Genomic DNA, 72,089 nt, shown 5'->3' on the forward strand with positions numbered 1-72,089 from the left:
ACCATCTCAGTGTAATAGTAGATTTACAATATTTTTCATATTATATATTTGTCGATTGTGTGAGATGGATTTCCACTTGGCAGTGTTGGAGAAGGATGCGTTGCTAGAAAAGAAGGGAGAGGGCGGGGCGACCAGACAATATAGGAGGAGAACCAGGCAAGATAGTCAACTTCGATGCGGTAGTTGAGCAGAGCCCATGGAATTCTTATTAGATCCAGATGGGTCTCTTTGATAAGTTGTGGTTATCTGTAATGGTGACCTGAATGTCATGTACAAACATATATGATTTATTATTATTTTGACTGGATATGATGTATCAACTCACATGCATGCAAACTAATTCTATTAGTCAAGATGTGATCTACTTATTTAATTTTGAACTTTAACAAAACGTGTGTTACACGTGCACGCTTACTAGTTATAGTAAACGCTACTTCCGCGTTGGCTTGGCCAGTTGTGTCCCTAGCTCCACTAGCTACAGGAACAGTTTTTATTTTTTTCGTTCACTCATTTCCCTCCTTTTCTTTCTTTTTGAAGCCCAGTTAAAAACTTAGAATTTTATACCCCGTGCGCTGGTAGCTGTGCCGAGTACGACTAGTGTGCATACAGCTCGATCGGCATGCGTGGACGAGTCAAAAAAAGCTACTAATACGTACTAGAAATGTAGCAGCAGTAGCGGTAGAATTTGTCAGCAGATTTTGCAGACTCTGGCGGCTACACTTGAGCTGAGCGGCAGTCGTTCCAAGAACAAAAGTCAGCGTTTGGATGAGCCTGGGCCGTAATTTCTTGACCATCCGGAGCAAGGAAAGCTCTGCCTTCCTATATATGGTAGCGATCGACTACCGAGTCCTGGTAGGTGGGTGCCGCTTGAATGCAACAAGAGCCTCTGAGCATCTTTGACTTTTCTTTCTGTAGCATAACTGAATGAGGTATTTTGGTTGATTGTAGTAAACACTGGTTACAATTTATTAAAATAGAAAGATATTGAGATTTTTACTCATGTCTTCTATATGCATTTAGATAAGCATATCCATGTCTTCTATATGCATATTATGGATAAATCTATTATCACTTCTGTTTCGGTACATGCCTGACACAAGGACGGCTCAAATTGGTCCATACCTCTTCATAGGAAATGTCATGATGGTCATATTTTATAAATTCTTCCCCCGCCGTATACGCAGACCCCAATCCCTATTTGTTGCTTTAAGCGTTTTTCGCAACTTGGTGCACACCCGCTCGCTGTCCTGGGCTTGGCCCGCTTAGGTTTTTTTTTCTTTCTTCTAACCTTCAACAAATACGCGAGTGTTGCATAATGGGGGAGATTTGAACTTGAGACCTCCACGTTCAGTCCTATAGGCACTACCTACTACGCCAGATTACTTTGTCCTGTTCTTTCGTCTTTTTCTATCTCTTGTGGCAAATGTAACATTTATCATTTTCTTTTCTGGTTTTTTCTTCTCTTTGGCCGTTTATTCTACGACTTTTTCTTTACTTTTCAAATCTTTATTTATTTATTTCATTTTCTTAATTCGCAAACTTTTCTTCAAATTAGTGAACTTTTTCGGTTATTCTGAACTTAAAAAAATCATGAACTGCTTTCCAACTGCATGAACTTTTTATCAAAATCGATGATTTTTTTTAAAATCCACAATCTGTTGTCAATATCTGGTTTTTTTAATTACTCAAAAAATTTATCAAAATTGCTGAATTCTTTTCGAATTCGTGGGTTTTCTGTAAAAATCTATTAATTGTTTTTAAAAGCGATGAACTGTTTCTTAAAAGCGATGAACATCTTTCAAATTTGTGAACTTTTTTCAATCAAAACTGGTGAACTTTTCAAATCTGTCAGCGTTCTTTCAAAACCAGTGAACCATTTTTTTTTGCGAACAAAAATTAAAATTACTGATATTTTTTAAATTTGTGATTTTTAATTCAAAATCGATGATTTTTTTTTAAAATGAACTTCTTTCAATCATGCGAACTTTTTCTTCAAATCAATGAACTAGTATCAAAACTTGAACTTTTTAAAAATTCAGTTTACACAGTTGCTACTTGGTGTGGGCTTACTCGGTTGTGTATATAGCTCCACTCGCTACAGCTACAGTTTTCGTTTTTTTTTTCGTTCATTCATTTGTCTCCTTTTTGACTTTATTATTCTTTTTGAAACCTGTTTAAAAATTTAAATATTGTTTCGAATACTAATTTTCTTTTTCAAATACTGTTTACAATTTTATAAAATGTTCTAGAATTTCACAAATGTTGCAGTTTTTGAATTATTTGTTCACCCATTAATAAATGTTTGCATTTCAAAAGAAGTAAATAAATTTTCTAAGAAGTAAGTGATTTGCAATTTTTGTTCAACATCAATTGTTGGGAATATGTTAACAATGTTGAAAAAAAGTGTTCAAGTCTATAAAATTTTCGTACACAATTTAAAAAATCCAAAATTGTTGAAATTTTTCAAGAAATAGTTAGGATAAGAATATGTTCATGTCGATTGGTAATGACGGAAATTGCAAGTAATTGAAGCATTCAAATTAGAAGAAAAAAATTACGTGCTCACGGATGCACCCATCTAGTCTAGTCTAGCACACTCCTCTTAACTGATGGTGTTTTTGGACGATGGATAAATGACCCCAACTTCTTGAAGCAGCTTGGCACAGACATATGAGGCATCCTGCCAGGTTTGAACGATTTTCCGACACTGTATGAAAGTTGCAACACGTACGGCCATTTATCGGCCTTTTTCATTGTGAAAAACCTCTAGAAAGTGCAAAACTTTCTGAAAACCCAAACAACTTGTCATAGTGCTCTGAATTGGTCATACAAGGCCATGTAAAACAATTCGGGCCATTTAAGGAATGTCGAGAAAGAACATGCTCTCAGACGAAGCCTTCTGGCCTACCCAAACACCCTTCATTCAACATGGACTTTTTTTTGGACATCCTCGAAATGACCTCAACTTTTGCAATAAGGGAGGCATGCTCATCGTATGCATCCATGTCAGATTTGAACGATTTCCGATGACGTATGCAAGCTGCTACATGTCTGGTCATTTATCAGTCTTTTTTCACCAGGAAAACTCTAAAAAATGCAAAAATTGTCAAAAACCCGAGCAACTTTGCATGGCGCCTTAAATTGGTCATACAAAGCCATGGAAACAAATTGGAGCCATTTCAAGAATGTCAAGAAACAACGTGCTCTTAGATGGAAACTTCTAGCCTACCCGAACACCCTCTGTGTTCAACATGGTCTATTTTTGGACATCCTTCAAGCGACTCCAATTTTTGCAAGCAGGTGGGAATGCCCATCGTAGGCATTCATTTCAGCGTTGAACAATTTGAAAAATAGAATATTTTTTAAAAGTACGAACAATGTTTTGAAAATGCGAACAATTTTAAGAAAATAGGAACAAAATTGAAAACCACGAACATTTTTTGAAATTCTGAACAAATTTATTCAAGATGCGAATATTATTTCATTTGTATTCGAAATAGTACTGAGAGGATCCGGAAGCATTTCGGGGCCACCGGAAGGGTTTTGGTGAATATCGAGTAATATCGGGTATTACTGATAAATATAGGTGGAAAATGTTTCTGAAGATGTTAAATTACATATAAAATCGTCTGAAAGTATATAGAACATTTTTTTATTTAATTTAATATCAACGGGCCTTAAAAGGACAAAAGGTGAAAGACAACTTGGGGCAAAAAAACCAAGTGGGGAGGCGCCTCCTTCCCTACGGAAGGAGGCCTAATTGGGGTTGGGGAGGAGTCCAAATCTTCCTTCCCTACGTAGGTGCCCAAAGAGGAATTTTCCTTCCTCACTGGCTGCCCTCTCCCTCTCCTTTAACCTATATATATTAGGGTTTTTGTCCGTTAAGGTATACAAGTTTTGGAACCTCCTCTACTTCTCCTAGTTCTAGTTCTACTTGGTCCCAGTTGACTAATTAGAACTAGGCTAATCCTCTTGTCCTCGTAATTAGAAGCCATGTGTGATTATAAGCTCCTTCCTCTAATTCTCCGGTGATAATTAGCTCTGGACGGCCAAGCGCTGTCGGATCATAAAGGCTGCACGCTTGCAACTAAGTAGAGAGGTCGTGCTTTTGGTCTTCGGTTCGAGGGACTATTTGTGGGCGGTACGATGAATCGTTCATCGTTGGTTCGAGGGACTCCAAGTATGATATACACCGACACGTTCTTCCGCCGTAACTAGGTGACAGTAATGATTGTGATCCCTACCTGTTATACATCTTCATATCTTGGGTAATCGTAGGCGTGAATTTTTTTGTTTTCCACTGCGTTTCCCAACAGCCAAAACCGGAAATAGAAAGCCTTGCGTACCGAACCGGCCCACTTCTTTCGATCTCGAGCATTGCATGTGTGTTGTGGCGACAATTTGCCACAACGAGAGGCAATAGAGAAAACGAATCGTATTCGCCGCTCATTTCATCGTAATGTCGACGCCCGCAGCGAGTGAGTGATCTAGCTTGGCCGCCCTGTTAAGGCGTTCAACTAATCCATTTGTGAGAACCTTCCAGGAGGTTCTTGACCTGGTTTTGGAAACCTTCTAGAATATTTGTGAACAATATTTCTATTTTGGTTGTTTATTTACATGTTTTTTGGATTTTTTTTCTTGGATCATTTTTTCTTTTTTCTGTTTATTCATTGTAAAAATAAAAAATATCAGAAAAATGTTAAGTGCTTTGGAAAATTGTTCATTTTTCCAAAAAATATGAATTTCCAAAACTATATGTGTTTTAAAAAAAATTCACATATTGAAAATGTGTTAAAAAATTATTTGTGTTTTCAAAAAATAATCTGATTATGCATTTATCAAAAGCTAAAAAAAATAGAAAATGTTTGAAATTATGAAAGTTGTTTTCTTTTTGAAAAATGGATCCAAGTTCCAAATATTGTTTGCTTTTTTGAAAAGTTCACATTTTCATAAAAATCTGGCATTTTAATATGTCACTTTTAGAAACTATTTTTCGAAAAAGAAAGAAAAAAGCAATAAAGAAAAGAACCATTGCAGTTCCGAGCCGGTAGAGTAACATGCTGCTACAGTAAGATGCTAGGGACATATCGCTAGATGGGCCGGCCTGTGGGTCGGGTCACTTTCTGCCCAGCAATCCGCAAATAGGAGCTCCGGTAAAAATGTCTAAAAATAATTAAATTTTAATGAACAATTTCAATGTTGGCCCACCCTGGCCAATTGGGCATCTCACTATTATCTCTACTGCTTAAAAAGAACGTAAGATTTTCATTTCACCTCTCTTTCGTCTAACCTTCTTTATATATGTGCCACTCTTTCCTTTTCCTCTCTGGTTTTTTTCTCTCATCTCTGATTTTTCTCCATCAATTCTCCCTAAAATATAATCAATTGTCTTATGTTTTATTAACTTATCAAAAAAGCACATTTTGTTTGGTAAGTAATTAAATTCTTACCAAATAAGTGCTTAACAATAAAATGGCAGGTAAATCGTGGTGATTGCATACATAAACTTGCTAAGATTTTAGCGCATCAATGTAATGATAGACATGCAGTCACGAGCTAATCTACTAGAATGTTTATATTCCTGTTGCAACACACGAGCAATTGTCCAGTCTTTATAAAAATAACATCTCACTATTTTTTTTTTACTTCTAAAAGACCCAGTTGGGCATAATAGTGTGCGTCACTCGTCATTGCAAACCACCCAATCTGCATTTACTGCATACGAGGAAAATTGTGTTATAGCAAAAAGACCTTGCCACTCTGCTCCATATCTCTATCTTAATTAACTTACCTTTCGCAATAATGTGGAATTACGTCACTCAATTCCACGCCATATTTGACCACACCTTCCTGCACGCCGCTCATTTAATTTACTTATCATGCATGACCCAAACTACCAGATTATAATAGCGCCAAAATCAAAATTCTAGTCCGGTGATTCCTGTGTGCCCCATGCCATATAAGGTGGAATTACATCCACTTCTACCTTAAGACAGCCCTAACATTTATAGATTAAAAAAAAAGCTTCCGGGCACATACCTAGTTTCTATAAAACTCCTTAGCCCTGATGACCAGATCGCTCTCTCCCCACATCATCAAAACAAATAGGAGGCATAAACATTGGGTGACCCTAACATATTTTTGGTGATATATACCAAAACTAGGATGTTTTTTCTTGTTTGTGTACATGTATCAGCCTGCTTTTTATCCGTTGCAACAAACAGTCACTTTGCTATTAGAAGAAGAAAATTATACTCTCTGTCCCATAATGTAAGACGTTTTTTGACACTACACTAGAGTCAAAAAAACGTCTTACATTGTTTTCACAAGAGAACAAGGATGTTTGATCCATGTTAATATATAGGCTGAAGAGACAATCAGTCAATTAGCCATAACAACCAACAATTGTTTTTTTATATAGAGAGTGAAGCACTGATTAGTGTTCCAGCGCAAAAAGAAACACTAATTCATGTTATTGTTAGAGAAAACAACTGAACATACACCCCTGTTGTCAGAAATTGATCACTAAAGAAGAAGAAACACCTCTCTGAAGTCCATTTAGAATGACTGCAAACCCTGGAGAAAAATTCAGTGTAGAGGCTTGGCAAGAGCCTTATTGCCGCCGTGATTTGTGTGATCCTCCTCCTGCGTAGTACATCTATGCAGTGTTGAAGTATGCTCTTTGAGTCTTAGGTATGTATATTGAAGTCATTGCCGGGAGCATCTCAAGTAGACGATTACCCCGACGCCCGCAACAGCAGCTGCGCTGCCCACTCTACCTAGCCATAGGGACGGCCAGCCTCTCCTTGCCGTCGAGGTATCTACAGACGCCGTCGGAGTGGACTCTGCGCCGGTCTCTGACCCGTAGTCCATGTGCAGCCTCAGAACCTGAAACAGCAAAACGAAATGCCAAAAAGACTGAACCCCAAAGTAAATTATACTGAACCTAGCTAAGTTGCAAGAAGAAGAACGAAGAAACTACAAATGATCGGTTGCGCTTAGGTCGTGGCATAACTAGGGAGGATGCAGACGACAAGCGAAGCAATCACGTTGCCTGCCTGGAAAAAGAAGAGAAAAACTGACCTTCCATCCGGCTGATCTGGCATGCTCAATCGCTGCAACGAGATCACCATCGGTATCCAGAAGAACTCTGTCACCTTCATCATCATCGTACTGTTCAAAACAATTGTTAAGTGAGATGTGAAAAGATACAGAGGGCCACAAATCCTACTTTAAAAAAAAATCCATCTACAAGCTTTTGCTGCCCTGACTATTCACTTTTTTTTTGACCCGGGCCATAACCCCTTTCCATTAATTGCATAACGGAAATACAAAGTTCAAAGTTCAACGAACACAGACCCAGCTCAATGTACTTGGAGGAAGAGAAACATAGTACTGCATAAGCAAAGCTCAATGTCAAAGCCCAACCTCTTACCAGAAGGTTTACATTCGCCTTCTCGTTTTCTGTTCCTAATCTGTATGCAATAGCAGACACAAGCTCATCTAAGCTTTCTGAAACTGCAGAAAGGAGCAGCATTATCAGAAATTCAGGAAGACAAACAAATTTATCATACTTCATCATTAACCCGCAATAAGGAAAATACGATAAGAAATGCCCCAACCGCAACTGAATCTGTGCATCCACCCTTTTCTGTCTTCAATTTAGAAAGAGAATGCATTGCCAACATGAGGAGGTGTTTGCTTCCCTTCAGCACTGTCTGAGGCTGCCGTACGAGATTCGTCACTGCACTATATGACAAAAGACTGATCAAACCATCTTCAGGTATGTAAGATTATATGCATATAGAAGAAGAACAAACCTATGCCAGTCGTACTCTTCTGCAGGATGCAAGGCAAGTGCTGAATCCCCAAACTTCTGAACCAAGGTATTTGCCACATCGTTTGCCCCATAGGCTCCCTCGACGAGAAAAGTTAATCAATGTGAACACAAAAAAAGTTAGGATTATATGGTGATGAGAAATAAAGACAACGTATTTGTATCGTGTTCACCAAAAAAACGTATTGTATGGTATAGTTTTATGGAAATAATCATAGCTAACAGAATATTTAATTCATTTAATGTATAATATCGTGACTGAATCAGTTTGATGCAGCAAAAATAGAACTCATGTGCCAGCGAACTTCCCTTCAGAATGAAACCTCGCCTTCCAAGGACGTAATGTTCTTTTTCTTCAATATGGAAAGTAATGAATGTGCAGTAACATCCCTTGTTAGTGCAAATGTAATAATTCATTCTTAGTTTCTTACCATGGAGATGGCTGTGTGGGTTAACTGTAGAGCGTCCAAACAGGCGACAATCTGTCCTCCTGTTCAAAGATTTCACTTAGATATGTACATAGAAATCAGAAAGGAACTTTTCTTTGACATTATAATTCGGTACTTCTGTCTGCAACAAGAATATGACGATATTTTCTATCGTGCATTGATTGTAGAGCCTCGAGGATTGATGTGTCCAATGTAGCACAATCAGGACTTGCAGTCATGACCTTCGTAAAATTAACATCACTTTAGGAAAAAAATCTTGATTGCTTAAAATCTTGATTCTTCAGTTCTTGCCATACCTTTTCTACGAGAGTTACCTCTGGGGACAGATTTTGTGCCACTACTCGCAAAACCAAATCCTTGGAACTGCAGTGTGCTCAGCATCTTGGTGATAGTACTTAAAAAATAAATGCGATGGGAAAACTTTTAAACTGCGCGAATTTTGCAAAAAAACATACGTGAGAATGCCTTGCAGCATGTTCCCTGTCATGACAACCACTGAGTTAACTCGGTACTCTCTCATCTTTTTGGCAGCAAGAGTTACCAGATCTGAAGGAGATACTGATGGAACACTACAAAGGATAAGCGATAGCAATATTCAGTCATAAGTCATAACAAACAAAATCACATCATACATTTTTCTGGCAGTGGCAATCTGACCTGCTATTTTCAGTTATGATAGTTGACAAGGAAGGCTTGAACATGTGGTCTCGAAGATTTTCTATTAAGGTGTGTGGACCTGAAGTAATTAAGGACCCAAAATATAACATGAGCTGGTTAACCAAAGAGACCTGAATGGAAGGCATCATGGGTAGTCTTAAATATTGAAATAAGTATGCTTGACAAAAAAATATAGTCAATTTAATTATATTAAAAGAACTGAAGAAGGAACCTGCAAATTCGTTTCCCCACTGCCGTTCGACCCCTTCCATAGCAGCAGCTATAGCAATACCTTGTTCAGCTGCATTTTCCATTCTAGCAATCGCATCGCATTTTCCATTAAATAGTTCTGTGTATCCATCACTATTGATTCATAGAAAACCTGATGCTCATCATTAACCACATCCAATTCCTTCAGAAAACCCCCCGAAAACCCAACAGTTTAATGTTTGTTATATCTATTCATTAAACCCAACCCCCCTTTCCAGTTTGTCCTAAATAGCAAAGCGCATGTCAGTCTCATTTTCCCTGAAAATATGATATGATTTTACATACTTGGCATCCGAAGAAATCAAGAAACTATGTTATCCACATGACTGTTATGGACCTCGATCTAGAATTGCAGGTAGCATAGGAGGAAGGGAGGAAGGGATCTGGTTAGGAGCAGAACGAAGAACAGCTTCGTTTCAGGTTCACCCTTTACAATAATACTCGATGCCTTTTTCTTTCCCTCTCGCCTCTTCTTAACCCCACACGGCCGCAGCCACACACCACACCGCTGGCCTGGATGCTGGGTCCCTCTGGCCAGCTGTTACGCGCCTTCCTTGACCGCCAAGGCTTCGCCTTCTCGTCCACGGTCTGCCTCGCCTTCACTGGTGGACGGGGCCCTCTGGCCAGCCGTGACATCTCCCCCGTCTTGCGTTTCGCCTTGTCCCCAAGGCGGAGAGTTAGGGAAGCGCCGTTGCAGCTGTTGTGGCTCTTCCCAGGTGGCCATGCACGACGGCAGGCCGCTCCACTTGATGCGTAGGCGTAGGGCCGGCTCGCCGCCCACACGAACCATTTTGCTCTCCAGCACCGTTTCAGGTATATGTTCTGCCTGCAAAACAGAGTCATCAGGAGGTAAAGTAGGACTCACTGGCACCACAGCCCCTTGAGCTTTCTTGAGCTGCGACACATGGACGACTGGGTGAATCTTGCTTGTAGGTGGGAGATCCAACTTGTAGGCCACTGCCCCAATCCGCGCCACCACTCTGTAGGGACCGAAGTAGCGAAAGGCAAGCTTCTGATGTGGCCGTTGCGCGACTGACGACTGAATGAAGGGTTGGAGCTTGAGCAGGACCGCGTCGCCCACGGCGAACTCGCGATCTGTGCGATGCTTGTCTGCATGTCGCTTCATCCTGTCTTGAGCTTGCTTCAGTTGTTGCTGCAGCAGATCGATCATGACCTCTCGCTCCTGCAGCCATGCAGCCAGGTCCGGTACTGTGCACTCATCAACCTGAGTAACTCCAAACTCTCTTGGCAGATGGCCATACACCACTTCAAACGGGGTCCTCCCCAATGCTGAATGAAAGGACGTATTGTACCAGTACTCGGCAAGTGGTAGCCACTTTGACCAATTTGCAGGGCATGAATGTACCGCACACCTAAGATAAGCCTCGAGACATTGGTTCACGCGCTCCGTCTGGCCGTCCGTCTGTGGGTGGTATGCCGAACTGAGTCGGATCTCTGTAAGGCAGAGTTTGAACAGTTCCTGCCATACCTTACTTGTGAACACCTTGTCGCGGTCAGAGATGAGAGCTAGCGGCAAGCCATGCAAGCGGAAGATCTCTTTCATAAACAGCTTCGCCACTTGAAGGGCCGTGAATGGATGCGCCAAGGGAATGAAATGGGCATACTTGGAGAATTTATCCACAATCACCAAAACTGTATCGAAGCCTCCTGATCTGGGCAGTCCCTCGATGAAGTCCAGTGACACGACCGCCCAAGGTTTCTTCGGGATCGGCAGGGGTTGAAGTAGCCCGGCCGGTGAAATCCTTTCTGTTTTTGCCTGTTGGCAGATCATGCAGTTGCGAACGAAGTCCTTTACTTGCTGTTTCATTCCATGCCACGCAAAAAGCCTCTTGATCCTGTTGTAAGTGGCGTGGAAGCCGGAGTGGCCTCCCGCTGCGCTTGCGTGCAGTGTCTGGACGAGGTGTTGCTGAGTTTCTGTGTCATTACCAATCCACACTCGCCCTTTGTATCTAAGTATTCCTTCCTGCATGGCGAAGTCAGGCTCACACTTGGGATCCAAGGCCAACTTGGTCAGACGCTGTCGTGTCGCTGCATCCTGCTGGTAACTGTTCTTGACTGCCTCGAGCCAAACTGGCTTGCACACAGAGATAGCAGCGAGCTCTTCTTGATCAAGGTGTGCGCGCCGCGAGAGTGCGTCTGCGGCACGGTTGGTCAGGCCAGCTTTGTACTGGATAGTGTATTGCAATCCAATCAATTTTGTAAATGCTCGCTGCTGGATGGGCGTGTTGAGTCTCTGGTCTGTCAAATGGAGAAGGCTTTTCTGATCCGTGCGAACGACGAACTCTGCATGTTGCAGGTATGGGCGCCAATGGTCGATGGCTAGCAGCAGTTCCAGGCATTCCTTTTAATATGCTGAAAGGCCAAGATTCTTGAGGGCTAATGCTTTGCTTAGATAAGCCACTGGGTGGTTGTCTTGCATCAGCACCGCTCCTATTCCTGTGGCACTTGCGTCTGTTTCCACCACGAATTGGCGACGAAAGTCAGGGAGTGCAAGCACTGGGGCTACGCTCAAGGCCTTTTTCAGGGCAGAGAAGGCTGCGTCTGCCGTAGGTGTCCATACAAACACCGTGTTCTTCTTCAACAAATTGGTGAGTGGTTTGCTGATCACCCCAAAGAAGCGGACAAACTTTCTGTAATAGCCAGCGAGGCCCAAGAACCCCCTCAATTCCTTGGTATTGGTTGGCACAGGCCACTCCTGTACGGCTTGCACTTTCTTGTTGTCAGTGGCCACTCCTCCTTCACTGATAATGTGACCCAAATAGCTGATTTTCTGTTGCCCAAAGGTGCACTTGGTTCGTTTGGCTTTCAGACCATATTGGTTCAGCAGCTGCAGTACTTGGGTGAGCAACTGCTTGTGTGTGTCCAGATCTTCAGAATGGATCAGGATATCGTCCATGAACACCAAGACTCCTTTTCGGTGAACTGGACGCAAGACCACATGCATCACTCCTTGGAATGTAGCTGGCGCATATGCCAATCCATACGGCATCACTCGGAATTGGTAGTGGCCGATGTGGGTTTTAAAGGCCGTTTTGTGCTCGTCTTCTTGTCGCAGCCTGATTTGATGGTATCCCGCTCGAAGATCTAGCTTGGAAAACCAGCGCGATCCTGCTATCTCGTCCAATAACTCGTCAATAAGACAATAACTGGCATTGGGTAGGTAGTCTTCAGCGTGATAGCATTGAGGTGCCTGAAGTCAATGCAAATCGCCATGTTTGGTCTTTTTTCTTGACCAAGAGCACCGGGGATGAGAACGGACTGTTACTTGGTACAATTAGCCTCAATCTTAGCATTTCCTTCACTTGGGCTTCTATCTCATCCTTTTGTTCTGGTGTATACCGATACGGTCGGATGTTGATGGGGTTGGCCCCAGGTATCAACGGAATGGAGTGGTCCCAACTTCTGTGCTCTGGAAGTTCAGTTGGTTCAGCAAACACTTCAGGGAAGGCATCTACAATTTGCTGTAGTTCTGCTGGTATTGGGTCTTCTCCTTCACTTTGCTCAGCTGAGTACAACACCACAATATGTGCAATGGAGTTGTTGCTCTCCAAGGCTAACAGCTGCGCCATGTCTACCTGTTGCACTTGAGACGTTTTTGCTTGTAATCCTTGCAGCACCACTTGACGTCCTTCGTGGTCAAACTGGAGTGTTTTGGCTGCCCAATCCACTAACATTGGCCCACATTGCTCCAGCCAATCCATTCCCACGACCATGTCGTAGCATCCCAAGGAGTGCACCCTGACATCTGTGACAAATTGTTGGCCTTGAGTCTTCCAGGAGCATCTAGGAATTATGCCCGAACACTACAGAATTCCTCCATTTGCGATCTTGACTGCTATAGATGGTATGGGCTGAATTCTGTCTTTCATGCGCGTCGCCACCGCTTCACTGATGAAACTATGGGAGCTCCCAGAATCCACCAAGATAAGCACCTCAATCCCATCGAGCATCCCAAGCAACCGGACTGTACGTGGTGTTGTTTCTCCTGTGGTGGCCATCTTGGAGATGCACATCACCTGCTCTTCGTCTGTCTGGTGCCCCTGTCTGTCTTGTTCTTCGGCTTGTAGCAGTTCCCACAGCTCTTCGACCACATGAAGTTGGACCATGGCCGCGCACTGGTGGCCTTGCCCCCAGCGCTCTCCGCACTTGAAGCAGAGCCCTCGGGCACGCCTGTAGTTGCACAGCGCCGCGACTCTGTCTTGGCCTCGGCCTTGATCGTGACGATGATCTGGAGCCCGCGCCGCATCCAGGGCACGGCGATCTTCGGCCGCTCCTTGGGGCGCCGGTAGTGCCGCTCGTGGAGGAGGAGCGCCTGCCGCCAGTAATGGGCGTACCGGAGCGCGAGGCACCCCTTGTTCGTGGCGTTGATGATCTCGCCGTGGCATGCTTGCCAACAGTTCCTCCTGTAACGAAGCAAGAGAAAAGGCAGAGTCCAAATCTTGGGGGCGGTGTAAAGCTACACCGTCTTTGATTTCAATTTTTAAGCCATCTATGAATTGCGTGGTGAAAAACAGTGGATCGAAGGCGGCATTATGTGCTAGCAAATGATGCATAAGTTCCTCAAATTGTTCCATGTACTCTGCGACTGACCCAGCCTGCCTAAGGGAGTTGAACTGGCGCAATTGGGCTTGGTATTGCTCGCGACCGAATTTTGCCCCCATGGCTGAACATAACTCTTCCCATGTGAAAGATGCATGCTGGGCTTCATAAATCTGTAGCCATCGTGCAGCATTGCCCGAAAAATGCAAACTAGCTACTCGCACCCACATCTCCTTCTGAATGCCATACACATCAAAATACTTTTCACATCGGGCCTTCCAGAATTGCGGGTTATCCCCGTCAAACGGCGGAAATTCCAGCCGTGGAAGGGACCAATTGTGATGCGGCGAGTGCGGTGAGTACTGCCCATGCTCCCTAGTGAGATCTATTGATGCAGGTGCAGGAATCTCAAGAGAAGGCATGAGTGACGCACCCTTGACCGGAGGAGGCGCCAGGGTGGTGACCACCCCGTGAGCCGATCCCCCGGAGTCGATGATATTGCCGTGGCCCTCTGGCCCGTGATGCGTCCCGCCCGGCGTCATGGGTGCCGCCGGAGAGCGCGCCATCGGATCCGCTGCTGGATCCCCTTCTTGGCCGACCGGATCGGCCAGCGCGGGATGCAGCGCGATACGCCCCACTTGCGTACGCAGTTCGTCGAGCTGGTGTTGGAGATTCGTCACCGCTGGTCGCCACAGCTCGAGGGAGGTCTGGATCGCCTCCAAACGGGCGTCGTTGGCCGGGCGACCCTCGTTGACGGACTTGACGAGTGCGGCGATCTGCTCCTCCATCGCCGCCGTCTTCTGCGCCTGCTTGGTGGTGTAGCGCGGACGGGGGTAGGCTGTCTCCAGATCGTCTGACGCCCTGATACCACTTGTTATGGACCTCGATCTAGAATTGCAGGTAGCATAGGAGGAAGGGAGGAAGGGATCTGGTTAGGAGCAGAACGAAGAACAGCTTCGTTTCGGGTTCACCCTTTATAATAATACTCGATGCCTTTTTCTTTCCCTCTCGCCTCTTCTTAACCCCACACGGCCGCAGCCACACACCACACCGCTCGCCTGGATGTTGGGTCCCTCTGGCCAGCTGTTACGCGCCTTCCTTGACCGCCAAGGCTTCGCCTTCTCGCCCACGGTCTGCCTCGCCTTCACTGGTGGACGGGGCCCTCTGGCCAGCCGTGACAATGACCGTGCAGAATTGCAGCTCATCTCAAGGGACACTCGAAATTTTTGGGTCATCCAGCGCCAGCCCCAAGAATCGCATTATCATTCCCCTGCAGTTTAAAGTTGATATTCCCTTGTGATGAGTTTCTGACCTCGGCCGTGACGATGCCGGAGAGCACCCCTTTGGAGTCGGTGAGCAGCGCGGCGTCGGCGCGCCTGGCGGCCATCCTTCGGCACGCCTCGGACACCGCGGTGGCCTCCGGGAGCGTCATCGCCTTGGCCAGCCTGAGCTGCTTCACCGTCCTCTCCAACAGAGACGACCTACGCCACATTCATAAACACCGCATATATAAATCGTTGGAATCAAAATCAAGCGGAAGGGAACGAACCGACGATCGGCGGAGAGCGTACGTTGGTGGTGCCTGGGCGGGCGAGGCGGGCGAGTTGGGCTTGGAGGAGGCGGCGGCGGGTTTCCCATTGGTCGCGCCGGCCTTCCCGTTGGCGGGGACGGGGGCGGGGGGCTTGCTGCGGAGGAAGGCGGCCTGGTGGCGGCGAGTCTGCGGCGCGGCCATCGGCATCCGGCGGTGGTGGCGGCGATCGCTGTGCGGGTGTGGTTTGAAATGGCGTTGAAGGCAAGGATGACAGAGTCAGAGAAGAGAGCAGGACGGAAAAATAGAAGAGAGTCGTCGCTCGCTCGCGCGCGTGCTGCTGCAGCCGGAGGTGGAGGCGCAGTTGGTCAAAACATATCTGCTGGTGTGCCGGTGCGTCTGGTGGAGTAGACGCGTACACCTAAAAACCTAGAGAGCGAACGTTCGGACACAGTTTTTAGCACGCGAATGCTCTCCTTGCTGCTCCCTCCATTTCAAAATATTTGAAGCCCATCTCCTTGGCATCGCTTCTCTTCCGTCTCTCCCCCGAGTGCACGACCCACAGTAGCACCGAGAGCTGCCAAGAGGCCCCAGTAGACCTGCTGAGCTCATGCCAACGTGAGCTACGGGCTGAGCTCATGCTCTCCGAGCACTGCTCATGCCAACGTGAGCTAAGGACTGCTCCGTCCGGGTGCTAAGTACCGAAGCATCGACGGCTAGTCAATCACTCTATGTGCATATGTGCATGACTGTTGGAATTTTGCTAAAGCCCAACTAAAATTCTAAAATTCTCTTGGCCCATTCATGCACACATGTGAGTGGAGTGAGTGAGACTAAAGTTTAGTCTCACCCCGAAAGTTGAGAAAGAGTTGCACCTCTTTATAAGGTGAGCTCTTCTACCACTTGTATGAGCATAAGAAGAGGAGACCTACACGCGCGCTCCTCCTCCTCGCCGCGCCGCGGGTTGCGGAATTGAGCCGAGCCGAGGACAGAGCTATGCACGTTGTCTATATTTTTGTTGAACCGTTTCCGATTCTTTTAGATCGTGACGACACGGACCCGGCCCGCACTATATAGTCAGGCAGACGTCTACCCTAACCGCCGCCGCTTCATATGGTTTCTCACCACCGTTCCAGATCATTGCGCCGCCAAGCAAGTCTTCTCCATCCCTCTTTCAGCGTGCACCGGGAGAAGGGACAACAGGCCTCCGGAACCCCGCCTCTCGTGATCCTGTACGAGAGAGGGGCGATCAGGTTATTGGGAAGCGCACTCGTGCGACTGCTGGCAGCGACGACTTCTTCCCCGACCTCGGCAACCTCATCCTCGACGACATGAGCGACAACGTCAACGCTGGCGGTGCTGCACTCGCTGCACCGTATGTGATTCTATCCTTCCTGTTCGAGATCGTGGTAGAATTCATGTTTCTAGTATCTGCCCTAGATGTGATCTGTTCATCTGCTATGCTAGTTCGCATCATTAGTTTAATCTCTGCTACTATAGTCATGATCTATCTTTTAATTATTCGGATTAAATCTCGTAGTAACTTGCTTATATTTCCAACAATTCAAAAACCTGATTATAGGCAATTTACTCCGAGTGGTTTTGCTGCGCATCTGAAGCCGCCTGCTTTTAAGGGGGCGCAATATAAGAGGTGGCGCACGAGAGCAGTCTACTGGTTTCAGACCATGGGCTGCTATGACGCCACCAAGGGCAAGCCTGAGGGCGGTCTTAATCCAGCTTCGTTGGACTACGAGCAATATCCGCAAATTGATAATACATCACATGAATAACCAGCGATTAATAACAACCCGAACGATAAAACATGGACATTGGCAAGGAAGAAGATCCACCTATGTAGGATGCACTCTATTGCTGTATTCAGAGTAACTAATTCTTGTCTGTTCTCTCTCGATTCTGCTTCTGATATCTCATATCTGCTATATGTATTCTATAAACCACTAGAGGATTATAGGCTTAGTTACGTTTACACTTAATTACTCCCTCTGTAAACTAATATAAAAGTGTTTAGATCACTATTTTAGTGATCTAAACACTCTTATATTAGTTTACAGAGGAAGTACATAATAGTGAATCATGAATCCTCAAAAGAAAAATGAGCCCGTTTTTCCCCAAGGGGGGGGGGGGGGGGGGGGGGGGGGGGGGTAAGGCACCTGACAAAGATCCAATTAATCACCACCATTTTGCTCTCAAATGCATGCGAGAGTGATCAATTACTATGTCGATATCATGATGAACACATATATTGCTTAACATACAGTGCACGTGTGTGTATGTAGCTAATCAACCACTGAATTTCATTATTACTCACAAAGTAAAAAAACACGATTGATTAGACATCAAATCCAGAGGGGTGTAGCTCACCGGTGACTAGTGCCTGTCGAGCCTGGACATGCCAACCATGGAGGCCGCCACGGGGGCGTAGTAGTAATAGTGAGTCGACCCCGATACCACCTGAGTCGGGGCTCGCGTGCGGCGGAAGGCCATGCCGGAGAACCGCACGGCCACAAGCAGCGCCGTGCCGAGCTCCACGGCCATGGCGACGACTTCGTGCAGCCGGCAGATGCTCCTCCGCATGACCACCCCCAGCACCACATGGATCGCGCAGTCCATGGACGACATCGGTCGGCCGGCCAGACGGCCGGCGTCAAATGTGAGATCGACCCTCGCCGGTGCCGACGACCTAGCTTCTTTCTAGCTAGTTAGTTTTCTTTGGAAGCCTGGCGTTGTGTGTTCGGTCTAGCTAGCTAGCTTGCGGCGTGTGTTTTAGACGGCAGGTCTGTTGCTTTTGTCATCTACCTTCCAATATAGATTTGGTAGCTAGTGTATGTGATGCCGATGGCCGTCTGATGGATCGATGCGGGTTATGTAGATTCATGAATTTTTACCAACTTACTATTTGTAAACCTTAAACAATGAAATTAGTTAATGTCTTCATTGTCCAAAAAATAGTTAATCACACAGTAAGCGTGTTGGGGCAAGGAGAGGAATGCATGAAAACAGGACAAAGTTTTGTTTTCAATTTCTCTCTTTCTTTCCAGAACATTTAGGTAGTACGACTTGTAGTTGTGGCTACTCCGTCATCTAAAAATGCAAGGTGTACACGGCAACAGAAAATTATGTTTTGCCAACAATTTAACTAGAAAAGTAGTCAAGTGACACAAAAATGATACGATCTTTAGATTAATTAGCTGAATGCCCGTGCGTTGCCACGGAACAATAGACTTAGACATGAGACATTGCTCAAAATAAATCAAATATTTCATAACAATATGTTTGAGCGGTGATACGCGCCGGCGCGCCAACCCAAATTTGGGCCGGTCGGCCTCCTGCCGCCCGATCCAGCAGGCAGGGGCCGTCCGATCCGCCTTCCCCCATGTCATGATCTTCTTCCCCCTCTACCCCGCGCACGCGTCTTGGTTCAGATCCGCCAGTGACATGTCCCTGCCCCAGCCACCACGAGTGTGTGCTCCGACGAGACGCGAAAGCACCCGCGTCCTTTCCCTCACCGTTGCCGCTCGTCGCAGTACCCAGCTGCTCGTCGTTACAACCTCTCTTGGATCGCCGATGTCACGTTTTTTTGCTCCGACGATGGTAGCAAAAGAAATCGTCGGTTCCAGCTTTTTTGGTCGTAGCATCGGCGGCCAAAACTTCAACATCGCCGCTTGCAACATATATAGCCGCGAGTTGTAGCTTTTTCTGTTGCCGGTTGTAGCATTTTCTTCAGCGGGATGCATCTTCCTTGGTCGCCAGTAGCAGTCATCTACCTCACATGCCAAAAAAATCACCGTCGCCGATGCAACAAAAACTGGCCGCTGGTTGTAGCTTTTTCTAGGGCGGTTGCAGCACTGGCGCATGAGTTTGCAGCTTCCACAGGCCACGGCCCATCGTCGCAGCCCCGATGCTCACCTTCGCTGTCCGCATCTTCACCTTCGCCGCTTGCAGCAAAATGGTCAGCGAGTTGTAGATTTTTCTTTTGCCAGTTGTAGATTTTTGTTCCACGGGATGCATCTTCATGATAGCATGTAGCGAACAAGGACGCCGGTTGTAGCAATTTGTGATGCCGGTTGTAGCTTGCAGCTCCGGTGATGTCCTCGCCCATCCCATCCCCATGTCAGGTGCACCCCGTCGTCACAGCTTCTCGTGCCTTGGGTGTACCTCGCCGAGATGGTGAGCTAGGAGCTATCGCTGGCCGTGCGGAGAGGAACTGGAGATGGTGAGCTAGGAGAATCGCCGGCCATGCGAAGGACGACGACCTCACCGGTGAGATTGGGCTGCAGCGAGGTAGGGGCCGATGCGGGGGTGGACGACGGCCTCGCCGGCGAAATTGGGCTGCAACAGGGGGTGGGGAGGGGGTGGGGATGCAAGGGTAGAGAGCGGCCTCGCAGATGAGATTGGCCTGCAGCAGGGCAGCGCGATTTGCGGGGCTTGCGGAAACAGGAGCGCGTGGTAGCGGGCGAACGGCCAAAACTCCGGCCGGCGTGCCATCTCCATACATTTTCCTATATGTTTTGAGAACAGAGTTGTAGGTGCCATACATATATTTCTTGCAATCAGTTCAAAACAAATCAAACATATCTCTCTTCCATGTAGTTCTTCGGTAAGTCAATTAATTGCTTGCTAGAGTAACAGGAACTTTAGTATACACTCAAAGGATTAAACAAGATTAATCTTCGATTTCTACGTGGAGCTGAATATAGTTCACAACCACAGAAAATTATACAGGCATAAAATAGACTATGACCACAACCATACAAACGAAAACAGGCAATATTTTTGTCCGTACCTCGATACCTTAGCAGCAAAATTTCTATTTCATTGCCAAGCACAACCTACAGATCGAGTCACATTACTGCTACAGTTGGTGAGATATTGTCAAGCTTAGTGACAAAAAAATAAATCATATTGTACCATCCCTTTAGCTGGTGACCTCTTGGAATTAAGTATATATGATTTCCAAAAACAAGAAGTGAGATGTTGTATCCGGGCCTCACCCAAACACACTTCTGTTCATTCTCTTGTTGTTTATGTTCAATAACCTACAATAGAAAATGGTGTCAAGAAAGACCAACATAATAAAATGGGTTGCAACATATAGTCAATAACCTCTAGCTAGGTGCATGCCATATTTCTTTTATGAAAATCAGAACAAAGTTATTTATGTGCATCTCTAGTTAGAAACCAACTGAAAATTAATAAAATCTCTGAGGTTAAAACGCATAAAAACTAATGGACTAAGAAATAGCAGGATTGAGCACCACATCACAGGGGTTGCATGTTTGATAGGGTAATCGTTAAGACTAAGGTCGATCCATGATGAACGAAAGCCTGCACAAATGGTCAAATTCTGTAAAAAAAACCAACAAACAAATAATATTCAGAGGACTGTCAACTAACACCTCAGGGAGCATTTTGAAGCAGGCAAATATCATGATTATCATGATTCTCGACAAGTTGAGAATTGTACCTTAAGCTTGACCTCCTATATGAAGTATCTTATAGTACAACATAGCAAGGTAGCCTATATGAAAGAACAAATGGGACAATAAAAACAATTACTACTCAAGCTGACCGATCAAAACCTAATTGAACACATGCGATTTCAGAATCCGCTCCATTCGCAAAAAATGGAAAAGCAGCAAAACATGAACTATATCAATAAATCTAGTAATAGACTAATAGTTAGGTTAGATGATTGCTTAGCACTACTTGAATTAGCACAATGAGTCTAGAACTCTAGATAAAATGGTGAAATCAGCAGCTTGATAGTTCTCTCTGTTGGGTGCCTATAGATCTCACATGCATATAGCCAGATTTCACCAACGATTGCTTGTCCAAAGTAATATAGAAATTCTAATTCTACTTAGAAAGGTGATACATGTAGCTCCTAGGTTTTATCACCGTGAGTTGAAGTATAAACAGTAAATACGTCACATACCAGTGTGCGCGTGCGTTGCTAGTCGATCAATAGAATCCACCTGCTAGTCGATCAATCAATCCACCAATTGGATCCATCTCAAGGCAAAGCTAGCTAGCTACATTGTTAGCTGATTTAACCCCTTAAGGCAAACCAGGTTTGCTATGTGTTCGTTTTGCCATCGAGCGAAAGCGCCGGCCAGGCGGAATACTGGTTTCACAGGAACGGAGACAATCAGACAATGGCATCGAAGGAAAAGATCAAAGATCTACGCACCTGTGACACTGTCCTTGACGGAGGCAAAGGGCGTCAAGTTCGAGCTGTTGGTCCTCGCCGTAGCCGCCTGCGATGAAGACGACCCGTCGGATTCTCATACAGGAGGACGCACACCCTCCTCGCATACTTCACAGCTGCCACAACCCCAAATCGGGGAAGCTGCCGGCCGCGAAAGACATCTTGGAGCAAGTGGATGGAGGGCAGAGACGGAGCAGGACTCAACGGTGAGAGGGCGAGCCATCACCCCTCGTCGCCACGACCGAGTCCACTGAAGTTTCTCGGGAGAGATGAGATTGGAATCGATGGGGTTGGAGGAGTTGGGCTGACTCCAACTAAGAAAGAAGAGGAGGGGGTTGGAGAGAGTTGGGGCGTGCGTCGTGGGGAGTCGGTCTTGGCTATTTTCCAGTGTTTTCTTACCGCATTAATGCCATGCATCTCGTTTGTGGGTTGAGCCGAACTGTTTTTTTCTTGGTCGTGGTTTTCTGTGCGTGGGCTGGTTTGGAGTTGGATTTTTGGGCTGCTGCGGGCATAGCCCTCGCGCGCGATGGTTGTCGTACGAAGGGGGGAGGTGGGGATGTGGTCGAACCATCACGACGTTCGATCCTCCTTTAATAGTAGAGATATTCATAAGTATTTTTCACTGATGCCATTTGTGTTTCACATATATTTTTCACATTTGCAAGTCTAATTGTTAGGTAAATTTAGATATTGGAATATGTGCATGTCTTGGAAAAGGATGGAGTAGTTTCGAGCACAGAGAAAGGACTGGCTGATTATTATTTTTTGACAGAATGGATTTCTTTATTATTTTTTGGCTGAATTGCTTAATTAATTAACACCAATTTGTGGCATCTCATCAAATGTGGATATCCGTAAGCTTGCGCAGTTGCACTCGATTATTATAACTAGGCATAGTACCATGTTCTATTGACACAAGAGCTAGGTACTGTATATCAGATCCTACCATGTGTGCATGTCGTCATTACAGTTACTCAATGGCCACATCATGGTTGTATGTTTAGAGAATCTCTATATGCACGCCGTGGTGCATCCATGGCCTACTTGCACATTACTATTCCTCTCTCAACAAATGGGCACATCTCTTGTCATTTTTTTTGCGAGAAGATCTTGTCATTGTTAGTATAGACAAAAAATACTATTCACAAAACAAATCATGACTGTGCATAGTGTCGACTGAACGATTCAACTGTATGTAACACAAAAAAAACTAAAAGTTTAATCTCCAATGGAATGATTTGTAATGCATGTTTTTTCAGAAGACGGTGGCAGGAAGAACCATAGACTTCCTAAATTCATGTGCACTAGAAGCTTACTAGACTGAATTTGCACCCAATTATAAGGGTTTGTCGGTTTACATCATTTAACCTCGGTCAATGGCCTTTGACAAGACGGTATTTGTGCCAAGTGGCATTTTCTAGCACACACTTAACGGAAGGATGATTTTGAGTACTAGAAACTTCTAATGGAAAAACCGAGTAGTGTGACATAATTAGTGGCAAAATGATAAAAAACGTGAAATTAAAAGTTCAATTATCGAATTCCAAGTGTTTTAGTCCTCCAAAATTCGCACAAATATCCTTTGAATTAAATATAATATAGCATCAAAAATGGAAAATCGTATATCTATTTTATCAAGGAATCCAATTTTTTTTATTAATTTCATTACTACCTCCCAGGTTCTTAACATCTTGTCCTCAAAATTAATTTAAATTTTTTATAAAAATATTAATTAAAAAGTCTTAATGAGGACGGCAAGGTCAGTCACTCACATGGGGCATAGCTTTTATCACCTTTGCCAGCCTGCCGAGGTGACTGTAACACGATGTGCTCATTCCCATGTGCTTTGCACCGTCTTTGACACTTGATGTTCTCAATCAATCATGTTCAATGACCATGCATGACAAAAGTTTATGGCTTTCTTATTCAAATGACTTTTATAGAATTTAGAGCGTATGAATTCTTAGTAATTCTCCATGTGTAGGTCATTTTAATCGCTTATAATTTTTTCTAAGGATTTATTTGACACTATTTCAGAAAATTTCCATTCACTCAAACATTTTGCAAATATAGTATCTTTGTTTCCTTGTGGTGTGTCAAATACTCTGTATACTAATTCCTGTAACTTGCAGATCATATTTTTTATGTAACCTGCAGAAATTAGCATAAAAGAGTATTTGTCATACCATAGTCCTGGACTTTTTCTTGCCATTGTGTTTAACAAATCATGTGAATCAAAAGAGGATCTTAATAGGCTGGTGAATAATTTTTTCGCTTCGACATAGCCATACTAATTCTCGACTAACACAAAATGCTTGTACATGTTTAAGGTGAAATTAAGCATAAGGGTTGGATGGGGTATTGCAAGCCTATATATGTCGTTGAAAAGTAAATACATTTTTAATAATTAATTAAATAAATAAATGTGTGTGAATATTTCTATAGTTGGACCACCCTGATCCATTGAGCTGGATACGCCATTGTATAGCCATGCTAGTATCGAAATACAATATTGTGGGAATGGGTTTATATATACAAGAAAAGAGAGAAGCGGTCTATACGTGGGTGAAGTCAAAGAAACGGTAAGAAGCCCATTGTTGGACAGCGAACTCATCGTGTTCTCTGAACGTTTTAGTTGTGTAAAATTAAGTACAGTACCAGTCTGTTTAGAAATTGTTTGACCAGCCCCTTATGTAATACTTCTATTACTAGGAGTACATGGTACTGAACGGACGGTTGGCTGTGTGTGTGTGGAGGGCCCGGATGAGGACATGATGTGGTCATCGGCCGGTGGCACACATACCAAGGGTGGGGGTCGACATCTTGTCTTGGGTTAATTTGGCGTTTGCTTGATGGCCGTTGTCCCTGAGTCATCTCCATGCTGATTGATGCAAGGATACAATGCTTGTTTAATTTTGTTCTCCGTGAGTTGGTATGTGTGGGTGCATCCCACCTGGCATACATACATACTGTTCAAGCATAGGACCCAGCATAGTTTCGCGTCGGCCGGCAACGTGCGAGCAAGATTTTGGTCCCCTGAAAAAATGTCTTATGGGGCATCGAGATTTTAGTTATCATGGTAGCGAAAAATACCGAACAATTTTTCTTTTGAATGAATTTTGAATCTGATTAAAATTCATCTAAAATTCAGTCTGAATTCTTTCAAATTCAAAACTTTTGGAATTTTTTTCCATGTAAGGTGATTTCTTGTGGGGTACTGGGATTTGTGGTTGCCGCCCGTTAACTAATTATTATTTTTCCGCCAGAACCCAAAACCTTGCGTGCGGGTACGTAGGTACACGCTGCAACTACTACCTCTGTTCGGGTTTGTTAGTCCCTCTCGTATTTTAGGTTTGTGCGCTGGTTTCTTTATCCGGTGGACCCAAAGAATGAGGTCGTCGATGATTCGCTTAAGGGTGAAGATGTTGTGGTGGTTCTGTTGCTTGAAAGTCGTAGCGTTTCTGGAGTCCTATATCTTCCACAAGATGATGAGGAGGATGGAGTGCCAGATTAGCGCATCCACCCGGCTAGGGAGACGACAGTCCCAAAGGTCATCGATGGAGCTGGGGGGTGAGAGTCCGACCCGTTGCCCTATCCGCTGTGCATGCGGGCAGTCAATGAAGATGTGCGAACTGGTTTTGCCGTCAAACCCACATCGTGGGCTGAGTGAGTCCGAGATGATGCGTTTGCGGATGAGGTTGCTTTTGGAGTTGAGACGTCCATGGAACATGAGCCATGCAAAGATCTTCACATGATTTGGAACGCATGCAAATCAGATGGCAACAACATGCACGTCATATCGTTGTCGCCAGGACCAGATGAGCGCTACCTCTATAGTGGACTAGCAAAATGTTAATACTCCCTCCGGTCCTTATTACTCCATGTATTATATATTTTTCTCTAGTCAAACATTGTATAGTATGACCAAATTTATATTAAAAAATATCAACATCTACAATACCAAATATGTATACTATGAAACTAGAGTTCATAACGAATCTAACAATATTGATTTGGCATTGTGATTTTTTATTATTTTTTCTATATGTTTGTTCAAAGTAGAGATAATTTGATTTTGGACAAAAAAAGGACCGGAGGGAGTACATGTTATCCAAAATTATATTGTTGGGTTCCTATTTGAATGTAGTTTGCAGTGATATTATTTTTGCTACATATAATTTATAATTTATTAGTTAATGTTATGGTCAAAATATGATGCAAAATACAAGGAGGATTAGTAAACCTGGGCTGGGAGGTGGTATGTTCCGACTTCCGAGGTGAAAACTTTCTCCTTTCGTAGTGTTACCATTTTATACTTGGCTTTTCCTTTTGCAAGTGAAAAGAAAAATCTCACCCACATCTCCAATGAAAATCTCTCACCCAACCTCCATTTGTCAGGGTGGGATTAAATTACAAGTAAATTGGTTTTGTACCTCTAAAGTTGTCGGTGGAGAATAATACTGATATTTCATCTTAGCTTGTCTACTTGGCATGATCCAAATGAAGGCCATGCGTTTGGCAGCTCTGATCCCGGCGTTTACAGTATCAGTAGGGACTTGGGTTTCTGTAATGTAATATGTGGATGTCACCCTTTTTAGGGTCTGTATGAACTTTTCTTTCTATCATCACATTGAAACGCAAGGCTTTTTACCTGTTGTTTAAAAAAATGGCTTTTCCGTTCTGACAGGATTGGTCCACCTATCAGTCTTACATGCCCCGAGACGTATATGAATTTGTTTGGACATCTCCTCCGTGGCTACTTCACCCTTTGCTCGCGCGCCACCACTCACCACAAAGCATGGCAAGAAAGATGGTATACAAAATTTATTTTTTGAGGGCAGAAAAATGATACAAATTGAGAGGGGAAATCAACACAAAATGGATCTGGCTGGAAGAACTCCATCTAGCGGCGAAATGACTATTGGGCCCGGCGATGGTGCGCCGGAGTTTCAACAGCTGACAGCCGAGCGCGCGGAGTCCGCTACGGCGCGATGTCAGGAAGGTCCATCTTCATCGCCGTAGCGACGATGCCATGCCATGATGGACCGTCCCAACACCGTCTCCATTCCCATTGTTCGATCCATTTTGCTGCTCATCAACCGACAGCGGAGGTGGATGGCCCATACTGACACTGAGAAGCTCCTGCATGCTCTGCTACTGCTCCCTGTAGGAAACATCCGTGCTCTGTCTAGTGTCTACACAGCATCCATGTCCATGTCCAAACGAAATTGTTGAAATTATTTAGTATGCCTTCCGTATATAGAAAACAATCAGTGATCCAACACGATATTCCATAAGAATCATTGCCACGAAATACAACATATATAAACTGTCCTTTTCAGAAATGCAAACAGTGCAAGGAATAAATGTTCAGTTGCATACGTTTGATGCAAGAAGCAAACTTACACATACAACAATAACAAGAACATATGATCGAGATAATCTTGCATAATTAGAGGAGAACCCAAGCAAAGTGTAATCGTGCATAATCTTGGAGACGAAGGAGAAACAGTTTGTCGAGATATCTAGCAGAACAAAGCAAAGTGATAGCTCGATATTCCCGACTGGGAGAAAATGCAGTAATCCATCTCCGTCCGCTGCAATACGACATAAATGTTGGAGACACCTCAATGTTCCTTGCCATGCCTCATCTTGTTGCTCCATAGAAAAGAATCGACTTCCCTGAAAATCGGTGTCTCTACGAGAATGGTTGAACTCTCAAAATTACTCATGTGTTGCCGAGTTAATCAAACAGTGCTAACATATAGGACTGCTTTACTTCAAGCTATATGCAACTCAAATTTTATTGTGCACACTCAGACCTAGACATTTGCAAAGACTTGCCTACCGCTCGTTAATAAGAGAAACGGAAGCACATAGAACAATTGCTGGAGTACACACTCGCGCTAGGGTTCCCCCGCTCCCCTCCCGCCGCCGCCGCCCCTCCCGCCGCCGCCGGCCGTCGGCCCCGCCCCCCCCCCCCCCCCCCCCGCCTCCGCCCCCTTCCGCCCTACCCCCCCTCCGTCTTGGCCGCCTCGCGCCGCCTCCCCGGGAGGTGGCCGGGGCGGAGCTCGCGCCCCTCGCCCGCGGGACCCCGCCCTCCCCATCTCCCCCCGCCGCCGTCGGCGGGCGCCCCCGGCGCTGGCCCGGGTGGTGCCGGCGGCGGCGGGCCTTCCAGTCCCCGCGCGCCCGTGCTCCCTTCCCGGGGCAGGGAGGCGGCGGCGGTGCAGCCCGGCTTGGCTGCGGTCCGGCGGCCCTGCGGTGGCGGCCGGCGGCCGGCGTGGTGACGGCGCCGCTCCTTGGCGGCGGGGCGGCGTGGTGGTGCCGGGTGGCCGTCGACGCGCCCCCGGCCCAGATCCGGGCACGTCGGGCCCATCTGGGCCCCTGGGGCCGGCCCCCCGGCATGGTCTCGTTGTCTGCGGCGCGGTGAGGAGGAGGAGCGGCTCGGACTTGGGGCGTCGACGTCGATGGCGTGCCGGCAGCAGCGGGAAGGCGGGAGCTTTACGGGCCCACGAGGGCTCGGCCGGGCCTGTGGGCCTACGGGCCTGGTGTGCTCCTGCTATTGCGTCCGGACGGCTACTGTCGCTGACGGTGGAGGTGGGGCCCTCCCACGTGCCGATGGTGCTGATGCCCTAGTCCCGGCTCTGATTCCTCGTCGTGCTGTTCTCACTTCGCGGTGCCGTGGTGAGACGGCGTGGAGGCCTCATGACTGCGTTGGCGTAGGGTGGTGGTTGGTTTGGTGGCGGGATCCGGAGCGCCCGAGGTGCGGGTTGGGATCGGGGGAAACCCCTGTCGGCGTGGCCGACCCCGGCGCGGTGGCGCCTGTGGGTGCCGCCTGACCTTCCGGGAGGGCGTCGGGGGCTACTCTTCCTATCGCCTCGTCGTGTACCGGGGGAAACCCTTGGCAGCAGCGTCGTCATCGTCGCGATCCTTCTTGGAGGTGTTGATTGGTGCCGGTGCTTCGGAGTCTTGGAGCCTAGTGGATTAGACCGGTGGGCCTAGCGATCGCGAGGCTTCTTCGTTTTTGTTGATCCGCCGTTGTCGGCATTTGTTTCTTTTGCTCTTTTTCTGTTGTTTCTTTTGGGCGTGACTTTGCTGCTTCCGCCCCAGCACCTATCCCTGTATAATCCGGTTGGTTGCTTTGTATACAAAGCGGGGGGAAACCCTTTTTCGGCAATAAGAGAAACTATAACTAATCAAATGTTGGAAAAAATGTTGGTAGAGATGTGCATTGTCGATTTAAATGAAGCATCTCCAATTTTTGAATCTGCATAGATCTATGGAAGTCTTGCTACAACAAAAAGAAAGGTGCAGTATTATGGTGAGCTACAGACCAAACTAGAAGTTTGGAAACTAACAGACAGACTAGAGACAGGAGATTTGAGGTGGAAATTTGAACGTACCATGAATTACCACCAAAACCTCCATGCTGTTTGTTAGTAACATTGGATATCGATTTTAATGTGAGCATGGCCAGGATGCATGTTCATAGCGCTCCTAATGGCTGACTCTGCGCTTCTCTGTTCAGATTCAGTCTCACTCCCAATCCCCACAGAGATTCTTTCAAGTGCTAACAAGTGCTCGATGCCTGTAGGCGTGGTGCTGTCGTCCTTCTTCCACCCCCTGGCGTTCAAAGGTAGAGAGAGGCTCTGGAGCTTAGGCATTGCTCCGGCTTGGAAGGTCAGTTGTGGCATGACAGTCCAGTAGACAACAAACCGCTTCAGGATTGCGAATGATGTCCCATAGATGACAATTGTTTCTTCCAGGGCTCTATTGAACGTTAATTCTAGGTCCATGAGGGCGGGTAACTCCGCGAGAATACCAACATCATCCTTGTCTAACTTATCAACAGTGATATGCAAGCTCTGGAGGTTATGGAGTTCCCCAATCCAGCTTGGGGCCCGGGATATTCGCATCATGGAGAGTCCCATGAGGTTGGGGGGAGGAGGCGACAAGGTTAGTGCCTCAGGTATCCAAGAATCAGGTGAAAATACATTCAGGGAGTCGAGGTTACAAAGTTTCCCCAAAGAAGAGTTTAGAACATCCATGTCCACATCTTCAGAAAAACCGGTTCTGAGGTACAGAAGTCTCAGATTGGTGAGCTCTCCTAGGCCCTTGATACTGTTGATTGAGGTGTGCAGCGTGTCAAACCATCTCAGACGCTGTAGATATGTCATTTTACCGATGCCCTCAGGCAACAAACACGGCAGGTGAAAAATATGCAGAGACAACAAACACGGCAGGTGAAAAATATCCATTGGGATACAGGACCCATCTATATCAAATGTTTCCAACTTTTGTAGCCCTCTAATCTGCGTTGGTAGCTGGCAGTTATCACAGCCTTCAATCTGTATATGTCGCAGCTGATATAACTTGCACAATCCTGTCAGGTCGATTTTCCGGTTGCCATCAACAGAACTAGAACTGAAGTCAGCAATAAAAACTCGAAGATACTTGAATTCTGCCAATGAAGGTATATTCGTGGAGCCTCTCCAGTTTGCAAATGATCGCACTTGTGACATATTAACGTCCCTTGGCAATGTTGCACCATCCAAGTTGAAGAGCATCCGACGGGGCTTTTGAAGCTGTCCTGTAATGGCCTCTGGGTTGTCTACTACAGTGATAAAATTCTCTTCCGCAGATTTGTACAGGATAAGATCCAACAACATATCGTGTACTTTGCAAGTTAACACTGACCCATGCATGTCAATCTGTACAGGTTGAATAAGACTCATGTTGACAAGCTCATTAAAATAACTTATCGCAATCTGTTTTGGATTTTGTCCATGTGCTTTACTAACAAAGCCTTCAGAAACCCATAGGCTTACCAACTCGTGCCTATATATTTCAGAGTCCTCCAGAAACATACCAAGATACAAGAAGCATGTCTTGAGGTGGTGAGGAAGATTTTTGTAGCTAAGGTTCAAGATCTGTCTCATTGCTTCCAAGGTAAGATTTGTGCCTGACACTGACCCCAATGAATTCAGTACATGTTTCCACCTCTCCTTTTGGTTGGAACGATCACTTGCCAATAGGCTGGATATGCTAATGATTGCAAGTGTCAAACCACCACACTTCTTGAGAATCTCAACTGAAACATCTCTGAGTTGACCTGGAGAAGCTTCTTCAGAGCAAAATATCCTACCAAAAAACAATTTTCTTGAGTCTTCTTCACTAAGAGGTTCCATTTCAAGAATACTCTCGTGGTGACCAAAACAACATGCCCCAGCCACAGTCGTGATTCTTGTAGTTACTATTAATCTACTACCAAGATTATTTTCTGGGAAAGCACATTTAATAATATTCCATGCTGATACATCCCATAGATCATCGATAATAACCAAGTACCTGCAAGAATATCAGTACAACGGTAAGTAAATTAACACAAGATATCAAATATTTCAACAGGTTAAAGGTAGACGAAAAATATTTGTTATCAAGTTAACATTGATTCTCGTATAGAAGAACATAATATTAAATCATTTAAGGAAATCCAACTATCAGAGGCACATGTAAACAACAACAATATACAAAGTAAAAATAAGTACCTCTTGTTTTTTAGATTTTCTCTGACTTAGTCGAGAAGAACATTTAACTCACAGTCATGACAATATTGTCCACACCCAAGTTGGGTTAATAAACTATGCAGAAGTTTTGGCATATTTGACTTTTGAGACACCGGCAAAAATGCACCACACTGAAATTTCCCCTCCAGCTTATGGTATACCTGATTGGCATGTGTTGTTTTTCCCAAACCTCCAAAACCAATAACTGATACAATCTTCAACTTCTTCTCCTCATCTTTTAGCCAATTGACAAGCATATTGGTTGGGCCATCCATACCAACAACTTTAGATGATTCTTCATAGAGTGCCACAACGCGTTGGTCAACTGCCACATTGCCCGATTTGGGGATATCAATCTTATATCTTTCACGCCGCTCACTTGTTTCACGCACAAGTTTCTTGATGTCCCGAATCTGCCCAGCGATCTGATGGCGGCCCCTTGAAGTTTTGAGGCGTTGAGTGGTGTCTTGGATAAAACCAGTTTTTTTGCTTTTCTCCCCAGTTTTGCACATGAAGTCATCGATAACATCCTCGATGTCATACGACATCTCCCTGACCGCGTCCCTCCAGCTAGCGGTGTGTTTATCCAGCGTATCCACATCCGCAAGGCTCTCTAGAGCATCCTTCATGCTGCTCAGTTCATCGCTGATGTGCTTCACCTCCTTCCTCAGGTTCTTTAGCTTGGCAAACTCCTCTCCCATCAGAGTGGCCAGCTTACCCAGGAGAGAGTTCATCACCCCGGTTGAAGCGCTCACCATTATTCCATTCATCTCTGGCTGGACAACTATTTATCTTTGCTCTTTAGTTATACATGTGATGTACCTGAAAATTTGAAACAGCCTGCTGAATGAAGGAAATTTATAGCAAAAAGGCCAAGAAACAAATGGGGCAGAGACTTCAACAGTCCATCCATATATAACATCAGGTTTTATTTCTGATGATTTCAGAGCATTGACCAGGAGGCAGGAGGACCATGTTTTTTGGATGGTTGGATAGGGCATCATTCTCTTTGCCAGGTTTCCCCCAGACTTTGTAACTGAACCTTCAGCCAAAATATTATAGTATACGCAGTCTTTACAAGAGGCGAAGATAGACAGAGTTTTAGACGTTTTTCTTCGATAGGAGACCTTGACTATATGGCAGAACCCGGAAGCAATTACGCAGCCAGGTGAGCCTGTTAAGTGAACCTGATAGGTCAGGTGCTTTTAACAAAATCGGGAGAACTCTCTTTTTTGAAATAAAGAAGGGTTCCCCCTTCCGATTTCCAACAGCGAGCTACATAGGTTCAGTACTACTAATCTAAAAGGACCAACATCACCATAAAACTACTGCCAGCAGGGGAAATAAAAGGAGGTGCACTCCAGACATATCCAGGAAATGTCACCAGACATCCGAACAAAAACGAAACCAAACTGGCTTAAACAGCCCACGACATCTCAGTCTAGCCACTTACAGGAACAGCAAAATATAAACCCAACCACACGCCCAGCTTGCAGGAACAGAAATACTGCAGAAGACTCAGAGCTTCAGGGAGACGCCCAGCTCGGGGCTGTCAGGTCCTTGAATCATTCTTTGATTACGAAGCAGCTGGATTTTCGTTACAAGTTGATTTCACTTGAGGATCAAACTGCTTTGTTGGTTGGTGGTCGGAATACGAATTTTGGCAAGGGATTAGCACTAAGCCTTCTTGCATGTCTGATTTATATGATAACCTGTTTCCTTCTTATACGGGTAAAGATAGAATGTTCGTTATGATTGGAGTCTATGGATGAGACGAAATAATTGGTACTAATTCCAAGGGATTAGACCTTCAGAGTACAGATCCTACCAATGTATAGTAGCTTTTTTTCCTCTGTCACATCTTAAACACATGGGCAAAACTTCAGAAAGGCGCACTACGAACGCTGATGCAACAGGGGGGCTGCAAAATGGCTAAGATGACACATGAATTTATGGGTGGCGACACGGCTAGGACACGAAGAGACTGGCAATGTAATCTCGTACGGCATGAACACCCCAGATCCACCCGGCCGGGCGTTTACTCTCTTTTCAGAAGAAAAGAAAAACTAGATCCAGTCCGAGATCTAAAATCATACTCCGTACGATTTAACCGACCCTCAGAATAAAATGCAGAAAGCTGAAGACATGGAGATAGACCTGAGCAGGTTGCTGAAGCAATGGATCAGCAGCAGTTACCGAAAAAGGGTTTCCCCCCGCTTTGTATTACAAAGCAACAACATCGATACAACCAACGATAGGTGCTGGGGCAGAAGCAGTACAGGCATGCCCAAAAGAAAAGAAAGAGAAAACACAAAAGAAAAAAAATGCCGACAACGGCGGATCAACGAAAACGAAGATGACTCGCAACCGCTGCGCCCGCCGGAGAATTCCACCACGCTCCTAGCACCACGAAACGCCGCATACCAAGTAACACCTTCAAGAAGGAACGCGACGACAACGACGCTGCTACCGGACATGGCCTAGGGTTTCCCCCGGTACGCGAGGGGCCGAGGGAGGGATGGGGGATATCTGACGCCCTTCAGGAAGGCACGGCGGTGCCCACGGGCGTCACCGCGTCGGTGCCGAACAGGCCGACAAGGATTTCTCCCAACCCCCAATCAACCACGACCCTAGACGATCCATCACGCTCCACCATACTTGCCGTCCACCAATATGCGCCACCACGGACTCGCAGTCACCATCGCCGTCTCACTGTGACAAGCGAAGCGAGACCGGCGGGATCGAGAGGAACCAGCCGGAAACGAGGAGCAGCAGGGTCAGCGGCCACGTGGGAGGGGACAACCTCCACCACCCTCGGCGATGACCGACCGGACGTAGCTCAGGAGCAAACCAGGCACCCCTGCCCGGCCGAGCCTGAAGCGGGCTCGTGAAGCTCCCGTCGCTGCGCTGCAGTACACGCGCCACCGTCTCCGCCTTCCCCAGCCCAAGCCACCCCTCCGTCCGCCGGAAAGCACATGCCAGGCCCACCCAGACCCATCCCAGATCTGGCAGGAAGGGCCCCCCCCGCCATCGGCCGCCCGGAAGAGTCCACACGCACTTGCCACTCGAGTGGCCGCCGGAAGACAGCCGACGAAACCAGCCCGCTGGGTGCACCATGGGGCCACGGGGCCCGAGCTACAACGGCCGGGGAGGAAAAACGGGGCGCGCCGCCGGCATCACGGATACCTACGCCGGCGGCGGCAGCTCACCCCCGTCGCTTGCTGGAGGCGACGCTGGGTACGGGGGGCTGGCTTGTCTTCCTCAGCAGCAGTTTCGATGGAAGTACAAGAACAGACGCGTAGGGGGGGGGGGCTGCTAACCTCAGTCAGGTATCCTCCTCGTCTTGTTGCATTTTCTCTCGTCTGTTTACCTCCTCCCATTCTTTCATATTTCTAAACTAAACCTGTTTTTGCTAATCTCTTCAACCTAGCCGTGGGATATTTTTTCTGTTTTCTCATGTTAAGGTCTTACAAGCATCTACGGCTGGACTCCCTATCTCATTGGGCAGATGGACCGGTCAGTGACCGGTCACTTTTCCCCGACCCAATCAGACTCCTCAAACAGCACGACCGGCACCGCTCATACTCAGCCCATATATGAGCACTAGTAGAAAAAGGGCCATTTGTCCCGGTTGGGAAACAGGGACTAAAGGGTCGGTACTAAAGCCCTACACCTTTAGTCTCGGTTCTTATACCAACCGGGACAGATGGCGCTTCACGTGGCCGTTGCAGCTTGCCCTGGCAAGGGGGCCTTTTGTCCCGGTTGGTAGCACCAACCGGGACCAATAGGCGTCCACGCGTCAGCATTTCAGAGGTTGGAGTTTTTTTAAGGGGGGTTAGGGGGTTTTGAGGGGTTAATTTAGGTGTTTCATATATTGTGTTAGCTAGCTAATTAAAAGTAATTATCAACCCAACAAATTAAATTAGAGTGATGAGATACATATGATAATTCAAATACAAGATACTCAAGATGTCCATAACCGGGGACACGGCTAACCATGGTTAGATTGTACACTCTGCGGAGGTTTGCGCATTTTCCCCCACAAGACTCGATCTCCTTCGTTGGATTTCTCGCACTACATGGTGTTTGAGAAACGAATGACCGAGACACAGTCTTTCAGAAGCATTAACTCTAACCCCGGGTAGACAGTACCAACCTACATCCCCTACATCTGGTAGCCTACCACTGGAAGAGGTCATGCAACATACTCAACTATGCTAGAGCCCATAATAGCTTGTGGCTGCACACGGAAGTTTCTAGCATGAAAAATCTCACGATCCCTTTGAGCCTGGGTGGCGGACCATAGGATGATCACACGGGTACTCCGGGATATCCTAGGACAACACTGGTTTCTCCAGGTGCCCAAAACAAACAATCCACCCAGATGTATATTAAAGTTGCCACCTTAAGTTGAACCATTAAATAAACATCTCACATCTGTCATGGATTCACTCATCCAAATCACGTCTACGAGCATAGCATGGCAAAATAGCATAACATAGAAGTAACTCCCAAGGGTTTGATATAAAAAGGACAATAGGTTCTACCTCATCAACTACTTCCCATTACCCACAAGTTAATCATATCCTAATCATGCAGTGTTTGAAGATTGAAACTAATGCATAAAAACTGGATAATGAAGGGGTATGATCAATGTGTTACTTGCCTTGCTGACGATTCGCAAAGCCTAGAGGCTCGTAGTAGCACGCTTCGCACTCCGGGAACACTATCGTAAACAAACAATAGCATACATAAGCACTCAAGCAAAGATGCACGGATAAATATCAAATAAGAAGATCTAACCAGAAAATTCAACTGAAGAACTCCGGTTGCAAAAAGAATCAAATCAAACGGAGCAACGAAACTCAAACTATGAAAGAAACAAGATCCGTTTACTAATCTGGACTAAAGTCAAATTTTACAGTACCAAAATCTTGTTCAATTTGGTTAAACGGAAAGAGGGCTTCGAGACGAAAAACTAGGCGCTTGTTTCATCCGATTTAGATAAACGAGCGAAAAGTTATACTAGAACGAAGATTAGGGCCTAACGAACGAAAGTTTCGCTGTATGTGACTAACAGATGAACGGCGTTCATTAAAACGAACGTACGGACGAACGTCCGCAAAATAACTAAATCGAAAAAAACCAAACCTATCTATTAAAAACCAGATGTAGGTTTTCTAAAAAAACCGAACGAACCAAAAAAACAAACGGTTTTCTCGCAAAAACCAACGGCGGCGGCGCTACCTCCGGCGAGGTCGGGCGGGGCGGGGCGGCGGCGCAGCGCGGGGCGACGGCAGCACTAGGCGGCGGCGGCGCTAGGGTTTCGGGGGCGGGGGCGCTGGGCTGCGGGGGCGGCCTCCCGCCTTATAAAGGCCGGTCGGGCTGGAGTCCTAGCCGGACACGGCCCGGTAGGTCAATTACTTTTCTTCTTCTTTTTTCTAAATAAATCCTGACACAGAAAAACAATTAAAAGAAATACTAAATGGACTCCAAAAATCTTGAAATAAATTTTTGCGGTTCTCTAAAAATATCCCAGACAAAGTGAACATTTATTTGGACCTCTAATGTAATTTTGAAAAACGCATATTTTTCTTTCCTAATTCATATAAAATAGCAATAAAAACCAAATAAAAATTATTTATTTGATTTTAATATTTTTCCTCCAATATTTCATTTATTTTGGAGAAGTCATATTATCTCCTCTCATATATTTTTATAGGAAATATTTTTGGAGAGAAAAATTAATTAAAACCAAAATGATCCTCGTTTCGATATTTGATAAAATTCAAATATGAAAACGGTGAAATCCCAAACTCTCTCCGTGGGTCCTTGAGTTGCTTAGAATTTCGAGGGTCGCGAAACAAAATGCAATAAAATATGATATGCATGCATGACCTATGTATAACATTCCAAATTGAAAATTTGGGATGTTACAGCGTAGGTGATCTCCGGGCGTGTCAGTATGAGGTATTGAAGGGCTCCAGTGATGCTACGATGGAGAGTGGGGTCAGAGAGTGGCTCGCCGTCAGAAGAAAGCTTCGGTCCTGTTTCAGCTGGTGTGCGACAAGGGTGGCAGTCAAGCATGCCAGCCTTGGATAGGAGTTCAAGGATGTACTGACGCTGAGAGAGAAGGAGCCCAGAAGAAGATCGAGAGACTGCAATCCCCAGGAAGTGATGAAGAGGACCGAGATCCGTCATACAGAACTCTTGACAGAGTGAGGAGATTATGTGGGCGAGAAAAGAGTCTGAGGAGGCAGTGAGAACGATGTCGTCAACGTAAAGAAGGAGATAGGCGACGTGCTCAGATGAGTGGAAAAGAAATAAGGACGAATCCAAGCGCGACGGAGTAAAACCAATGCTCTGAATGAAGGAGGCAAAACGTTGAAACCAGGCCCGGGGCGCTTGTTTGAGACTGTACAGAGACTTCTGCAGGTGACAGACATGATCAGGGAAAGAGGGGTGAGAGAACCTGAGAGGTTGGCGACAATACACAGTTTCAAAAAGAGAACCGTGAAGAAAAGCGTTTTTGACGTCTAGCTGGTGCATGGGCCACGAAGAGGAGACACCGAGGCTCAAAATGACCCGAATGGTGCTAGGCTTGATGACGGGAGAAAAGGTTTCGTCGAAATCGACCCCAGGCTGCTGAGACTCGCCACAGCACACCCAACGGGCCTTGTAGCGAGACAGAGTGCCGTCAGAGTTAAACTTATGGCGAAAAACCCACTTTCCAGAGACAACGTTGACACCGGGAGGGTGAGGGACAAGCGACCAAGTGTTGTTAAGGAGAAGAGCGTCGTATTCTTATTTCATGGCGTGAAACCAATGTGGATCGAGGAGAGCAGCTTTGTAAGAACGCGGGATGGGAGAGAGAGGCTTTGGTGAGGCGGTGAGGTTGAGACGATCGACGGGAAGGCGGAACCCGGATTTGCTACGAGTGCGCATGTTGTGATCATTATGTGGGATCGAAACGGGAACGGCAGTGCGAGGCAAATGGTGCGAGGGAGGTGGTGGAGGTGGTGCAGAGGAAGAAGGAGTCACGGGAGGGGAGACGAGAGGTCGGATGGTGGTGCATGGGGAATCTGGTGTAGAAGAGGGCCCTAGCAAATCTGGTGAAAAGGTGGTGCCAGGAGCAGTGGTGGGACCGGGAGAATCAACACACGAGCTGGTCGGCGGGCGATCCAAGAGAGCAGCAGCGACATTTTTGTCTGGCGTGGGTGGGTGGGGTGCGGCTGGAGTAGTGGTATGCAATGGGGCGGTGGGATTGGGTGGAGAGGAGTTGGTTGGTGGGGGAGTGGGGTCCGAGTGAACAGGACCATGCATCTGATGCACGTCGATCGCGGTGAGACGCGGAGGTGTAGCACGGGCGCCGGAAATGGGAGCGCTGTGGTCTAGCTGGTTATGGCTGGCGAAAGGGAAGGATGTTTCATCAAATGTAACATGACGAGAGAGGATGATACGACGGGTGGGAAGGTGTAGGCAGCGATATCCCTTGTGAGAATCAGAATACCCAAGAAAAACACATGGCAATGAGCGTGGTGACAGTTTGTTTTCGGACGTAGCAACCATGTTGGGAAAACAAAGACAGCCAAAAACTCTAAGATCATGATATGCGGGCGGAGCCAGGTAGAGGGATTCGTAGGGGGGGAAGAGGGGGCATAGCTTGGTAGGACGTATGTTCAGGAGGAAAGTGGTGTGACGTAGGTGTCGGTGTCAAAACCGGCGGATCTCGGGTAGGGGGTCCCAAACTGTGCGTCTAGGCGGATGGTAACAGGAGAAAGGGGACACAATGTTTTTACCCAGCTTCGGGCCCTCTCGATGGAGGTAAAACCCTACTCCTGCTTGATTGATCTTGATGATATGAGTATTACAAGAGTTGATCTACCACGAGATCGTAGAGGCTAAACCCTAGAAGCTAGCCTATGGTATGATTGTTGTTCTTGGTCCTACGGACTAAACCCTCTGGTTTATATAGACACGGAGGGGGCTAGGGTTACACAGAGTCGGTTACAAGGAAGGAGATCTACATATCCGTATTGCCAAGCTTGCCTTCCACGTCAAGGAGAGTCCCATCCGGACACGGGACGAAGTCTTCAATATTGTATCTTCATAGTCCAACAGTCCGGCCAAAGGATATAGTCCGGCTGTCCGGATACCCCCTAATTTAGGACTCCCTCAGTAGCCCCTGAACCAGGCTTCAATGACGATGAGTCCGGCGCGCAGATTGTCTTCAGCATTGCAAGGCGGGTTCCTCCTCTGAATACTTCATAGAAGATTTTGAACACGAGGATTGTGTCCGGCTCTGCCAAACAAGTTCCACATACCACCGTAAAGAAAATAATATTTCCACAAATCTAATCTGCTGACGTATAGTGTGACATCACACCACAGCCAGGTCTTTATTCGAATCGTTTTTCATAACCAATCCCAGCATGTTTTGCGAGGCAGTTTCCTTGGCACGTCTTATCGAAGCAGAGATCGTGTCCCCTTTATCACGGGATTCTCATCAACACGGACGTGGGTAACCCAATCGTGCCTGTTGGTATGACCCCTCGATTGAAGGCAAGTCCCAAATGGTCACGAGGAGGGCACTTGGTATTCAACCTCTTTATAAAGAGACCAAGGCCTATTCTTTTTCCTCTTGATCTTAATTGAATCCACCTCCCGCCTCGAGTTCCAACACCCAAAGCTCAGGTTTAGGCGCTTCGGACCTCCGATTATGTCCAGATCCAACCTTCAAGGTCGGTGGATGCCTTCCTCCGTCACGGAGGAAGACGTAAAAAAGCTAAGGGAGGCCAGATACTTGACTGGCAAAATCCCGCATAGGCTGCCTGCTCAAGGGCAGGTTATTCCCACTCCTAAGCCCGGTGAGAGCGTCATGTTCGCATCTCACTTCCTCCGAGGGCTAGGCTTCGCGCCAGATCCCTTCGTGAGGGGGCTTATGTTCTATTACGGGCTGGATTTCCACAATTTAGCTCCGGAGTCTATCCTCCACATCTCATCGTTCATCGTCGTGTGCGAAGCTTTCCTCCGTATTACCCATCACTTCGGACTGTGGCTCAAGACCTTCAAAGTGGAGCCGAAGATGATTGAGGGGTGGCACGCAGAGTGCGGAGGCACCGTAATAAGCAAAACACCGACGCCCCATGGCCCGAGGGCTCTTTCCAGGAGGTATCCAGCTTATGGCAACAAGAGTGGTTTTATATCACAGCTCCTAGGGGTACCAAGTGGGTGGCTCCCTCTGCCTTTCGCTCGGGTTCCCCGCCACGACTAACGTCATGGGTCAACAAGGGGCTGGACTGGGGATCAGTAAAGGATGTGCCCACGTTGCGGAGCCGCATCCGGGATCTCCTTGAGAGAGATATCAGTCTGGTCATGGTAATGCAAGTCATGTTAATTCGCCGAGTCCTGCCCTGCAAACGCCGTCCCCTCCGCATGTGGGAGTTCAACCCGGAGGGGCCGTGAGCTATTCAACACTTCCTCGGCATGACGCCCGAGGAGATGTACAAATTGTTCTTCGGACCACAAATAATGTGTCCGGACACCACTGAGGATGCAGGTCTGAGCTGCAATCGCCCGGATACCCAAGTAAGTAGCCCCGCATCCGAACACACTGTCCATTTATTTATCGCAACGTTGCCCTAAAAAAGCCGCTCTTTGACCAGGATTGGATAGCGAAGGCGAAGTTGATCAGGCGTCCGACCCCCCTCCCTGAGACCTCACCAAATCCCGTGCTAACCAGGATGCTGGAGATCGCGCCTTATCAAGCGCCCTCAGGTGAAGATAAAGGGGGGAACAAGGAGGCTAGTGCCTCCGCGAAGGAGGTTAACCGGGGAGGAGGAACTGAAACTTCCTCTCCCCGGGGAAGGAAGAGGGCCGCCTCTGAGGACCCAGAGACAATGGTCTCCAAACGGGGGAAGAAATCTTCGCCGGAGGGTCCTGCCCCGGGGGATACCCCGGCCGCACTATGCCCTCAAGGGGATCATCCCTCCACCGAGCTGTAAGTAAAAGGGTACTTAATAATGAAAATATCTCGCTTTACTTCTGAGGAAAATAACCAAATCATTTATCTTGCAGTTCGGATCTTAGCCCTTCTCAGCAGAGCTCGTCTTCAGGGGATCTTCTTCCAGAGATGATGGAGAGCAAAACGCCTCCCCCTGCCATACCGCCTCATGAGGCGGGCGACCCCGAGGTGTCGTCGCGAAGGGTTTCTCCTGATCCGACAAGGCCAGAAGGTAATCCTATGGCCACCCGAAGTCCTCAGTATCCGGCTCTTGAAGAGAGCAATTGAAAGAGTCCAACACTGTCTGGTGTGCGGCCGGACGTACTGAGGGATCTGCTAGAGCAAGCGGCTATCTCAGAAGAGCACCGCACGTTGATGGGTACGGTGATTGAAAGGATTTCGTCCGCCGAAAGCGGGTTGCATGAAGCCTTTATGAGTCTACTGACGGGTTTTGAGGTATGCGAAATGATGTACATTTTTTACAGTACCGCACATTTTTAGATGTGCCCTGTATAGATAGTAGCCCCTGAGACTCTGGGTGCTGTCGAAGACGACGGCGCACAGAAGATCATAGTCCCAGGAATAATCGTGACGCCTTAATATGCAGGTGGCGGAGGGTCCGGTCACTAGTGCAGAACCGGGCAATAGCACCGGTTCGTAAGGCCCTTTAGTGCCGGTTTAGGAACCGGCACTAAGGTTTGGGCACTAAAGGCCCCCCCCCTTTAGTACCGGTTCAGCACGAACCGGTGCTAAAGGGAAACCACGTGGCACGAGCCAGCTCCGGGGGCCGGGAGCCCTTTAGTACCGGTTGGTAACACCAACCAGTACTAAAATGTTTGGCGGGTTTTTGGTTTTATGATTTCTTTTTCATTTAATTTTGTGTTTTCCATTTTAATTCTTTTTTGTTTGCTGGTATTTTACGGTACTACACATTGTACACGTTATGCATATATATATATATATATAATAGAATTTCTAGTAGAACCAATCATATATATATCATCAATGTCTCACAAACCATCATATTAATTTACACATACACACATGTATAGCTATATACAATTTCTCCTACATATGCATGTTGCCTTCGGAGCTAGTGGCATTAGCCTAATTGGTGCCTTCGGAGTACGATGACAATTGGAAGTGGTTCATGACCTGGTCGATGGGGGCGGTAGCGGGTAATAGTATTCTCTCTTCGGATTTATGACATGGTCGAGCAAAAATCCCGCTATTTCCTCTTGAAGTGCTTCTACGCGCTCCGTTTCTAGGAGCTTGTCCCGCACCTCTTTGAACTGTTAAGAAGGAGATCAATATGCATGTGTATTAGTTGTGTGACTAGATATCGATAATGGTGTAAAAATTGTGAATAGTGTTCTGACAAGCGTACCCATTCCTGTCTTTGAGATCTGCTCCTTTCGGACGCCATCATGCGAATGTTCTCGCAAACGCAGGATGCACACAGATCAGTCCCCTGCGCCTGCTTCAGGACCTTTATTACGAGAATGGAATTTAATTTGATCAGATAATAATTAATCAAGCATGATAATTAAAGAGATGGCAGCTAGCTAGCTAGCTAGTACTACTTAATTACTTACCTTGGGTCGAAACCATTTCAGCTGTCGTTTCCATTCGCCTTCCGTGACGCTGATAAACCTTGCCCAAGCCCTGCCCGCCGACAAAGAAAATGAATAAAGGGGTTATTAAATAGTTCATATCATGAAATGACGAACTAAATAGGCCGAGATATATAGTTAATAATGATTGAAATTACCTGTTGACTATCCCAAACAAGATGTTATAGTCACTATTTGCTTTGAGTAGTGAGTCCAGTATTTGAACTGTTCCGGCGTCAACTTTAATGATACACAAGATCCAGTGAAATCTGCATGCACACACGTTTGCATGTCTTAATTAAGCAGGCATATGTAAGCAAAAACATGTACCTAGCTAGTAGGCAAAAACAGAGAATTTGTAGTACAAGAAAGTGTGACTCATTGGAAGTTGTAAGGAAGTAGTATATCTTCATTGTATTTGAGGCGCTTCAAGAACTCTAGCATGTTGTCCTCTACCTGCTTTTCATGATGCTTGTTTATTGTTCATGTGTATTCATTAACGGTGTTTGGGTCAATGAACCCAATGCCATAGCGTCCACCTTTTCTCATTTCATACATCTTCATCCTGCATAATACCACAGAAAAGAATATAGTAAGGATAATTACAGGTAATGATTGATCAAAAGGATCACTACAGCTAGCTTGAGACTTAAATTACAGAAAGAAATCACTTACAGACAATAGCAACTGACGATAGATTTATCGAGTGCATCTTGATTGTATAACTGAAACAGTTCAGAATACTCAACGGTCACAGGTTTCTCATGGTCTGTTCTCCCTCTCTGTTGGTATTGTCCGCCATAGCTTTTATTTAACTATGCCAAAAGAAATATAAAACAATTTAGTATCCAAATTACATCGTCTCGAATAATAGATATAATCTCGAATACATCGTCTCGAATAATAGATTTAATCTCGAATACATCGTCTCGAATAATATATAATATTGAATAGTACATCACTGGCTAGGTAGCTAATTAAAGATCGAATACTACAAAAGAATCTCGAATACATCGTCGGATCATGCGGCGCGGGCGGTGGACACCCAAAGAGAAGGAACCCTCACAGGATCATAGCTGAAGTGAGATCCCTGAAGAAACTGCCAGGTATTGGAGAACCTGCCGCCCTCTAACGCAACCATGTAGCGATGGACGTGCTCGTCCTCCTCCCTGACACGACGACGTACCACCTCCGGCGGGGCCGGCTCCCTCCGCACCGAAACTGGCCCACGCGAACGCCACCAAACGAGATCAGGGTCGACGACGGGACCCGGGGCCGGGTTCCTCATCAAGCGGCGTGCCCCTCCACAGGCAGCACCTCCCAGTGCCAGCCCGGCGGAGCCCAGTCCCGGACATGGGTCAGCTGGACGTCGTCGCGGACGTGTCGACGGCGAGGATGTGGGCCGGGCATCGTCGACAACAAATACTAGCTATATGCCCGCAAAAAGTAACATTTTTTTAATGATTGGATTTTGATAACTAAAATTTCTAACATTTCTATAACATTTCTAACAATGCTATATATAACTAACATTTCTATAACATTTCTAATATTTCTATAACTAAAAAAAAGAAAAACTTCTAACTTTTTTATAATTATTTCTATAACTAAAAAATAGAAAAATTTCTAACAATTCTAACTTTTTTATAACTATTTCTATAACTAAAAAACAGAAAAATTTCTAACAATTCTAACTTTTTTATAACTATTTCTATAACTAAAAAACAGAAAAAATTCTAACAATTCTAACATTTCTAACAATTCTAACATTTCTAACTATTCTAACAATTCTAACATTTCTAACTATTCTAACAACTCTAACATTTATAACTAAAAATGTATGTGTGTGTGTGTGCGCGCTCACCGGCCGGCGAGGCGAGAGGCGACGGGGGGCGCGGCGACGGGCGCGGCGATGATGGGGTGGCGACGACGGGGACGGGGACGTACGGGCCGGGGCGGCGACGACGACGGGGACGGTGACGACGCGGCCGGGACGGGCCGGGACGGGGCGGCGGTGACGACGGGGATGACGGGGACGGGACGACGGGGCGGCGACGACGGGGACGGGACGGCGACGGGGGCGGCGACGGGCCGGGGCGGCGACGAGGGATATGGAGACGGCGGGGGCGGCGGGCGACGGTGCAGAGGAGAAGAAGCAGAGGGAGAGATGATAAACTGACAAAATTTTGAAGTGTTTTCTTATATAGAACCCACCTTTAGTGCCGGTTGGAGCCACCAACCAGTACTAAAGGTCTGTTTTGGCTAGCCCAAGCGGCGGGAAGCGACTCCCTTTAGTACCGGTTGGTGGCTCCAACCGGTACTAAAGGCCCCCCCTTTAGTACCGGTTGGTGCCACGACCCGGTACTAAAGGGTGTGCGCTGCCAGGCGAGGGGCACAAAAGTTTAGTCCCACCTCGCTAGCCGAGGGGCACTCGCACCTGCTTATAAGCCCCGCCGTCGCTGCTGTCTCGAGCTCCTCTCTTAAGCAGGCCTTCTGGGCCTACCTCTTCTGCGATGCCCTGTTGGGCCTACTGGGCTAGCGGGCCTGCATCCTGGCCCAACTTGAATTTGGGTTTCTAGTCGTATGCAGGCCGCTGTGGCCCAGTAGGTGGGCTTTTTTTTTCTTATTTTTTGCTTTATTTATTTTTGTGAATAACTTAACTTTGAAAATAGATTTTTCAGTGATTCTTTTTTCTTATGTTTAATATTAGTGTGTTTTATCATTATATTCAATTTGGTAATGCTTAGGTTATTTAAAAAATGAAATGCCTTTGTAACGGATGAGTTTTCGTCCGAAACCCTGATACTTCAAAACAGATTGTCCATTTTGTACACGAAGTGCATCCAGTTTCTGCGGTAACCCTCTCTACTTTTTTGCACATGCTATGTGGGTGAAATTATGATACCATGCCAACTTTCAACCTTTTCTGAGTTCATTTGAAATGCTTTTCAATTTCAGGGTCATTTGGCTGAAAAAATCAGTAAATGCATGAAAGAATTTGCTTGCACATAAAATTTCTTCGCGTTTCAAATGCCAAAACACATAACTAGCTACCCTAACTATTACAGAGATTCCCTCCTGGGTGTGAAACACAGAAGAAAGTGATGATAGTTAAGCCGATCACATCCCAGATCTTTGGGTGTGAAACTTTTTCTTCGCGTGTGTCCCTTTGCGTCGTAGCCATGGAAAATCTTCATCATTTAACGGGATGCTCGGGTCAATATTCACTGTGAATGGAGCAATTTTATCAAACTTTTCATAATCTTCTGACTTGTCTGTCTTGTCATCCACTCCCACGATGTTTCTCTTCCCAGAAAGGACTATGTGCCGCTTTGGCTCATCGTACGATGCATTCGCTTCCTTATCTTTTCTTTTTCTTGGCTTGGTAGACATGTCCTTCACATAGAAAACATGTGCCACATCATTGGCTAGGACGAATGGTTCGTCTGCATACGCAAGATTGTTGAGATCCACTGTTGTCATTCCGTACCGCGGGTCTTCCCTTACCCCGCCTCGTGTCATATTGACCCATTTGCACCGAAACAAAGGGACCTTCAAACCACGTCGATAGTCAAGTTCCCATATGTCCTGTATATAACCATAATATGTTTCCTTTCCTGTCTTGGTTTCTGCATCAAAGCGGACACCACTGTTTTGGTTGGTGCTCTTCTTATCTTGGGCGATCGTGTAAAATGTATTACCATTTATCTCGTACCCTTTGAAAGTCATTATATTCGAAGATGGTAACTGGGACAACAAGTACAGGTCATCTTCAATAGAGGTGTCATGCATGGTACGTGCTTGCAACCAGCTGGCGAAACTCCTGGTTTGTTCACGTGTAATCCAGTCATCAGACCGCTCCGGGTGTTTGGAGCGTAGCAAATTCTTGTGTTCAGGAACACCAATCGGCTTAAGGTCAGGAATAAAGTCAATACAAAACTCAATGACCTCCTCATTTTGACGGCCCTTGGAGATGCTTCCTTCTGGCCTAGCACGGTTATGAACATATTTCTTTAAGACTCCCATGAACCTCTCAAAGGGGAACATATTGTGTAGAAATACAGGACCCAAAACGTTAATCTCTTCACATAGGTGAACTAGGACGTGCGTCATGATGTTGAAGAAGGATGGTGGGAACACCAACTCGAAACTGATAAAGACATTGCACCAAATCATTCTGTAACCTTGGTATGATTTCTGGATCGATTACCTTCTAAGAGATTGCATTGAGAAATGCACATAGCTTCATAATGGCTAATCGAACGTTTTCCGGTAGAAGCCCCCTCAATGCAACCGGAAGCAGTTGCGTCATAATCACGTGGCAGTCATGAGACTTTAGGTTCTGGAACTTTTTCTCTGCCATGTTTATTATTCCCTTTATATTCGACGAGAAGCCAGACGGTACCTTAATACTGAGCAGGCATTCAAAGAAGATTTCCTTCTCTTCTTTGGTAAGAGCGTAGCTTGCATGACCCTGATGTATGCCGTCTTTTCCGTGCATACGTTGCTGGTCCTCCCGTGCCTCAGGTGCATCTTTTGTCTTCCCATACACGCCCAAGAAGCTAAGCAGGGTCACACAAAGATTCTTCGTCACATGCATCACGTCGATTGCGGAGCGGACCTTGAGGTCTTTCCAATAGGGCAGGTCCCAAAATATAGATTTCTTCTTCCACATGGGTGCGCGTCCGTCAGCGTCATTCAGAACAGGTTGTCCACCAGGACCCTTTCCAAAGACCACCTTCAAATCCTTGACCATATCATGTACATCAGCATCAGTACGGTGGCGAGGCTTCGTCCGGTGATCCGCCTCACCTTTGAAATGCTTGCCTTTCTTTCTTACGAGATGCCTGCTCGGAAGAAATCGACGATGTCCCAGGTACACATTCTTATTAGCCAAATATATACTGTCGGTATCGTCCAAACAGTGCGTGCATGCGCGGTATCCCTTGTTTGTCTGTCCTGAAAGGTTACTGAGAGCAGGCCAATCATTGATGGTCACGAACAGCAACGCCTTTAGGTCAAATTATTCCCCCATGTGCTCATCCCACGCACTTACACCTGTTCCATTCCACAGTTGTAAGAGTTCTTCAACTAATGGCCTTAGGTACACATCAATGTCGTTGTCGGGTTGCTTAGGGCCTTGGATGAGCACTGACATCATAATGAACTTCCGCTTCATGCACAACCAAGGAGGAAGGTTATACAAACATAGAGTCACAGGCCAGGTGCTATGGTTGCTGCTCTGCTCCCCAAAAGGATTAATGCCATATGCGCTTAGACCAAACCATACGCTCCTTGCGTCATCTGCAAACTCCTTCCCGTACTTTCTTTCGATTTTTCTCCACTGCGACCCGTCAGCGGGTACTCTCAACTTTTCATCTTTCTTACGGTCTTCTCTGTGCCATCGCATCGCCTTGGCATGCTCTTTGTTTTGGAACAAACGTTTCAACCGTGGTATTATACGAGCATACCACATCACCTTGGCAGGAATCTTCTTCCTGGGGCGCCGGCCCTCGACATCACCAGGGTCATCGCGGCTGATCTTATAGCGCAATGCACCACATACCGGGCAAGCGTTCAAATCCTCGTACTCACCGCGGTAGAGGATGCAATCATTAGGGCATGCATGTATCTTCTGCACCTCTAACCCTAGAGGGCAGACAACCTTCTTTGCTTCATACGTACTCTCGGGCAATTCGTTGTCCTTTAGAAGCATATCCTTTATCATTACCAGCAACTTTCCAAATCCCTTGTCAGATACACCATTCTCTGCCTTCCATTGCAGCAATTCCAGTGTGGTGCCCAGCTTTTTCTTGTCACCTACGCAATTCGGGTACAACAATTTTTTTTGATGCTCTAACATGCGTTGCAACTTCTTCTTCTCCAAATCGCTTGCGCAGTTTCTCTTTGCATCGGCAATGGCCTGACCTAGATCATCAACGGGCTCATCTGATGCCTCTTCTTCAGCTTCTTCCCGCATTGCCGGCTCAGCTTCTTCCCGCATTACCGGCTCAGCTTCTTCCCCCATTGTTGTATCATCGTATTTAGGGAACCCATGGCCAGGATAGCTGTCGTCGTCCTCTTCTTCTTCATTGTCTTCCATCATAACCCCTCTTTCTCCGTGCTTGGTCCAAACATTATAGTGGGGCATGAAACCGGACTCAAACAGGTGGACGTGAATGGTTCTTGATGTAGAGTAATTGTGACCATTCTTACAGCCAGCACATGGACAAGGCATAAAACCATCCGCCCGCTTGTTTGCCTCAGCCGCAATCAGAAAAGTATGCACGCCCTCAACGAACTGAGGAGAGCATCGGTCATCGTACATCCATTGCCGGCTCATCTTCATTACACAACACCGAATAGACCAAATTAATACAAGTTCATACATAAAGTTCATACAACACTTAAATGCAACAAACAAATAACTCTCTAGCTAAAGCATTTAAATGCAACAACAAATGCGATCAAGATCGCAACTAAGGTAACAATGGATCCAACAGCATAATGATACCAAGCCTCACTATCGATGGCATATTTTCTAATCTTTCTAATCTTCAAGCGCATTTTCTCCATCTTGATCTTGTGATCATCGACGACATCGGCAACATGCAACTCCAATTCCATCTTCTCCCCCTCAATTCTTTTCAATTTTTCTTTCAAGTACTCGTTTTCTCTTTCAACTAAATTTAACCTCTCGACAATAGGGTCGGTTGGAATTTCCGGTTCACATACCTCCTAGAAAAAATTTCTATGTCAACTTGATGGGCATAATTTGTCATAAACACGAAATGCAACTAGTTTTAAAAGAGAATATATATATATACCACATCCGAATCATTGCAAGAGTAAATCTAGCAATGAGAGATGAAAGGACAAAGTTGCTAACCTTTGTGATCATTTCAATGGATGGGGGCCTTCAAATCTTGACAAAATTTGGGCAAAATGTGTGATGAGCTCGAGAGGAAGAGGGGAAGAACAGAGAGGAGAGGGGAAAGGGGAAGAACAGAGCAAGCTCGCATGGACGAAGGGTTTATGTAGGACGACCTTTAGTACGGGTTCGTGCCAAGAACCGGTACTAAAGGGGATGGAGGGGCCCCAGTCTGACAACATCCTGCCACCACTCTGTAGCGACCTGACCCGAATGGATCACGTCTACTGTGCTACGGTGTCATCCCTGAATCAGTAATGCTGACACCACACAGTACATCGAAGGATTTATAGCAGAGTTGCAATCACACACTTATTACATCGATGGCTCAAAAAGAACTTATTACAATAAATATGGCTTAAGGCCATCTAATAACGATAACAGCGGAAGACTCGGAAGATAAATGGGTCCATCAACTCCAACGGCATCACTGAGTATAGAACCACGACCTAAAATCACCTTACTCGTCGTCTGAAAAGTCTGCAACATGAAAAGTTGCAGCCCGAAACAGGTCAGCACATGGAATATGCTGGCAATGTAACACATAGAGAGTAATGGAATGAAACAGCTATACTATATGCATATTTGGCTGGTGGAAAGCTTTATGGTTACAGTTTTGCGTAAAGCCAATTTTTTCCTACTGCAAAGGAATAAATTTATTTAACTATCATGGTGGTTGGTAAACATCGAGAATGGTTGACAGCATTCCGATCCCAATTAAAAGTAATCATTAAACCCATCAAAATTAATTAGAGTAACATGTTGAGATTCACAATGATATTCAAGTACTAGATACTCAAGATGTCCATAGTCGGGGACACGGCTAATCATGATTAGTTTATACACTATGCAGAGCTTTGCGCACTTTTCCCCACAAGACTCGATCGCCTCCGTTTGGTTTCTCGCACTACATGGTGTTTGAGAAACGGATGACCGAGACATAGTCTTTCAGAAGCGCTAGCACCTTACGATGGAGTAGACCGTACCACCTACACCCCTACATCTGCTAGTCTACCCCTATAAGAGTTCGCACGACTTAGTCAACTATGCCAGAGCCCATAATGGCATGTGGCTGCACACGGAAGTATTTAGTATGAAAGATCTTATGATCCCTTTGAGCCTGGGTGGCGGTCCAAAATAAAACAGGCAAGTCCTGATAGACATCAGGTGCCTCAATCCATCCAGATGTGTGTTTAAGTTGCCACCTTAGATAAACCATTAAATTATCAATCTCACATCTGTCATGGATATCACTCACCCAATCCACGTCTACTAGCATAGCATGGCATAATAAGCGAACGTAGAAGTAACTCCCAAAGGTTTCATAATAATACAGGTAATAGGTACTACCTTATCTACTTCCCATCCCACAATTTAATTAGATCCTAATCATGCAATGTGAGAGGATTGATCTAATGCAATAAAACATGGGTTGTAGAAAAGGTATGATCAACGTGTTACTTGCCTTGCTGATGATCCGCGAGTCCTAGGGTTTCGAAGTAACAGGCGGTGCAATCTGGGTAATCTATCGCAGACAAACAGCAAGAACACAATAAGTACTAATCTAATGCACAGGTAAAACTCGAACGAGGGAACGAACCAGAAAGTTCAACTTAAGAACTCCGGTTGCAAAGAAAGAAAAGAACCGAACAAACGACGGAAAACAAACGGCTAGGTCAAAATTTTACTGTAGCAAAAGCTTGTTCAAGTTGATTAGACGGAACGGCGGTTTCGAGACGAAACTCCAGGCGCTTGAATCACCTGATTCCGATAAGCGAGCGAGAAGATAAACTAGAACGAAGATCGGATCTGAGATCGCGATCGGAGAGAACACGGAATAAAACCGACAGAAAGAACAAGAAGAACGGTTAAACGAACGTACGTCGTTAACCTAGAAGAATCGGTGATCACGTTCGTTAAGACGAACGGTCCGAAAGAAGAAAGAAAACCGATCTAGGGTTTCCGGAAGAAAACCGAAAAGAAACGGAAAAACCGATCTAGAAAACGAATCAGAAGAGAAGAAAAGAATCGGAACGATTAGAAGAAAACGATCCGATGAAAAGAAAAAGAGACGCGGCGCGGTACCTCCGGCGAGGTCTCCGGCGAGGGGCTCCGGCGGTGGCGGCGACGGGCGGCAGCGGCGGTGGCGTGGGTGAGGGCGCGGCGGTGTAGGCAAGGCGCGGCGGCGGCGGGTGACGCAGGACGCGGGCGACGCGGGGTGTGGTGGAGCTCTAGGCTTTGGGTGGTGGAGAGAGGGGTTTGATTTGATGTTTAGAGGGGGGTGCTTGGGTATTTATATTGGGGAGGGGGGGTTTACTTGGAGGAGGGATCAAGGAATTGGAATAGGAGTAGGAAAGATCTAGAAAATAAACGGAGTAGGACTAAAGTCCTACTAGGACTTCCAAAAGAGCAAGCGGCGGCGGCTCCTGGCGCGTGGGCGCTCGCGCGGGCGATGGCCTTGGCCTCCTGGCCGGCCGGCTGGTGGCTTGGGCCTTTGGCCCAAGGCGCTGCTGAAGTTTTTTTTCAACAGATTTCGCGCGCAGAAAAACTAAAAGAAAACTAACTAAACGGACTCCAAAATTCTAAAAGTAAATTTTCCCCGACTCCTAGAAATGAGCCGAACAAAATGAACTTTTCTCCGGGCCTAAAATGCAATTTTCGAAAACGTGCATTTTTCCCTATCCAAACAAAACGCAAACAAAACTCCGGCAAAACAAAACTTGATCTATTTATTAAATCTTCATTTTTCCGAAATTGGGAAAAGTCATATTATTTCCCTCTCTCATATATTTGACATCGGAAAAGTAATTGAAGATGAAATAAATAAACCAAACGATCCTCTTTTCAAAATTTGAGAGAACTCAAATATGAAAATAACGAAATCTCCAACTCTCTTCGAGGGTCCTTGGGTTGCGTGAAATTTCTAGGATCAACCAAAATGCAAGAAAATATGATATGCTTATGATCTAGTGTATAACATTCCAAATTGAAAATTTGGGATGTTACAAACCTACCCCCCTTAAGATGAATCTCGCCCTCGAGATTCGGGTTGGCTGGAAAATAGGTGAGGGTGGTCCTTGAGTAAATCTTCTTCTCTCTCCCAGGTGGCTTCATCCTCTGAGTGGTGGTTCCACTGAACTTTGCAAAACTTGGTAACTTTGCTGCGAGTAACCCTGCATGCATAATCGAGAATCTTGACTGGTTTCTCCTCATATGTTAGGTCATCCTTCAACTGAATCGCTTCAAGCGGCACTGTATCTCTTAGCGGTACCTCCGCCATCTCGGCGTGACATCTCTTCAGCTGAGAAACATGGAATACATCATGAACTCCTGACAGTCCTTCTGGTAATTCCAACTTATAAGCGACTTCTCCCATACGTTGCAAGATCTTGTACGGTCCAACGAAACACGGTGCTAACTTTCCTTTAACTCCAAGGCGCTTAACTCCTCGAAGTGGGGATACTCGAAGATAAACGCTGTCTCTAGTTTCGTAAACTGTCTCCTTGCGTTTAGAATCGGTGTAGCTCTTCTGCCTGGACTGGGCTACCTTGAGCCTATCGCGAATCAACTTAACTTTCCGTTCAGACTCCTTAATCAAATCTGGTCCAAAGAACTGACGGTCTCCAACTTCGTCCCATGACAACGGTGTCCTGCGCCTCCTTCCGTATAAAGCTTCAAAAGGTGCCATCTTCAAACTGGTTTGGTAACTGTTGTTATAAGAAAACTCTGCATACGGCAAGTTATCGTCCCAACTAGATCCATAATCTAGTGCACAAGCTCTCAGCATATCTTCCAAAATCTGATTGACTCTCTCAGTCTGTCCATCTGTTTGCGGGTGAAAAGTTGTGCTGAACTCTAGTCTGGTTCCCAAAGTTTCATGCAACTGATTCCAAAACTTTGAGGTAAATTGGGTTCCTCTATCCGATACGATACTCCTCGGAACTCCATGCAAGCAAATGATACATGACTAGGATCATTACGATCAACTACTACCCATATCGAGTCATATCCTGCTTTCGTCCTGGGTAATCCTGTGATAAAATCCATGCCTATCTTATCCCACTTCCATTCGGGTATCGGCAATGGTTGCAACAATCCTGCTAGCTTCTGATGCTCTGCCTTTACTCTCTGACATACATCACAAACTACTACATAGGCTGCAATATCCTTCTTCATTCCGGTCCACCAGAATGTTTCCTTCAAATCCAAATACATCTTGGTATTTCCTGGGTGAATCGAATACGGTGAGTCATATGCCTCTTGCAAAATCAACTTCCTGATCTCCGGGTCATTTGGCACATAAACACGGTCCTCAAACCATAGGGTATCGTGCTCATCCTCACAAAATCCTTTAGCTTTTCCTTTGCTCATTCTCTCTTTTATAGCGGCAATCTCCTTGTCAGATTTCTGAGTTTCTCTGATTTTATCCATCAATGTTGACTGAATCTCCAATGCTGCTACATAGTCTCTCGGATATGTTTGGAAATAGTTCCGAAAGTTTTCTGCTAACTCCTTGGGTACTCCTTCCGTCATTAACGTATTGACATGGCTCTTACGGCTCAATGCGCCAGCTACTACATTAGCTTTCCCGGGATGGTAATGCAATCTCATATCATAATCCTTGATGAGTTCCAACCATCTCCTTTGTCTGAGGTTCAACTCCTTCTGCGTGAAAATGTACTTCAAACTCTTGTGATTCGTGTACACCTCACAATGATTTCCAATGAGGAAATGTCTCCATGTCTTCAATGCATGCACTACGGCTGCTAACTCCAAATCATGCGTGGCATAATTCAATTCGTGAGGCTTCAGTTGTCGTGAAGCATACGAAACAACTCTTCCTTCCTACATAAGCACTGCTCCAAGTCCTCGACGTGAAGCATCGCAATACACCTCATAATCCTTGGTCTGATCTGGCAAAATCAACACTGGTGAGGTAAACCAACGTTTCTTCAACTCCTGGAAACTAGCCTCACACTCCTCAGTCCATTTGAACTTAGTATCCTTCTTCAACAATTCAGTCATAGGCTTCGCAATCTTTGAAAAGTTCTCAATGAATCTCCGGTAGTATCCTGCGAGTCCAAGAAAACTCCGGATCTCTCCAACTGTCGTTGGTGCTTCCCATTCGGTTACGGTCTCAACCTTTGCGGGGTCAACTGCTATACCTTCTCCGGATATAACATGTCCAAGAAATCCAACTTCCTTCAACCAAAACTCACATTTGCTGAATTTGGCGTATAATCGATGCTCCCTTAATTTCTCCAAAACCAAACGCAAATGTTCCTTATGCTCCTCTTCATTCTTTGAATAAACCAGAATGTCATCAATGAACACTACGACGAACTTATCCAAAAATTCCATAAACACTTTGTTCATCGGGTTCATAAAATAGGCAGGTGCGTTAGTCAATCCAAATGACATAACGGTATACTCATACAGTCCGTATCTCGTGGTAAAAGCTTTCTTAGGTATGTCCTGCTCTCGAATCTTCAATTGGTGATACCCTGATTGCAAATCGATCTTGGAAAACACTTTAGCTCCTTGCAATCGATCAAACAGATCATTGATCATTGGCAGTGGGTACTTGTTCTTGATGGTTACTTCATTCAGTCCACGGTAATCAACAACCATCCTTAATGATCCATCCTTCTTCTCCACTAGAAGTACGGGTGATCCCCAAGGCGAAGAACTAGGGCGAATGTAACCTTTCTCCAGTAACTCCTTAATTTGATTCTTAATTTCTACCAAATCCTTTGCTGGCATACGGTACAGTCGTTTCGATATTGGGCCTGTACCTGGCAATAACTCAATCAAAAACTCAATGTCTCTATCCGGTGGCATGCCTGGCAATTCCTCAGGAAATACATCAGGAAAATCCTTCACCACAGGTACTTCCTCCTGTACGACTCCTGTTAGGCAATTTACTTGTGTACTCTTTGGTACATGCCTGGATACATACTTGATCCTTCTTCCTTCGGGGGTGGTAAGCAAAATTGACTTACTAGCACACTCAATATTCCCTTCATACTTTGATAACCAATCCATGCCTAATATTACATCCAATCCTTGAGATTCTAATACTATTAGGTCTGAGGGAAACACATAGTTACCAATCCTTAATGGTAACCGATCACACCATCTTCTAGCCATAAACTCCGCTCCTGGTGAGCTTACTAACATGGGTGACCTAAGGGCTTGGGTTGGAAGGTTATATTTATCCACAAATCCCCTTGATATGTATGAATGCGATGCACCAGTATCGAAAAGAACTAGTGCGATAAATGACTTAACCAAAAACTTACCAATTACTACATCAGGCTGATCTTCAACCTCCTCCACACTAACGTGGTTCACTTGTCCCCTATTAAAAGGGTTCGGCTTCTTCCCAGAGCTTCCATTGCCATTTCCATTCTGGCCTTCAGGACATTCATTGGCATAATGTCCGGTCTTCGAACACTTGAAACAAGTGACTTGACTCAGATCTCTCTTGGTTGGGGTCGATGGGGTGGTCCGGTTCTGGCCGTTGCTTCCTCCATTCCCATTACCATTCTTGTGGCTATTATGGTTGTGCGAGCTACCTCCTCCATGGGTATGCTGAAACTGAAATCCCGGTTTAGAGGCAAAACGGGGCTTCTGCTGGGCTCCAGAGTTATACTTCCCTTGTCCATACTTCCTCTTGCGGTCCTCAATCTGCTGTTGCTTCCCTTCAATCATGATGGCACGATCTACCAACTCCTGGTAGTTGTTAAAACTCGCTACCATTAACTGCATGCTTAACTCATCATTCGGTCCTTCCAGAAACTTCTCCTGCTTAGCTGCATCCGTAGCAACATCATCTGGGGCATAACGTGCTAACTTACTAAAGGCGTCAACGTACTGGCCAACTGTCCTTCCTCCTTGGCGTAAGTTGCGAAACTCACGCTTCTTCAGGGCCATAGCTCCTGCTGAAACATGGGCAGTGCGGAAAGCTTGCTGAAACTAATCCCATGTGACAGTGTCAACTGGGTAAGTGGCTGTGAAATTCTCCCACCATGCTACCGCGGGTCCGTCAAGCTGATGTGCGGCAAACTTCACTTTCTCACCATCTGTGCATCCTGCAGTGGTCAACTCCCTTCCTATCTTGCAGAGCCAATCATCTGCTACTATTGGCTCGATGCTACTGGAAAACACCGGCGGATTCAGCCTAAGAAAGCGGTCTAAGTGGTCAACAGGTGGTGGTGGTGGTGGTGGGTTGTTGTTATTGTTCTGCTGGTTCTGGACTAACATCTGCATCAACTGATTCTGCTACTGGATCAACTGAGTGAGCTCCGGTAGAAATCCATTGTCACGTCTCGGAGGCATCTGAGGGTTTAGAAAGGATGAGAGATAAGAATAGAATGAGGTCTAAAGAGAAATCACTACCCCAATGCACATGAGCAAATGCACACAAAATCACTTCATTCAATCAAACAAGGGCTTACAATCGATCTAACTATCGCAAAAGTGCTCGAACTAATGATTACAAGGGGGGAATACTACTACTATTTGGTGGTCATCTAGAAATTTGAACCGGTGGAAGACTCCATGATATCTGTTCCTGCTTCGTCTTCAAAGTCGGGTTCACTTGGATCCGAATCGGTGTCGTCGATGATGATGTAGTTGTCCGGACATGCGACGCACTCATCTTCCTCCTGGGTTGCTAACTTCCTCTTGAGTTCTTCAATCTCCTGCTTGAGGTCGCCATTGTGTCTTGCTAGAGCTACGATCTCGTCCATGTAGTCCTTGCGTGTAGACTTCAGTTCTCCTTCTAGCTCGATGATCCTTGCCTTCGCATTCTTCAACTCCATCATATCATTGCACATCTGGTTCTCGTGGCGTCGAATGTGCTGGTTTAACTCCTGGATGAAAGATGCAATGGATCTACCCTTCTTGGTGCTGACTAACTCCCATTGTTCATCTCGGCGTCCGCAAATCTGGTAGATAGTGTCCTTGAGGTCTTCTTGATAAACTTCTCCAATGCGTCCTATGGTGATATGGGCTGCCCTGCTCTTTCCCAGACTCCAGGTTGGTGCATTGAAAACACTATATATGGGCTTCATGATTGGCGCGAATGTCCTTCCCGGAACGTGAGCTTGAATCTTCCAGCGCTCCTCTTCAGGCAGAGTGGCGTTGAAGGTTCCCGTGAAGCTTGGTAATCCAATGTTCAGGTACTTGGCGACTTCCTTCAAGTGAAATCCAAAAGGTGTGCCTTCATCCGGTTGAGCGTACTTAATCTTCGCGTCCTTCATCCTAAAAGAGTAGAAAAGATGAGGAGTTAGAAAATGAGGGGAGAATAGTGATCTATGGCTTTAACTTAGTGGTCGTGTCCTACAGTCAGCGTGTGCTCTGATACCATCTCTGTAGCGACCTGATCCATTCGGATCAGGTCGCTACACACTCTCATTAGTACCGGTTCGTCACGAACCGGTGCTAAAGGTTCGCCACGAACCGGTACTAATGAAAGCGGCCCGGCTAGCCGTTGGAACCGGCACTAATGTATACATTAGTGCCGGCTCAAATACAAACCGGCACTAATGTGCTTCACGTTTGACCCTTTTTCTACTAGTGGGTGGCCAGCCGGATTGATGAGTTTGCCGAGCTAAAGCGGCAGCTTGATGTGGCAGATGTCGACATCGTACATGTCAACAAGCGGCTTGACGAGGCACAGGGTATGTGATTCCTCCAGTGACACATGGGAAGAGGAGCATGATGCCAGCATTATAACATGTGTGTGAATGCAGATGGAGCTGCGGCCGTGGAGAACCTTCGGGCGGAACTTGCCTGAGCCAAAGAACAAGCCAGGAAAAGCGATGCGGCTACCCTAAACGCAATCGAGGAGCTAAAAGCCAAACAGGCTGCTCACTGCCAAAGCAAGGAAGAAATAGCCAGGATGGCTGTGGAATTGAAGAATGCCGCTGACCATTACGAGCTTCTTGAAAAGGAAGATCGAGCGAAGAGGACAGACCTGGAGAAGGCCACAATGGCGGCCAAAGACACCCGCTCTGCACTGAGAGCGATGAAGGAGGAGCTGCGTCAAGCCGGGGATATTGCGGCTGGGAAGCCCTTTATGCTGCGGATGAAGTTCGGAGATCCTAAGTACGCCCCTTTGGACCGGCTGTGGAGTTCTGCGGATGCATATCTGGACTTGGCGGCGAGTGCTGCCGATGCGGCCGAATACTTCCGAGATCAAAAAGACCGCGAAGTGGAAAAGCTGTTCTGGTCACAATTTAACGTTCCAGAGCGTCCGCTTCCATTGACTGATCGGTTGGCCAAATGGGCCGAGCTGAATAGATTGTCCGGACTCTCCATGAGGTCTGTTGTGGATCATCTGTGGCCGGAAAGGCCAAAGCCGAACAGTTATTTTAGTTTGGTGCAGCAGTTCCTTGGTGCAGTGCCACGCATCAACGCGATGAAGAGGTCGGCGTGCGTAGAGGGTGCGTGGATGGCCCTTGCCCGTGTCAAGACATACTGGGCAGAGATGGAGGCCACCGCCATTGCAGCCCAAGATTGGGACGAGAGCCGAGTTCCTACCGAGCACTACTTTCGAGAAGTTCATGAGGGCGCTCCTTCAATACAAGCGCAGTGCTCGAAGAATATTATGTTCTAATGACATGTATTCCCATTGAAAAACAATGGTTTACTGAATTGTAAAGGCTATTTTATACTTTTGCCTAAAAGTATTATAATACCTCCTGTGCGGCCGTTTATGTATATATGTATATAACATAAAAGATGGCAGTCGTCGGCTTCAGCCCCCACGCATATAATGCGGGGGTGCTCGCAGAAGACGCATGTTCACACTTGATCTAACGTCTTGGTCCATTAAGGAGGTGATAGCGCAGTGAACTAGGCAATCGGACTATAATGCTTTAACACTTTCACTTAGCCAGAGGAGTTTGACAGTGGGGCTACTATATAGCCCCAGGTGGCTCCGCGCTCATCCGAATTCGGGGCGAGTACATGCCTGGCCGGGAAACGGCCCTTCGTTAAGGCGGAGGAATCTTGAAGATTCCGCTAGGTCATTGAGTGGTTGACCAGTCTCACGCTATATCATGACAGTCAGTTTTTGGCTTTCTCTACTGAGGTGCTCGTCCGGATGAACCAGGGCACAACCGCAGTAGTTCTCCTGGTGCCGCCTTAGCCGATAGAGCGGAACGTAAGGCAGCAAAACACAAGAGTCGGGCAAACCCAACATTTGACCAAAGACATGATTCGGAGCTGATGCATATAAGGCCAAACTCGCGACGCCGAACACTCTCTAAGGTATTCGGTCTTCATGATGTAAACCGGGCTAAACAGTGCCCTTTGTAATAAGCCCCTGGTGTCCAGGTATGTGCAATATTCTGACGTGGCCACGTGCCAATATGTCAGCATCCTTCTCAGTTGTACTGAGAATCCGGGGGATGTGTATCAACAAGAGACAGTAAAAAAGGTTTACGCAGGGTCTTAATCTAAAAAGAATCCTTGGAACGGGTCCCTGCTGCACGTCTACGCCTGTGTCTCCGTTGTGCCGTATCCTGGACGGGTGTAGCACGATGGTCATCTATAAAAGAGAGGAACTTAGTTGAAAATTTGTCGTGCAGAAGGTAGGTTATACTAAATAAACCATGTACAATTCAAGATGAGTAAAGTTTGAGCCTAATTGTCACTTGTTTACACGCGTCTAGCCCCTTGTATTGTTATAGGGGTATAGCCATCAAACCTGTATCAATTATATATAGCTACGCCGGACTTGACTAACCGTGTCCGTGGTCTTAACGACCTGTCAGATGCTCTAGTTGGTGAGGCCGTCTAGTGTGCGGCTGCCAAGGCAGCCGCACGGTCTTCCGCGCGCAAGGAGCGCTCAATATTTCCATTTACTGTAATGATGCCATGTGGACCGGGCATCTTAAGCATGAGAGAAGCGTAATGCGGTATTGCGTTAAAGCAAGCGAAAGCTTCACGTCCGAGTAGTGCTTGATAGCCACTTTGGAACGGAGCGATGTGGAAGGTTAACTTTTCGCTTCGGAAGTTATCGGAAAAGCCGAATATAACCTCTAGTAGCAGGGAGCCCGTGAAATGGGCTTCTGGGTCTGGCGTTACTCCTTTAAAGGTAGTATTGCTATGGCTGATTTTTGTCGGGTCTATCCCCATTTTGCGGACTGTGTCCTGATATATCAGGTTTAAACTACTGCCGCCGTCCATCAGGACTCGTGTGAAGTGGTATCCGTCAATTATCGGGTCTAACACCAAGGCAGCCCATCCTGCATGCCGGATACTTGCCGAGTAATCCCGATGGTCAAAGGTGATCGGTTGGGACGACCAGTGGCAGAACTCCACGGTGATAGGCCCTGGGGCATGTGTCTCTAGGAGTGCCGCTTTGTTTCTCCCCTTCATCACGTGTAACACGTTTACTGTTTTGACTTCTGGTGGGAATTTCTTCTGTTCCCCAGTGCTTTGCTGGCGAGGCTCGTCCTCGTCTTCGCTTGGTGTATCCTGCCCCTTGTGTTCGGCGTTGAGCTTGCCGGACTGCTTGAAGACCCAACATTCTCTATGGGTATGATTTGCAGGTTTATTGGGGGTGCTGTGGATCTGACATAGTTTGTCCAGAATCTTGTTTAGGCTGGATAGTTCGTCTCTGTTTCCTTTGGAGGGCAGCTTTTGCTCACCTGGCCGAGAGCTTCTCAATCCGGCGTTTACCGCCATGCTCTTCGGGCTGTCTTCTTTATTCCGGCGCTTGTTTTTGCTGGGTCGTGGCTTCCCGTTTCCGTCCCTGACTTCGGATGTACTTGGGTCGCTGGTGCTGCATTGGGCTAACCAGCTGTCCTCGCTCGCGCAAAAGCGGGTCATGAGGCTTGTTAATGCTGCCATTGTTCTCGGCTTTTCTTGGCCGAGGTGTCTGGCAAGCCATTCGTCTCGAACGCTGTGCTTGAAAGCTGTTAAGGCTTCGGCGTCCGGACAGTCGGCTATTTGGTTCTTTTTAGTGAGAAACCTGTTCCAAAGCTTTCGGGCTGACTCTCCGGGCTGTTGAGTTATATGACTTAAATCGTCTGCATCCGGTGGTCGGACATAGGTCCCATGAAAATTTGCCCGAAAAGTGTCCTCGAGCTCTTCCCAACTTCCAATGGAGTTTTCGGGGAGGCTTTTAAGCTAGTGCCGAGCTGGCCCTTTGAGCTTGAGGGGTAAGTACTTGATGGCATGGAGATCGTCTCCTCGAGCCATGTGGATATGGAGGATGTAGTCCTCAATCCAGACCCCAGGGCCTGTCGTTTCGTCATACGCCTCTATGTTTACGGGTTTGAATCCCTCTAGAAATCCATGGTCTAGCACCTCATCGGTAAAACATAGAGGGTGTGCGGCACCCCTGTATTTGGGTGTACCGTGGTGTTTGGATGTTTGTTGCGTTGCGTTGTGCGCTGGGGCGCGCTCTCTGGGTCCGTAGATGGATCTGGTTGCGTCGGCCTTTTGATGCGAGTCCTCACGTGGATCGCGCACTGGCTTGTGTGCGGCGCCATTTGCCGCTCTATGGTAGCCATGAGGTCGTCTATCTGACCGGATGGCTGTTTTGTTTTTTGATTGCGGGGGCTCTAAGGCCTCATCATCGAATTCAGGCAGCAGCTTTCGCTTCGGGTAGCTCTTTGTGTGGCGACTGCTGCCGTACTTTTCTGCGGTGTTGAGTACTTTACTCCATCTAATTCTGAGTGTATCTTGTGCAGCCCTAAGCTTTCGCTTCTGCTTTTTCAGACTCCGCGCAGTGGCGACAAGCCTTTGATGGAGATTCTGTTACTCCAGGTGCTTGTCCGGTGTGATGTCATCCGGACTGTTATCTTCGCCGGAGACGGGTTGTTTGGTTTGATTCTCCGTGTTGCCGTGGTCGGACGGCAGTTCCATGCCGTGTTCGTTGTCCACTGGCTCACCCTGCTCTATCGCTGGGTCTGTATGACTCCTGTTTCTGCCGAGGCGGGATTTGGAGCGGCGCTTATGCCACCGCTTTGACTGCTTCTTGAGGGAACGATCCTTCGCTGCGTCCTTCCGTTCCTCATCTTCGTTTTCGTTGGGTGTGTCCACCATGTATACATCATATGATGAAGTGGGTGTCTAGTGCCCTGTGGGCAGTGGTTCCTGTTCTTCTCCTGCATCGTCGTACATACCATCGATGTCTTCGGAGTCGAAGTCGAGCATGTTGGTCAAATCGTTGACAGTGGCTACTAAGTGTGTGGTGGGTGAGTGGTTAATTTCTTCATCATCTGCATCCCAATCCTGCCGGACATAGTTCGGCCAGGACTCTCCTGACAAGGAGAGAGACCTTAATGAGTTCAGTATGTCGCCGAAGGGCGAGTGCTGAAAGATATCCGCGGAGGTGAACTCCATGATCGGCGCCCAGTCGGATTCGATAGGCACGGGCGCAGGCGGTTCGGAGTCCGTGGCCGGGGAAGAATCCGGCCGTTTGGCGTCACGGCTCTCGTGAAGGGTAAGGTCGATACTCGGCTCGATCGCCGCTAAGAATGCGGCCTCCGTGGCGGGGTCTATCCACCCGTCCATGGATGGCACAATTCGCTCCGAATTGAGGGTCGGAGCGGTTGCCAGTGCGGTCTCCTGAACACTGTCCGATGGTAGAGCTAAATCATGCTCATCGTGACCGTGCAGCACACTCGGCAGGGGCTCGAATCCGTCGAAGATCAAGTCTCCGCGGATGTCGGCCATGTAGTTTAAGTTTCCAAACCTCACCTGGTGGCCAGGGGCGTAACTCTCGATCTGCTCCAGATGGCCAAGCGAGTTGGCCCGCAGTGCGAAGCCACCGAATACAAAGATCTGTCCGGGGAGAAAAGTCTCACCCTGGACTGCATCGCTATCGATGATCGAAGGAGCCATCAAGCCTAACGATGACGACACAGAGGAACTCTCAATGAAAGCACCAATGTCGGTGTCAAAACCGGCGGATCTCGGGTAGGGGGTCCCGAACTGTGCGTTTAAGTAGATGGTAACAGGAGACGGGGGACACGATGTTTTTACCCAGGTTCGGGCCCTCTCGATGGAGGTAAAACCCTACTCCTGCTTGATTGATCTTGATGATATGAGTATTACAAGAGTTGATCTACCACGAGATCGTAGAGGCTAAACCCTAGAAGCTAGCCTATGGTATGATTGTTGTTCTTGGTCCTACGGACTAAACCCTCCGGTTTATATAGACACCAGAGGGGGCTAGGGTTACACAGAGTCGGTTACAAGGAAGGAGATCTACATATCCGTATTGCCAAGCTTCCCTTCCACGCCAAGGAGAGTCCCATCCAGACACGGGACGAAGTCTTCAATCTTGTATCTTCATAGTCCAACAGTCCGGCCAAAGGATATAGTCCGGCTGTCCGGAAACCCCCTAATCCAGGACTCCCTCAGTAGGGCTTCGACCCAATAGGAAGAGGGCATGGAAGACTGTATGAGGAGGGTGTGTATGATATCGTTGATGGTACGAAGGGAGCGCTCGGCCTTGCCGTCTGAGGTAGGTGATGTCCACAAATCACAATGTAACAACTCAAAGGGAAAAGAGTACGGGTAGAAGACATGCCAAAAAGCAGGCGCACATGTTTGCCCATTTGACACGCATGACACAGAGAGGGATCATGGCTATCACGATCATATGGAAGCTGGAACTCGCGAAGAAGAGTGGTCGTCGTGCCGCTGTGAGGGTGACCGAGCCGACGGTGCCATAAGCCCACAGAAGCAAGCATGGCATGAGATGAGGAGGATGACGCGCCGTCGACTGTGTACAAGTCACCAGAACTATTGAACCGAGCGATCTCCATCTTGGTTTGAAGGTCCTTCACAGATAACCCAAGCGGATCAAATTCAACAGAAACTTGATTATCGATGGTAAAACGACGAACAGAGATGAGGTTTTTAGAGCAGGTGCAACAAGAATTTCACTAAGCAAGAGAGGCTGACGGGAAAAGGGAAGAGTAGTGGCGCCTACACAAGTAACTGGAACAGAAGAACTATCGCCTATAGTTATGGATGGAAATAAGATGGAGGGATGGAGAGAGGTGAGCGTACTAGCAGATGCAGACATATGCAAGGAAGCACCAGAATCGAAAATCCATTCGTTACCTGCGTCCTGAGTGGTAAGTGAGTTCGTGGCGGCGATGAAGGCGGCCTGGTCCCAAGCCAGAGTGGTGGCAGTCGTTGTAGGCGTAGCAAACGAAGGCGGCGAGGCAGAAGAGGACGCCGACGATGCAGCGTGATCCCAGCCCGGTGGTGGAGCGCCGTAGGGGTACATGGAGTAGGCCGTGGGAGCAGCGGCGACTTGATACAGAGGCGCGTAGGCGGTGTAGGCAGCCGGTGGAGGACGGGAACCCAGGAGACCGAGTGCACCAACTGCAGGGCGAAGACCGGGCGCCCATGCGCCGCTGTAAGCCGGCGGGACACCGTATGGTGAGGGCGCGGACCAAGGCATGGGCCAGGCCTGCACTAAGCCCATCCATGGATCATGGGAGGGGCGCCATGCAGAAGGATCCGGGTTGGAGGGTGCCACCGGATGTGCAGGAGCCGGCGATGGTGAGGCCGGCGCTGGAGCAGATGAGGAAGACGTGCCGCCGTGCTTGGGCGGCCGGTAGATCGGGTTCTTGCCCTTGTAGTTCGGGCTGGAACGCCAGCCCGGTGGTGGCTGAGACGGGGGCGGCGGCGGTGGAGCAGCAGCCGGAGCGGGCGGAGTGGGAGCGGGACGAGGCGCCGCGTGGAATAGGCGCGGTGTGTTGGCCTTGTGCTGCTGATTTTGCTCCTCCATCTGCAGCATGGAGCGGGCCTCCGCCGGTGTTGGCAGAGGACGGAGGAGCGGGATGTGCGTCGCCTGTTGAGCGAAGCGATCGTCGAGGCCGCCCATCAGCGCGTGAAGGAGAGAGCGGTCAGCAACAACCTCGCCAAGCTCGCGCAGCTCGTCGCCGATGGCCTTGATGCGCTGACAGAAAACACCAACGGGGCGGTCGCCCTGCGTGATGGTGCGCAGCTCCGTGTTGAGGGCAGAGGCGCGAGCGTCGCGGTTGTCCTGGAACAGCCGGTGAAGCTCGATCCAAATGTCGCGGGCAGAGGTGCCGTCGGTGACCACGAGGTTAAAAAGCTCCATGGAGATGCAGGTGTACAACCACTGGATGATAGCAAGATCGTCCTTGAGCCAGCGCGGGTCATGAGGAGCCTGCGGGACGTCGCCGGAGATATGGTGGAGAAGCGCGCAGCGGCCGAGGTGGATCTCAAAAAGATGTCGCCAGTGGTAGTAGTTATGGCTGTGGGGGTCTAGGAGGATGGGGATGAAAGGGGTAATGTCCGTAATGGTGTCACTAAAGGAAAGAGTAGGGAGAGGCGGCGGCGGCGTACCGCCGGGGAGTGGGAGAGGTGGAGAGGGCTGTGGCCGCCGGAGGTAGGCAGAGGAGGAATTGGCGGGCCGCCGCTGTTGGGTAGTTAATCGCCGGGGTTCGTCATGGCGAACGTGGGCGTGCGGAAGGGGATCGAGTATCTGATACCATGTAAAACTATTGGAATGGTTTTCTCATTGCATTACAAAGGTACAGAGGAGAGTACATATAGTTTGCCGAGCACGGCTGTGACCAGAACGTGGGTTGGATCGTGCGGTGATCGTGGGCATGCAGCCTTGACGAAGTCCACTGTCTAACATTCAGAAACTTTCCCATGCATGCTCGGATGCTCTGCTGCCTGCACAACGTCTGTCTAGACAAAATATACAGTGACATCCATGTGCAAAGGATAGAACATCAGGCGATACAACACAAACTCGCATATATAGGAATTAATGTAGCGGAATACAAACATCTCGACCGTCCTTCTGAGAATTGCAAATAGTACAATGAATAAATATTCAGTTGAATATAAATAAGAGCAAATCAGTTTGATGTAAAAAGCACACATACATACAACATATAATCTCTGGCTAGTCAAGTTGGGAGTGAGTAACAAGTGCCAACTCCTTCCCACCATCAAGCCTTATTACAGTACAGGAGAAAACCAAGCAAAGCGTACGTGATCATGCATCATCTTAGAGACAGAGGAGAAACAGTTTGACGAGATAACTCGGAGATAGCACAAAGCAAAGCGATAGCTCGATATTCCTGGCGGGAATAAAATGCACTAATCCATTGCCATCAGCTACAACGCAGCATAAAGGTTGGTGACACCTCAGTGTTCCTCCACGCATCTCATCTTCTTGCTCCAAGGAACAGAATCGGCTTCCAGTCCCTTCCCTGAAAATCAGTGTCTATGAGAATAGTTGAACTCACAAAATTACTCGTTCGCCAACTAATCAAACAACGCCAACATATATATAATTAAACTACTTTACTTGAAGCTATATATATGCACCTCAAATCATATTGGACACTCCACCTAGACATATGCAGAAACTTGTTTAATCACCATTCATATGGGAAATCATAACAACTCAAATGTTCAGAGAAATGTCGGTTAGACCTCCGAATTTTCAATTTAAATGAAGCATCTCCAGTTTTTGAGTCAGCATAGGAAAGAACCCAAAAAAGGTCTTGCTAGAACCCAAAAAAGAAGGTACAGGAAAGTAGTAAATAAAAGGTACGGCATTAGGAATGTTACAACCCAAACTACGGACATCACCCAGTAGTTACGAGGAAAGAGATAACAGACAGACCAGCTGGAGATTGGAGGTGGAAATTTGAACGTACCAGCTGCTGTTCGAGGCTGTTACCGAGGATTATCATACATCGATTGTAATGTGAGCATGGTTGGGATGCATGCTGATAGCGCTCCTGATGGCTGACTCCGCGCTTCTCTTTTCAGATTCAGTACTACTCCGGAATCTTACACCGATTCTTTCAAGCGCTAACAAGTGCTCGATACCTGTAGGTGTGGCGCTCTCGTCCTTCATCCATGATAGATCGAGTCTCTGGAGCTTAGGCATTGCCCCAGCTTGGAAGATTAGTTGTGGCATGATACCCCCACTGATATCAAACCTTTTTAGGATTGGGAATGCTGTCCCATAGATGGCAATTGTTTCTTCCAGGGCTCTACTAAATTTTAATTCCACGTCGATAAGGGATGGTAACTCCGCAAGAATACCAACACCATCCTTGTCCAGTGTCCTAACAGTGAGATCCAAGGACCGGAGGTTATGGAGTTCCTTGATCCAGATAGGGACCCTGAAGCATCGAAACACGTAGAGTGTAACGAGGTTGGGGGGAGGAGACGACAAGGTTACTGTCTCAGGTATAAAAGAAACAGAAGGTGTGAATATGTGCAGCCACTCGAGGTTACAAAGTTTTCCCAAAGAAGAGTTTAGAGCATCTATGACCACATCTTCAGAAAAACCAGTTCCGAGACATAGAATACTCAGATTGGTGAGCTCTCCAAGGCCCTTGACACTGTCAAGTGAGGCGCACAGTGTGTGAAAATTATGCAGCTGTTGTAGGGATGTCATTTTACCAATGCCCTCCGGCAGCCTTTCAACGTTTGGAGCATTTAGAAACAACAAGTGCGGCAGGTGGAAAATATCAGTTGGGATACAGGACCCATCTATATCAAATGTTACCAACTTTTGTAGCCCTCTAATCTGCGTTGGTAGCTGGCACTTACCACAGCCGCGAATCCGTATATGTCGCAGCTGATATAACTCACACAATCTTGTCAGGTCAATTTTCCGGTTGTCATCAGCAGAAAAAGATGTAAAGTCAGTAATAAAAACTCGAAGATACTTGAACTCTGCCAGAGAAGGTATGTGCATGGAGCCTCTGTAGTTTGCAAACGATCTCACTTCTGACATATTGACGACCCCTGGCAATGTTGCACCATCCAAGCTGAAGAGCATCCGACGGGGCTTTTGAAGCTGTCTTGCAACGGAATCTGGGTTATCTACTACAGTGATAAAGTTCTCTTCTGCAGACTTGTACAAGATAAGATCCAACAACATATCATGCACTTTGCAAGTTAACACTGTCCCATCCGTTTTAATTTCTACAGGTTGAATAAGGCTCCTGTTGATAAGCTCATTGAAATAGCTTATTGCAGTCTGTTCTAGGCTTTGTCCATGTGCTTTACTAACAAAGCCTTCTGAAATCCATAGTCTTACCAATTCATACTTCAGTATTTCAGAGTCCTCTGGAAACATACCAAGATACAAGAAGCATGTCTTGAGGTGGTGAGGAAGATTTTTGTAGCTAAGGTTCAAGATCTGTCTAATTGCTTCCAAGGTGAGATTTGTGCCCAAAACTGACCCCAAAGAATTCTGTACATGTTCCCATCTCTCCTTTTGGTTGGAACTTCCACTTGCTAATAGGCTAGATATGCTAATGATTGCAAGTGGCAATCCACCACATTTCTTGAGAATGTCAACTGAAACATGTCTGAGTTGAACTGGACAAGCTTCTTCAGAGAAAAATATCCTATCAAAAAACAATTTCCTTGAGTCTTCTCCACTAAGAGGTTTCATTTCTAGAATGTGCTCGTGGTGACCGAAACAACATGCCTCAGCCACAATCCTGATTCTTGTAGTTACTATTAATCTACTACCAAGATTATTTTCTGGGGGTAAATAGGAAGTTAGAGTTATGGAGACAAACCTTGGAATCGAAAGGGTTTAGGCTTAGTAGAACTAAAACCGAGTACATGATGTGCGGTTTCAGTACTACTAGCTGTGAGGAGGAGGAGGTTAGCCTTGATGGCCAGGTGGTACCTCGGAAGGACACCTTTCGGTATTTGGGGTCAATGTTGCAGGAGGATGGGGGTATTGATGAAGATGTGAACCATCGAATCAAAGCCGGATGGATGAAGTGGCGCCAAGCTTCTAGCATTCTCTGTGACAAGAGAGTGCCACAAAAGCTAAAAGGCAAGTTCTACAGGACGGCGGTTCGACCCGCAATGTTGTATGGCGCGGAGTGTTGGCCGACTAAAAGGTGACATGTTCAACAGTTAGGTGTGGCGGAGATGCGTATGTTGAGATGGATGTGTGGCCACACGAGGAAGGATCGAGTCCGGAATGATGATATACGAGATAGAGTTGGGGTAGCACCAATTGAGGAGAAGCTTGTCCAACATCGTTTGAGATGGTTTGGGCATATTCAGCGCAGGCCTCCAGAAGCTCCAGTGCATAGCGGACGGCTAAAGCGTGCGGAGAATGTCAAGAGAGGGCGGGGTCGACCGATTTTGACATGGGAGGAGTCCGTTAAGAGAGACCTGAAGGATTGGAGTATCGACAAAGAGCTAGCTATGGACAGGGGTGCGTGGAAGCTTGCTATCCATGTGCCAGAGCCATGAGTTGGTTGCGAGATCTTATGGGTTTCACCTCTAGCCTACCCCAACTTGTTTGGGACTAAAGGCTTTGTTGTTGTTGTTGTTGCACATTTAATAATACGCCATGCCGATACATCCCATAAATCATCGATGATAACCAAATATCTGCAACATAATCAATAAAGTGATAAGTAAAATAATAAAAAACTATCAAATTATTTCCAAAGGTTCGAGGCAGACGAAAAACATTTTTCATCCAGTTAAATACTAATTAACATATAGAAGAACATAACAATTCACAATATTAGTTGATCTTTAATTTTTTATAGCATGGTTTAACTGTTTAAGCAAATACTCCCTCTGTAAAGAAATATAAGATCATTTAGATCACTAAAATGATCTAATGATCTTATATTTCTTTACAGAGGGAGCATGTACCAAGTCAAACTGTCACAATTTTCCTATTTATTCCACCTCTCCTCGTGTGGTGCTCGGCATTCATTTCCCCCAAGTGAATGAAAAATCAGGGCCAAATTAGCTGAAAGTTAGTGGGTGACTATTTTTTGCAGTGTTCTGATGAATGGAAACTATTTTTTGTTCGTGAATTTGCTTGGTTTTTAGGTAGTCATTTTTTGGGATGAAAACTATTGCACAGTTATGTTACTTGTCTCTCAAATTATTCATCTTCATGATGCTATGGAACCATAGCCTCATGGTCTTAGTTTAGTCTCATGTTTCATATATGATTTCCTGCCATGTCAGCAATCTATTTGTTAATATTTTTCATGGTACAACTCATTCATATGTAGCAGTTTGCAGAGTCACAACACGTGATGAAGGGAGAGCAGTAGACTTTGCTAGACACATATAGTGCACATTTACTTTATTTAATCAAATATTACTTATCTTAGAAAAAAATAAGCCCCATTAATTAGCTTGTATTAGTTAGCAAATGAAATTTAGATATAAATCTTGTGTAAACTGAAAGTACTGTGCAAACTTTTAATATATAAATGTTTTCATGCTCAACCCCAAGTAACTCATGGAACAAGTGAAGATCTCCATGTTAGTATTTACGTTTTCCGTTTTCATATATATTAGGATCATCTGGTGATCTTCTTTGGGGCTATGTACCATGTGCTTCGTATTATTGTCCTTTGTTCTTTGATGGTACTAGATATATATTGGGCATATATCCTCTAAAGCTTTAACTCGCAAAATAACCCCTTTTTTTTCTTCATTTTCATGTTTGTAGGATCATCTAGTGACCGTCTTGTCTATGTTTTAGGTCGTAAATCATATCTTTTTTGTAATGTTCATGAGGGCCATGCTTTGCAACTGGTGTAATATATTATAGGGCTGAGAGGAATGTGCCCTCTGACTAGCTATTGAACCGGTACTCTGGAGTGAAATGACATAATCATATTTAATTGACTTCTCTATAATTATAGGCAATAATGTGAAAGCATATTTCGGAAAAAGCAGCCTGTCAAATATTTTTATGTTGTTGATTATCTGAAAAATCTTTGACAAAGAGAAGAGGATTCAGTATGCATCTTCAAAAAAAACGATCTTATAAGTGATTACTAGTAAATCCGTGATGATCTACTATATATAACTTAAGAGTGCTTCCTTGGTTACTAGGTATAGTTGTGACGACACAAGTGACAACAGTCTTTTATAGTGATTTTTAAAGACGCATGTACCTAGTACTTTGAGAAGACTTCAAGACTCCATACCTAGTGCTTTATATTATTGTCCTTTGTTCTTTGGTGGCACTAGATATATGTTGGTGGCAATACATATACGGGCATAGTACAAAGTTCACTCTGTTTAATCAGATTTGACTTACATTAGAACACAATAAGCTACATAAGTCAGCTGGTATTGGTTTAACTCTATTTAATCAAATTTGACTTACATGGGAATGCAGTTTGTACTAAATCTTGTTTACACTGGAACTACTTCACAATTTTTTCATTGAACTGTCCTCAAGTCCATCCCATAAAAAACTCAAAGCATCCCATGGCCGTATTAGAATCATCTAGTGATTTCCTCTAAATCTTGAACTCTGAAAATAGTCCCTTTTTTCAACTTAGATAAGGCTGTTGCTTTGTATAACAAACTTACGAATCCGCACTCCAAAGTCGGGAAGAGCCAAACATTACTTCCACTTTCTATAATAGAGAAAAG

At 46.3% G+C, this 72,089-nt stretch overlaps 1 protein-coding gene and 1 pseudogene across 2 annotated transcripts in view; both read right to left on the reverse strand.

Annotated features, from left to right (window-relative positions):
• Window positions 1–27,580: 27,580 nt before the first annotated feature.
• LOC123189715 (disease resistance protein RGA5-like) lies at window positions 27,581–31,866 on the reverse strand (annotated as a pseudogene).
• A 34,613-nt stretch (window positions 31,867–66,479) lies between these two features.
• Window positions 66,480–72,089, reverse strand: part of LOC123189716 (disease resistance protein RGA5) — a 7,565-nt gene continuing 1,955 nt past the window's right edge. For both annotated transcript variants that reach the window (XM_044602194.1, XM_044602193.1), the window contains exons 4-6: window positions 70,002–70,061; window positions 67,337–69,199; window positions 66,480–66,883 (exon numbers count right to left, since the gene is read on the reverse strand). In XM_044602194.1, coding sequence (XP_044458129.1) covers window positions 67,369–69,199; window positions 70,002–70,061 — 1,891 coding nt within the window. In that variant the 3' untranslated portion in view covers window positions 66,480–66,883; window positions 67,337–67,368. The remainder of the gene's footprint in view (window positions 66,884–67,336; window positions 69,200–70,001; window positions 70,062–72,089) is intronic.

This window comes from Triticum aestivum, chromosome 2A, assembly GCF_018294505.1.
Source record: "Triticum aestivum cultivar Chinese Spring chromosome 2A, IWGSC CS RefSeq v2.1, whole genome shotgun sequence".
NCBI classification, from domain to species: domain Eukaryota; kingdom Viridiplantae; phylum Streptophyta; class Magnoliopsida; order Poales; family Poaceae; genus Triticum; species Triticum aestivum.